This window comes from Hevea brasiliensis, chromosome 15 (genome assembly GCF_030052815.1).
Source record: "Hevea brasiliensis isolate MT/VB/25A 57/8 chromosome 15, ASM3005281v1, whole genome shotgun sequence".
Classification (NCBI taxonomy): Eukaryota; Viridiplantae; Streptophyta; class Magnoliopsida; order Malpighiales; family Euphorbiaceae; genus Hevea; species Hevea brasiliensis.
In genome coordinates, this window is record NC_079507.1 from 66,553,649 (window position 1) to 66,625,508 (window position 71,860).

Below are 71,860 nucleotides of genomic sequence, written 5' to 3' on the forward strand. Positions count from 1 at the left end.
ATTTCAAATCCACTATCCAATGATCATCAAAATATTAGCTATCAATTTCATTCAAATTAAATAAAATAGTTGTACTCATATTTCATTAGAGACAAAATAATTTATATGCATTCTTACAAAATTTATATCAAAAGAAATACAACTAAACTTTATTACTTCGTACAAAATTTTTGTACAGCTGCTCAAGACCCATTTACATGTCCATACATTTATGTGCAATATATACATCAAAAGAAATATTTACAGTTAGGGTATAAATTATACCCGGAGACTTCAAGCTGATGACTCCTCACACCTCAGCAGCTCAGTCTGCTGCTTCTCTAGTCTCTGTATCTGCGATAGCAATAGAAGCTATCGCTGAGTACTAGGACTCAGTGGTGCACAACATACTAAAATAACCTTTATGCAAAACTAAAATCACATTTATTCAAAATTTTGGTTAAACATGTGCATTAAACACAAAACATAAATCATGAGATTTTAATACGAACCAAGTTCATTTCAAAGTATCAAAACACATTTCATAAATCCCACAGTTAGATCATGCCATTCGAAACAAATAGAATCTCAATAGCCAGAGGCTAAAGAGAAATCACATCACAAGGCTAGCTAGCTCAAATATATGGATATCCATTCACATCCTCTTCTACTGGCACACCTCAACACTTCTCCAGAGAAGGAATCAAAATTCGAAACTAATTACCCCCACTAGTCGTGCTAGTGAGGTGTTCAAATATATGGTCATGACACTGTGGTTTCAAAACTTATCTTAACGATTTGTTAAACATTGCTATTTCAAATATACATAATAACTTTCACAGTTTAAATCAAAACATCATAAATAATGTCACAAATAAACTTTGAACAATTCCAAATCACAAGTAAAATACATATTTCGTTCACTTTATCAATGAATTTTAAAGCATGGAGATGTTGTGCACAAACGTCAAGCGAGTCGTCCCTTAGCCTCGACTCGGTTCCTCGGGTTCCTTCCCGATATTCTTTTCAACTGAAACACACAATTTTATAATGTTTCAGTACTAGAACTTAACACAAATCCAAAATAAATTTAGCTTCACATTTACCTAGTTCTAACGTGTTAAATTCAACGTTCTCGAAATTTTTGTGTTTCGGGTTACTATTCACTATACTATTCAAGTCAAATAGTTGACTTTCTAAGGCTTAATAAGTATGGGAACTCCAACTTCACCCACATACCACATTTTGGTCATTAAATTTGTTGGTTTTTGGTCATTTTCTCAAAGTTTAGGTCTTTTAGGCAAAATTGTCAATTTTTGGTTTTGGAGTCCTAAGTTGCACTGTTTCATTGGTCCTTTTACTGTTGGAATTTGGCAAACCTTCCTTCATAGAAAATGTTCCTTATTGTCTTAAGTGTATTCTCATTTTTGAATCACCCCAATTGGAGTTTTGTAGCTCATGTTATAGCCAAAATACAATTACTGTTCATGTGCACTGTTCATGCTGCAATTTTGGTTCTGGCAGATTTTTGATCCAAATTCATTCAGTAATTTGATCAAGTTAAGTCCATAATTTGGTCTAATTTCCTTCATACGAAATGTTCTACTATATCTTAGGTTTCCATCGGTTCAAGAATCGCCTAAATCGGAGTTTTCTAGAGAGAGTTATAGCCATTGGAACTTTACTGTTCAAATGGAAATTTGCAGTTTTGCAGGTTCAGTAACTCAACTTTGCTCAATCATTTGATTAGGTTAATGGCATAATTTGGGGTGGTGTTCTTCATGAAAGTTTTAGATCTATATCTTATCTAATTACTGGTAAAATTTCAGGTCATTTTGACCTTTCTAGCTTGAGTTATGACTAAATGAATAATTACTGTTCATTTGGTCAATTTGTGCAGTGGCAGCCTGCTCTCATTTCACTTTGGTCAATTGGTTCACTAAGTTTTGGTCAGTTTTTGGCCATGGTTCCTTAATGAAAATTGTGCTATTTTATGTCTATTTTCATCCCCAATTGGTGTCATATCAATTGAACTTGTAAAATTTCCGTTTTGGTCCTTCAAAGTTGACTTGGTCATGCTGCCAGCAGCATGACCATTCAACCTACGAATTTGACTTCCATTCTAACAATTCCCACACATCTCCTTTGGTCATTATTGACCATTTTTCACTTCACAATAGGTCAAAGTCATCATTTATGCATTTCTCCAAAATTTGCCTCAAAACCCTAGGCCTCCAAACCCTAATCACACTAAAATGTTGCATTTATTCACATTTATGCATTTCCAACTTACTACCATTCTCATGCAAGTTTACTAACACATTTAAATCCATCAAACCATACAAAATCATACTCTCCTTCAACAGGCCAAAATTTCAGTTTGGTCTATCCACATATTTTCATTTCATTTTACTAGTTTCTAAGCTCATTTCAACAACTAATTATGCACTTAATCAACTAATTGGTAGTTAAGAGACTAACCTTTGCTTAGATCCTCAAATCTCAATCTTTTGTGCTCCTTTCTTCTTTCAATCTTCTTCTTAAGTTGCAATAGTAAGCTCTAGTAAGGTTTTTAGGGGAGTTGTTAAGGTTGAGTGGAGGAATTAAAGCTTAAGTGTAAGCTTAAATGGAGGAATTCTCATGGAGGGTTTTGGGAGAAAATGGGGCGGCAACAAAGGGAGAAGAAGGGTTTTTATTTATTTTTTTTCTATTTATTTTTTTCTATTAGTTCTTTAATTTAATTCTTGATTCCGAAATTTTCTTTTCTCCGTTTTTATTTGACAGTTAGGTCAGGAGTCAGCTTTCGGGGTCAATTGACCAAATTGCCCCTCGCCGGTTCATCCCAGTTTGCAAGTAATTCCATATTTCTTCCGGCTCCCTGACCTAATTATTTGACTGGCTTAACAGTTCTTTTTCGTGATTTTCTCTTTTCCACTGTGTTCATAAGGGTCTTAAAGACCGCAGCGTCACTTTTGACGGTTCGAAATTTGAGTTTAAAACGACTTCGCAGTCATTCCCGAGAAGGTCACCCATCGCTGTGACTCTCGGCTCGTTTAACTTCTTATGTTCTATTTTTCTTGTTTATACTTAACTAATTGGACATTACTAATTATTTGTGTTTATAGCTTCTCTAGTTGTCTTAAGTGTGGTTCTAATCCCCTAATTGTCCGGACCGACACCGGTCACCGGAACAGTGAAATCTACCAGGCTATGCAAACGGGGGTGTTACAGGAAGAGGAGAGGAACATGGTGGTATGATCAGATCCAGCAAATGTCGCCGACGACTGGCGGCCAGCGACCGTGCGCAGTGGTTCCGGCGGTGGCTCCGGTGGGCTATGGAGATGATTCAACTTCCAGAGGCTTCCTCATAAATTTTTGGAATTTTTGAGACACAGATAAACTTCGGGTAAGACAATTTTTATTATTTCTCTGTCTGTGGAGCATAAATACAGTGTTTCTTAAACAGGAAAAATTGGAGAAAAATTCTAAGAAAAATATATGATGAAAGTAAAATTATTTGGAGATATTCTATGGTGTTTGTTGAATTTTTGAGTGATTGTAGAATATTTTTGAAAAATATAGATGGATTTTAGTTAGATTTTTAGCATATGGGCATATAAGATTATTTGAAATTAAGATAATTAAATTTTATATAATTGGTTGAAGCTTGAGGATGGAGGTTTAAATATGTAAATATTGAATTGGGTTGAATTAAGAATATGTTAGATGTTGGAAACTTATGGAATCGAGTAAAATTCTTGAATAAAATATTCATGGGATATTAGAAAATTACAATTCATTTTGCAATAGCCTTATAATATTATTAAGGACTGCGGGACAAAATTTTAGAATTTTTAGAGCATGTTTGAGTGGATTTTTACAAAATGTCAATTATAGAGACTAAAACGTAATTTTTAAGGTTTTGAGTATTGCTTGGTTTGGAGGGCCCAGGAGGGGCCATATAATGATGATGAGATATGAGTTGAATTTAGAAGTGTTATTTGAGCCTTTTTGCAGGTTTGGTAGGTCCCAGGTATAGGGGAAACTCTACTGGATTTTCGACATAAATTAGACTGTCTATTGCCTCTTTAGAGCTTTATTCTAACTTAGTAATAATAGATTTATAATTTAATTATTAGGTGATCGAGATCAGCTATTTTTCTGCATCCAAAGACCACAATAGTCATCGATTGTCTTGTGAGTAAAATATTAATTTTAATTGTAATTTCGATATTATTATATGTTCAAGCATGCCCATGCATCACTTATATGTAAATATCTATGTAGTTAAACTATAGGTACGTTTTATGTTGCATTCATAACTGTTAAGTGCCATGGATGTTGTTGTGGTAATTTAGAGCAGTGTGCGTGCATTGGCGTGCGTGTAATATGGTGTGGACTATGGATAGGACGGGTAGACACGGCTTGAGATCTTCGCTAGGACCTGGTCCTTCGGGGTAGACACGGCTTGAGTTCTTCGCTGGCACCAGGTTGGATTTAAGAGAGCTGTATAGGGGATCAGCTCCCATATATTATATTGATATTACTGGGTGTGTAAGTGCTCCAAATTACATTTTTGCTGCTATGATGTGAAATTATTGCTGTTGTTACATTTCACTCTACAGGGTGCATTAGTTTTAGATAGTTATAGAGATTATAGTTAAAATTGATATTTTACTCTCTGAGTCGAACGCTCACTCCTGTTCAATATTTTTCCAGGCCACAGGAGGAGTTATTTTACAGAGCAACCTGTTTTCTTCCTCGTAGGTTTAACGTCGATTATTTAATTGTTTTACTATCTTTTCTAAATTTAAAATCTAGAACTCCGCATGTGTTAGTAATAGTGTGGACCTTGTTAGAAATTGTGTTAATTTAAATTTTTAAGATTAATAAATGAAGATTTATATGGTATTTAAACAGTTTGATTTAAATTATTTTATATGCATATTGGGCCTAAATTGTGGGCCTAGTTATGGATTTGAGAACAGTAAGGCTTACTACGGGTCTCGAGGGCTTTATACCGACCCAGGTCCTAGTGCCGGTCCGACCCATAGGTTGGGTCGTGACAATTTAAGAGTTGAGTGTAATATTTAAAATTTATTTATAGATTTGGACTGGTTTTAACCAGATTTTAATACATATAAGTTTTGATATTTATCTTGTGTGTTTATTTATATATCCATTGTTGGTTCCCTTTGAGTTTTATTCTTAATCTTAGATTGAATGACCAAGAGGTGAAAACTATGATAGATAATCAAGATAATGAACTTAATCACCAGGTGTTAGAAATAAACTAGTGGGTTAAGAGGAATTTTAAATTAATTAAAGTGTTTAAAGGGTTTTGGATAATTAAACATCGCCTAAGAATGAGGTTTAATTTCTTTTAAAATATTCTTTAGTTTGCTTGAAAGAGAAATTAAAGTAAATCGAAATCAATTTCCTTTAAACTTGTATTTCACTTAAAATTGGTTTTGCCTATTCAAATCCCAACGAAATTTACTTTATGAACCTCAACTCTGGAATCAACTTAGCCATTAATTAATTTAGTCTTTATTTACTTTCTGCTAATTTAGTGAATTAGCATTTTATTTAGGAATTAAATTGCTTGCTTTATTATTATTTTCTCATATTTCAATTTAAATTATTACATCTTATCTTTTAATTTTTTGATACACTTTTATAGTTTGATATTCAAACATCAAATCTTTATAGGAGAATATATTTTCTTTACGACTTGAATAATCCGTATACATATGAGTACAAACCACATAACAATTAATTGATATTAGATATACATATGAGTACAAATCACATAACCATTAATTGATATTATATTTATGACCTAAAATCTTAGTTGATTCAGGAGATTCTCTCTCATGTAAATGAAATTCCTAAGCTCATGATTAAGGAAATTATGTTTATTTTTTTTTAATTTACATGCTTCTGTAATATATAATAAAAAAATTAATATAAATAAATTTTATTTTTTATTTTTTTGAAATCATGTTTTGAATCAGTTGAAAGAGAGTAATGCTAAGACGGATGGAACAAGCACGGGAAAAGTGGATATGAACGCAACAAATATTTCTTCCGTGACACCACTCACTCAAAAGAAAACGAACGCAGAAATTTCTTTCAAATGAATACAAAACTAGTAAACTACAGAAATGATGAATTTATTCCGCATCACAGTTGAAAGCAGAGTGCATCGCCTGCTCGGTAAACAATTAGAAAGAATATACTTCTGAATCTGATGGATTAACAAGTCAACAGCAATTAAAGAACCGAATGCAATCCCCTAGAAAACAACAGTAGTAATTACCCCATACAGGAAGAAGATATTCAAATTTTAGACTGTATTACATGAAATGAATTGTGACTTGCAAAATCATTTAACCCTCTTAAATCTGCTATCACCGTGTTTCATTATCCTATAGGACTGCACTATACCCAACTATGAAAGGTACCACGATACCCAACTATGAAAGGTACGTGTAGTTATTGTTGTATCATCTATCTATGTCCATCTCCTCTGACATCAATTCCATGCAGAAGCAGATACCAAATTCCTGTTCTTCCAGCCCAACAACATAGCTCCATCTTTCTCCACCAGTGTGTAATGTTCTGAATAACACCTCAGCAAGCTCCTTATCACAGAGTTGACGTAGGAGCTCAAAGGGTATTGCCGGAAACCAGCCATTGTGAGCCTACACTTCCACTTGCCAAAGAGCTCATGACGCTCCACCCTCTCCTTCCCCTCACAAGCAATGACATTCACAATATCCTTGGCTAAACAGTGCTGCTCCACACCAATACGCTCCTTTTGGTCCCTTGGCAGTGTCACATCTATGGACTCAAACATTGCCAAGTAGTAGTCAAGAGTTTCTATGAACCTTGTGAGGAAAGGAGTTGTGTTTGTGTTTGATTCTTGCTCCACCAAAGTCACCACCTTGGGATTAAGTGATTTGACCATTTGAAGTAGCCCATCCCTTGGATTACTCACATCGACGCCCTCATCAGGAGTGTGATGGAGCTGCAAGGGAAAGTTTACAGCCAGAGCCTCCCCAGGCCTGACATCAAGCATGTCCAGTGTGACTTCTGGAGCAAAAACTGGCACACCATGAAACTCTATAGGGATATTAAATTTCTCAGAGATTGCCGCTAATCTTCTGTGAACTGCCTCTAAGCCATCACCACGGGCCTGTTTATTAACAGGATCATCAATACCTGTAATACGCACGTGTGGAGCTCCATCTGGCTTTGCTGCAAGAGCTTGAAGGAGAGTTATCCACTGGGTACCCTGAGCAATTTGGAAGTCAATGATATGGATGCGATCCTCATTTTTGCAAGCTTCAGCAATGGCTCCATTGGCTGCCATGTAACCAAACTTCAGGTAAGGACAAATTTCATACAGGATCTGCATATACGAAAGCAAGTCCTTGCTTTCAGGCTCTCTACACCTAAGGGCACGGTAAATGTTATTGCCTGATGACTCCTTCCTTGCTACCAAGCCTTCAACCAAGTATGCACCAAGGCGCTGGATTGGCTCTCCACTGATAGACACTGCACCTCTAGCCTTTTCAATCAACTTACCAAAATCATTTACGTTGTTTTCTGCCAGAGCTTTAGCACATGTGATGAGCAATTGCTTCAGACTGCCTGGTGGAATACTTTGAAATTTTGCTTCCTCCAATGGTTTTTGATGTTTCTCAACAGCAGCACCTTCACCTGATTGCCTATGCCTAGAATCAATAGATGGATGAGCCGGAATCACACAAGAAACATGGTGCTCCTGGCTCCAGGCCCCAGTCCTTTGACCTGATGTCTGTGGTCTACTACTTTCCCCCAAAGAAGTATCAGCTATTGACATGTCTTCATCATCATCAGGTGCCATAAGAGCAGTCTCCAATTGCAGCAATCTGTATTTTATGTTCTGGCTAGAGTTTGCATCTCGCGACAATGGGGGACTCTGCCGATGAAAATAACTACCAGGTTCACGTGAAGAGTTACAAGAAGGGCTGGCTTCTGAAAGATTATCTGTAGAACTATACTGCTCCTGGCTGTCACTCAATGTGGTAATAGTATCACAATCAAATTGATTTGAGAAGGGTGAGCTAGGTGAGTTTCCTATATCAAATTTGAAGGACCCAAAGAGTCTATTAGGTATTGAAGAAGCAATTGGATAAGAAGATGAATAGGATAAGCCCGCACCAGTGACACCGTATCTGAAAAACTGGTGTGATTCCATGCTACGAGTGTAGCATCTGTTGTTCCACTACTGATTCAGAAAGAGATTGGCTGCTTGTTCTGCCCAATCTTCCGAACAGCTACCAGTAGATTTAGAATCTTTATGCAGACCTCAAACTTCTGTTTGAAAGCAATAGCAGCCTGTAATGAAAAAAAACAAGACAAAAAAGTAGGAAACAGCTAAATCACAGTTTCAATTAACTTAACAAGCGACTCCATGCTTAAGGAGTACTGATTATTACATCAACACTTTAGGAAGACAGCACACAAGAGTGACACAAATGGTAACAGACATTCTGAACAAGATATCACAAATTGAATTGATATTAAAGCATGTTTTTACGCCCAGCAGAAGGTTGCAAAGTAAAGTGATGGCATCATGAACTGCTTCAATAACCTCATCAGTTCCCACTTCCCACTATAGTAGTTTGTTGATAGATGGTCAACAGTGGCTTGTAAAAACATAATTAGTACTTTATACAACAGAAATTACAATTTACAAAGTGTATTCAATCTTGTAACATAACTAGTTATTTCTAGATTCCCCTTTATTTCCCAGTGCAAAATTAATCCATTATTGTGATGTCTATAGTTTGAAAACTAAGAACAGCAAGCGCACACGCAGGGAAGACATCTAAGTAGAATATCAAACTTTGAGCATATCAAATACCTATATGCTTTTTATTTATCCAACTCCTTGCTATTGAATTTTTATGACTACGTGCATAGAATGATTATTAATATCCAACAAAGCATAAATTATTAGGATAGGAAAAAAAAGAAAGAATAATTTATCATTGTATAGATTTACAAACACTGATTTTCCTTGTTATTACACATCTGGAACTATATGAATTTTTTTTTTTTTTATCAGAGAAACTATATGAATTTGCTTCTTAATAATTGACATGTATTAAGCAAGAGAAACGACAATTTGCTACAAGGACATAGAAATGAACGAAGGAAGAACTTCGAAAGCTCCCTTTGTTTTCAAGAAAGTAAAAGAATTTCCAGCATGCTTATAGCAGAAATACAAATATCCATCATTAATAAATGGAATGAAGCATTCGGGAAACCTCTTATTTATCAATGTTTCAAGGAATCACTTTTCATTCAAACAAACAGAGCCTAAGCTCAAAACAAGCATAATTATTCAATAATATTAAGTACCCAGAAGAACCAAGCATTTAAAACAGCATATGTCTCTAAAATGGAGCCTAATACCAACAATAAACATCATAAAGCTCCGCTTCTTCTATATTTTCCAGTTGAATTTTTCACGAGCCTATGACGAAGATATAATACAAATAGAATCATACGCAACACTGAAACCAAAACTTGAGATGAAATACAGAGAAAACAAATACCAATAAACAAAACGCAATCAACTTCCAATCCAATTAAGCTTATTAACTTGATTAAGAAATGAAACATACAAGAAAGAAGAGCAGCAAATTTTGTAATTACCTGAAACTTTCTGCGAAAGAGAAGAAGAAACAAAATTTTCTAGTCTTTGATTGAAGACTGCGACCTATTCGGCCTTTAAATTTTCTTTAAAAAAAAAAAATTCTAGCGATGGGATTTTTTAAGTTGGATGCAGAGTTTCTAAAAAGCAATAAACCAAGTTTCAAGTTTATATATAGAGTAGAACTGAACTGTGAAAGCGGAGAGAGTCGACGGAGATTTTATACGGCATTCAACGGAAACGAGTAAGGACAAGGTTCAAAGACAAAAGAGGGGTCACTATTGTACTGCGTCATTAACGACGTAACGGCGAACCTCGCCGACCATTTGTAAGAACTACGTTGAACATTCGCGCCTGTTTCCATGTTTTGGTTTCTTTAGATTCGCGTCTCCCAACCCACGCGCTATTATTAGCTCCGTCAGCGCTACGTGTCATCTCATGAATTTTTCTTCAAGCACATATTATTTTAATATTTTAAATTAAATTAAATAAATATCAATCAAAATATTTAATTTAGGTAAACGTATATTTTAGTTCTGAACTTTTAATCTTTTTATTTGAGTCCCTATAAATTTATTATTATAGATTTTTTTCATCAAATTTTTTAAGTTTTAGTTCAATTTATTAGATATATTCAATTTAATTTATTTTTATATAATTAAATAAATTAAAATAAATAATTAAATTAATTATAATTAGAAAAACAAAAAATATATATATAATTTGCATTTTCATGTAATTAACTAATAATAAACTACACTAAAAAAATAACTTAACTCATTACAAGTATTATAATTAAATTAAAATTGTAATTATAGGTTTTAAATAATAAGGGATGCACCTGAAATTTACTTTTAAAATCTATTGGATTTAGGTATTCTATTAAACATGAGTTTATAAAAATATATATATATATATATATATATATAAATTTATACTTTTTGCACAAAATATTTTTCTTTTGTTTTGAAGTTAATATTTTTTTTAAAATAATAATATAATGAATGAATATGACAGCACGCGACGATGGAGAGAGAGTGGGAGTTGCACATTCACAGTTGCTCCTCCTCACGTACACGAGACGAGTAGATGGAATCTAAGCCAAACGGGACGGTAAAGTGAGACCTGGGATGAGCGTCACAAACTTCCTTTATAGGCCGTGTAAATGAGACCGTAGAGAGGCCACCTCGTCAGGGACACTAATAGACAACTTAGGATGACACGTGGAAGTTTACTTTCGTTCTGTTTGACTGCTTTGACCTGATGTTACTGCCCCTACCTCAACGCGTTCTAAGCACCAACTACAAGAATAATTCAAAAAAAATTTACAATTGAGCTTTTAAATTTTATCTTATATTATATTTTAATATTTAAATTTTAAAATTTTAATTTTTTATTTTTAAATTTTATATTATATTATATTTTAATCTTTATAATTTTAATATATTAATTAATAATTTATAATTAAATTTATTTTATATTTTTAATTAATAAAATATATTTTTATAAAATAAAAAAAAAAGTGTTGAGAATTTTTTTATCACCTTCCAATCAAACAACTCATGGTATTGATTTTTTATGATCCATGGGACCAATTTAGATGTGACGAGTTGGAAGCGTAGATGGGTGAAATTCATCTTAGAAATGATGTGAAAGCGAGTAAATTTCACAATAATCATTTTACTACCTAATTAAATTGATGGCAAAGACGAATATATCTTAGTTTTTTGGAAGTTAAGGACCTAACCTGCTTGACCTGGGCTGGACTGTGGTCATCATATGTGGCCTTTTACAATTTCTTCTATTCCATGATACTTGTATGGAGATGCTGAAGAAGAATCATGATGCATGCATATTGATTCACAAAAATTCAAGGGAATTTTGAATACAATCTTCAATTAATTACCATTGGATATGAAGTCTAATTGATTATTTAAATTTTAAGAATGTAAATTTTCTTTAATCTAATCATTAATATATATATATTAGAAGAGACGAAGCATAAGGATTCTGCATTGGGCATTCATTAATCATTATCACAAACAGGATAAGATTAAGCAAAGAAAAGCAAAGATATTGGGATTATTTTTCTATAAAGGATAGGGACATCATGCATCTAGGAGAAGAGGAATTGAATTTGAATACATGGAATGGAATTGGTTTCTCTTTTGGGAATGCTAGGAATTAAGTTTCACATCTAAATTAAAAAATAAATAAATAAATAAATAAAATCTTAATTTAAATTAAAAGAAAAAAGGGTAAAGTTCTCCCCTCCAGCTAACAAAGCACTCATTAATAAGGTAGTGATTGGCTGTAACCATCAATATGTGATGGATATCATTTCCTTATTCCTATCAGCCTTTACCATTGCCATCTTTAATGTAAAAGCGAATGATTATGATTTACGACAGCAAACTGGTGATAGGACAATTGAGTTTGAGTAATTATTCTATGGACCTGCACGCCCACTGACATTACTTTAATACACTCTTTCCAAACGAGGAATTGATTTGAAATTCTATTGAAAGTGAGAAAATTAGAAAATCAACCAAAATTTTGAAATAAACACAATGAATAAAGAAGTGCTTGCGGAACCATTCAGTCGACGCTCATCTCATTGTGTCAAACCTCAACGTTGCGAGGAATTGCACACACAATTCACATGCGGAGACGCCAACGCCGGAAAGAAAGAGTGTGTTCCCATTTCTCACTTTGTCTACAGAAGCCATACAATCCACACGTCCCCACCTGATCCGCTGAGTGATCTAGATTGGTAGATATAGTGGGTCCCTTTGACTTTTGATTGAGTCAAAACATATGAATTCCTTTGACTAAGCATTGTCTTGGACTTATTTTCCATATTATAAGATGAGCCCAACCCAAAACCCGCCAACTTTTTTTCAAAGCATTGTTAATGTTTTCAGCCCAAACCCACTTCGATAAGATAATTTCCAGGCCTCTCGCTTGCATATGTGGAACTAGAAGGCCTAATTGAACCTTAAAACTTCTAAATGGGTTTAGGTTTTTAGATTTGGGTTCAGAAAAGAAAAAGCAAAACACTTCCCAGAATGGAGCGAAAATGTGGAGAGAACAAATGCACATGCTCACATGCCTCGTGACCCAAGTGGGCAGACTTGCTTGCTTCTAATTTATGCCACCATAATCTTTGGCTCCAAGCTAACATTACTACTGTGTACAAATCAATTGTCAAACCATCTTCAGATTTCTAAATTTTATGTACTTTGTAGGTCCTTTTTTTTATTATTTCATATTAAATTTTCAATTTTTCATTTTTTTTTTTTAAAAAAAACTTCACATTAAAATGTATTCTGTTTTGTCTGTTTATACTTCTTTTGGCATCTTAAATTATATTCATATATAAAGAAAGAATCTAAAATCAGTTAATAGAAATCTTCACACACATATATTAAAAAGTAATTAAAATTGAAATTTAATTACAAAAAGGTTTTTCTTAAAAAAATGAAAAATAATATTTTTTGCTTTCGAAACTCGCCAGTTGTTGGCTGGGGACAAACATTAACGTTTCCTTCACCAACTAAAGTTCCTTTTTGTGATTTGTGTTGCCTCATTTGACCGTTTTCCAAATAATTAATCAGATCTGATATTGCTTTTCTTCCCATAATCTAATGATTCTTATAATCTAATTTTAAAATTTAAATTCAATAAAATAAAGTATAATATAAATTTATTCAATCCGTAAATAATCTTTAAAGAAGTAGTACAGTGAAAATCGAATTCAAAATCTCCTCACTCTTTATATTTTAAGAACATAACGGCATCAATTAAGCTTTTTCTAAGTGGTATTAATATTATTTTTAATTTTAATAAAATGTAAATATTGGAATTTAAATTTAATTAGTGAAATATATACCCAATTGAAATCCTTAATCATTTTTATGCAATGGTTTCTTAATTGATTGAAGTCTTTAGATTCTTGTGAGTATTTTATTAATGAAAGTACATCGAGATAAAGCAAGAAAACAACATCAGCAGAAGTTTCCTCTACCCAGATAAATTCAGAAACACGCACAGAGAGAGCAAGAAAACTTAACTAAAGCACGTGCAAGGGACCATGTGCAGAGAATTGGGATCTACCTTGCTCTTTTCTTCAGAAATGTACACTTTTGCTAATTTTCATAATCCCACATGCTCCTTGCTCAGAATCAGTTGTTCTTCCAAATGACTAATTTACCCTCGCCATTGACTTGTTTCTGCTGCTATTTTTATCAAACCCATCGTGACACCCACCAACACTATACTCATCACAGCATGCAGCTTCTATGCATATCCATCTGGATATGGGACTTTCTCTTTTTTAAATCTCAATAATAAAACCAATTTGACTTAGCCAGGGCTACATAAATGAGGGGTTGAAAATAATCCATATCTAACACTCAACAATGATATTATCATTAATTATTATCTAAAATTAGGAAAAAAAAAAAAAGGAGAGTTGTCTTAATCTTGATTGCAAATTAAATACTAGGATTAATAGTAGTCACTTTCAGCTAATTGAGGTGAGTGTGGGGTTTATCAGTTTCATCACCTGAAATTAGCTTGTTGGACTATGTTTTCAATCTTTCCCTTTATATTAGGTTTGAGTGGTTTAGATTGACAGTTGCTCCTTACCAAATACCAAAAATTTTCTCACCTATTAACTCCCAAGCTACACACACTACACCAACTGCCACTGCACTTCCTACTTATCCTTTCCTCTTCTATTACTCTACTCTATTGCAAACCCATACCCAAGCAAACAGTCTCACCAACTCTTTTTTTTTTCATATTTACACAAATTTTTTAAAAAATAAATTATTATAATTAAAGGCCACCTAATTCACCCTTCTAATTGCTATTAGAGAATCTGTAATCCTCGTTATGCTGAAGAGTCATATTAACTGAGTAAGATCCTAACATGCTAATATGAAGTATCATTACTTGTATTGGATTTGACTGGTGTAGCATTTAACTTTCTTTTATTATATTTATTATTATTATTATTATTATTATTATTTTGGGTTTTTGGTGTTTCGTAATAATTACTTAATCCTACAGGTCCCACGTGTCCAGTTGCTCAAATTAAAACTGGTCCCTGAGCACACCCAATCCAACCCAAGACATCCGAACATAAATTCCTTATCCAAGGGACACATTCGTCAGAACATAAAATCGGAGGCTATTACAGGGCTTCTCTCTGCTCATTCCTGACATCTTCTGTGCGTTTTATTACTACAAAACGCAAACGGCGACTCACGGAATTTTTTTTTTTAGAAAAAAAAAAAAAAAAAAACCGAAAAACAGAAGAACTGTTTCTAGTTCTTGGTTCTTCTTCAACACACTCATTTTCTTATCCAAAACTCTGCTTTCTCTGTATTTTCTGTAAACAGATCCTATCATTAGCTTTCTTCATCTCCGCTTTTCGATTATTTTCTCTCATTAATCCTAGCCTCGGATCTCACTCGAGCATTTTCGTTTCCTATTCTGGCTTTCTTTGTTTCTTTTTCTCTGTTTCTGATTCCAAGAAACTTGTAACTGTCTCGGCACTCAACTATTAGCAGGTGAGTTTTGGAATTAAATGTTCGATTTTGTAGTTGTGGGTGTGTGTTTTTTCATCAATATGTTAACTTAAAGGTTTATTCTTTTTCAAAAAACATGCTTTTGCTTTTAGCTTTTACTTTCATTTGGTTGTCTTGCTATTACTTCGATACGTGGATTTCAATTTGCTTATAATTTTCTTCTTTTAAAGATTCTTTGATTGCTGAGAAAACTTTCTAAAAGACAAGATTTTTTTCCCGTGCTTTTCTCTTGAACCAAACAGATCACAATGTGTTTAATGGTGGACCAATTAAGGACAAAACTGAATAACTTTTATGGGTTCCTTACGCAGTGTAGAGACGTATTGAATCAGCTTCTGCAATATGACTATTTCTGTTTGAATGCATAGTTGTTCTTTTGTTTGTTTTTTACCAATTCAGCATTTGTCTTTCAATGACTTTTTTTTTTCCTTAATTTGACATTTCATTATTCAATTAAATATTTATTAGCCAATCTATGGATTTTATTGCAATAAATAACTCTTGAAATTGATAATTGAAAGGTCAAATTCGGAAAGTTTGTTCTGTTTTGCAACTCTTTCAGAGGCAATACAGCATTGTTTGACCTATGTATAAAATGCAAATTGAACTCTGCTTTACTTTCTATTGCAGTTCGATCAATGGACTGGGGTCTATAGCAAATAGAAAAGAACCAAGAAAATGAAAGGGGAGTCATCTGGGTTGATCATTGGAATCTCAATAGGGGTGGTGATTGGAGTGCTTCTAGCTGTTTTGTCACTCTTCTGTTTTAGGTGTCATAGGAAACGCTCGCAGATAGGTAATAGTAGTTCGAGGAGGGCCGCCACCATCCCTATCCGGGCAAACGGTGCTGATTCGTGTACTATATTATCAGATTCAACTCTTGCCCCTGAATCACCCGTTAAATCCGGACGCAACGGCATGCCCTTGTGGCTTGAAGGATTTAAGAAGAGCAATGTGATGGCAGTCTCTGGAATCCCTGAGTATTCTTACAAGTATGTTTTCCTTGAACTGGTAATGTGACATTGTTAATGCATACATTTGTGGTTGCTACGAATAATTAACATTTTATAGAAAGATGACTAAAATTATCATCTGCCATTCCTTTTAATACGGAAGATTCTTTTATTTCTTTCATTCATGTTTATAATTTTGTTCCTGGTGCTACTCACGCAGGGATCTGCAAAAAGCAACCTATAATTTTACAACACTAATAGGACAAGGAGCATTTGGTCCTGTTTATAAAGCTCAAATGTCAACTGGCGAGACGGTTGCAGTTAAAGTGCTTGCAACCAATTCCAAGCAAGGGGAGAAAGAGTTTCACACAGAGGTATCATTGGTTAACAGTTGATGTCTCACTTGCATAGGCACTCCAAGAAATGTTTTATTATTGAAACATATTAATAGTTGCACAAAGCATATGCCAATGAACATAAATGTATCTGTTTAATATTAAAGCTCAGTTAAAAATATGACAACTTGATCAGACATGTCTTGAGCATCACTAGATCTGGTTCCTGAATTAGTGTCTTTAATTATATGTTCAAGGTCTGACTCTATCAATTTCCTGCCATTATTTAATCATTTTGACTTTGTATGTTTTTCTTTTCAAATGAATGAGAGATGCTGGATGAAGATAAATTTTAGTGAAAGTTTTCCCATAAGCAAAAAGAAATTTAAAAGCCAGGCATAGAAGGACAAGATTAATGAGTAAAACAGTAGACAATAGTTCTATCACTTTGAACATTAATATGGCTGGAGCTTTGCATTGAAGTAGTAGGAGCTTGATGAATGGATGGCAACTTTAGGAAAGCCCACTTTGCTGATTTTTTTTTTTTTTTGCTCAATAGGAAAAAAGTAGAATAAGTGTAAGAAATAAAATTTACCCAGAAAGCACCATGTCATAAATATGCCAAGTAAATTGCTCTATTCTGCAGAAAGTTTGTGCTTGTTTTGCCTTCATGCATCACTTCTGCAATTTAAATGCATTTTATGTGTTTTATATATATGCAATTAATTCACTTATTCTTGTACTCAATATTGCTCATCAATTTCAATATTTGAACTCCTTTTGATTATTTTTCAGGTTATGCTATTGGGAAGGTTGCATCATAGAAACCTGGTGAACTTGGTTGGATATTGTGCAGAAAAGGGCCAACATATGCTTGTATATGTCTATATGAGTAAAGGCTGCTTGGCTTCTCATTTGTACAGTAAGTCAGCATTAACTGTGTGTATGATGGGAAAATTGATTTGCATTCTGGAACTTGTAGTTGGATAACAATCCTAAGCATCCCAGGTTGCATGATCATCGGCATCACTTTACTACAGGAAATGCATCACTTGTGATTTGTGAACCTTTGTCATAGCTAAGATTTCAGTAATTGAAGAATTTTGTTCCTATTTGGAGTTGCTCTTAAAATGAAAACCTCTTTGTTGTATATGCATTATCCTCCTTTTGCCAGATTCCGGCCAGAAAATGAATTATTGTGGACACCATGTGTGAAAATGTGAAACACCATTGAGAGATACCAAATAAGGGTAGCCCCAAGTCCTGACTGTTGGGTAATGCACAGTCTTTGCAATGCTGGAAAAGGGATGGCTAGTAAGAAGAAGGCTTCTGCATTTTGTGTTTATGATCCTCTAAATGTCTCATTTTATGGTGAAAAGTTAAAGCCAATCCTCATGGTGGGTTTAAATTAATAGATATGCCTTCTATTATCCTAGGATTTGTTTTTCAGTTCTTCAGAAGGCCAAATAGGACGTAAAGAGTCTTAATTTGCTATGAATCAAAGGACGTGGACAAAAGTTCCATCTTTGTTTCTATTGTTCTATTACTTTTACATGATCAGAAGTTTCCAACTTTCACAAACCCCAACTCAAGCTTAATTTAAACCTTTTTATTGCATAAATCTAGTTTTGCATAAAACCTCTTATATCTGCTAGTTGAACTGAGCCTTTCTTGTGTGTAACATTGTTCATAATAACATTGAAAATTCATTCACATAATCAATAAGCTATAATTTGCATTTCAATGATTAAACTAAGAATTAGAGAGAAGGCAAATATTTGTTTGCAGCACATTTATTTTCTAAATCATATGTGCCACTTCTCTGAAGAATTACATGCTTTTCTTTGTCATGCAGGTGAAAGCCATGAACCATTGAGCTGGGATTTGAGGGTTTATATTGCCTTAGATGTAGCAAGGGGTTTGGAGTATCTTCATGATGGGGTAAACTTCCACTTTATTTATACAACAGCATGTATGTGTATTTGTGCATGCCTGTCTTTCTGCACTTATGAAATATATTTATTAGATCAATCCCTAAAAACTTGTTTACTTTTTTTTTTGCTTCAGGCAGTTCCTCCTGTGATTCACCGGGATATTAAATCTTCCAACATTCTGTTGGATCATTCTATGAGAGCCAGGGTATGTATGTTGTGCAACGTCAAATCTGTGCGTAAATGGTACGCTGAAGGTCTGCCTAAAGATTTAGCCATCTGCAGGATACCTTTGGGGTTTGGATAGTTGTATCAAATTTAAGCACTCTTCAATTCAAATCCTCATCTATCCAAATGAACTCTTGCATCTTTTTTTTTTAAATGATTTGTTATTTTATTTTTCCTTTTTTTTGGACCCTTTTAAAGTAATGCTTATTATTTTAAGCATAGCAGTATATTTTGTTGGTCCATCAATGAGTCCGTAGTCTGTCATACTAATTTGTTGTCCCTGGTCTGGTAGGTAGCAGATTTTGGTCTTTCAAGAGAAGAGATGGTAGACAGACATGCGGCTAACATACGGGGAACTTTTGGATATCTTGATCCTGAGTACATATCTACAAGGAACTTCACAAAGAAGAGTGATGTCTACAGCTATGGAGTGTTGCTCTTTGAACTTATAGCTGGCAGAAATCCTCAACAAGGTCTCATGGAACATGTTGAACTCGTAAGCTGTCTCCCTATTCTCGTCCTCAAAACGCACTCATATTTATGCTATTTTTATTAACTTAAAATGGTTTGTGGTAATAAATAGGCAGCAATGAATACTGAGGGGAAAGTGGGGTGGGAGGAAATCGTGGATTCTCGTCTAGATGGGAAATTTGATGTGCAGGAGCTGAATGAGGTGGGGACTCTTGCATATAAATGTATCAACCGTGTACCCAAAAAACGGCCTTCCATGAGGGACATCGTGCAAGTACTCACACGGATTATCAAACTGAGGCACAATGGAAGGCATTATCACAGAAGGTCCCTTTCGGCCACAGCGGATGAGGTTTCCATCGATTTGGACCAACCAGAAATCAAGACTCCAGTCTCCGAGTGCCACCGGAGAGAGGAGTCTGTTGAAAGTGCTGACAATTGTGAAGTTTAGATGATGGTTTTTTTTTTTTTTCTTTTATTTGTTTTGTGATACATACATGATTTCCAAAAGGAGTTAGAGGCAAAGCAGATCCATCCTAATACTGAAATATTGATTTCTGCCTGAGTGAGTGAGGATTGAAAGGATTCAATTATGTCGTCTTGTAATTTTTTTTGTAACATAATTAGGGTTTTTTTTTTAAAAAAAAATTTTATATCTATCTTGTACATTACTTTTTGAGAAATGGAAATGAAGGAAAAATTACTCTTTTTCTTGTAAACTTGGCTTTATTTTTTACCCTTTATTTCAAGAGTTTGTATCATATGCTTATTTCAATGTTGAAATTCAAGAGTTAGGAGTTGATAAGTGGATTAACTCTCTCTTTTATTGATCATATTCCAAGTTTTATATTGGTTAATCTTTTTTTTTTTTTTGTTAAATTGAAGAGATTAGTTTAATATAATCAAAATATTTTATTGAGAAAAGGAAAATGTTAAATTATAATGTATTAAAAGAGCTTTTAGCAAATACAATGGCATACTTTGGTGATAACTGAATGTATGTTAAATTTGGAAGATTTTGATTTAATTTCTCCTCACATATATATAAAGAAAATAGGAAATTATTAAAAAAAAAATTACATGTGATTTCACATATTTCTTAACTAGCATCTTGAGGTTAATTTTTTTATTAAAAAGTACATCGAGTTTATGTGTAAATTATAAATTAATTCATAAGTTTTAGTAAAATTTATACATTAATCTCTATTTGGACATATATAGATGTGAAAGTGTCTAAATTATTATTTTTTTATTAATTATAAAATATAGCATAATAATAATATTTTTAATTAAATTATTTTAGTTTAATTATAATATATTTAAAATAATAATAAAATAAAATGATAATATTATGATTAAAATAATAAATATTATAAAATACAAAAAATTGAATAAAAATAAAAGAAATAACACAAACATAATAATAATAATAATAATAATAATAATAATAATAATAATAATAATAATAATAATAATAATATATCTTTAAATAATTTTATCTTTTATTTTATATATTTTTTTAAATATTATTAAAAATGATATTTTTTAAAATATATAATTATATACTTCTAAAAATATTATTGAAAATAATATTTTTAAAAATAATTTTATTCTTTATTAATTATACTTCTAACAATATCATTTTAAGTGACGTTTTTAACCATATATATCATTTAAAATTTTTAAAAATATATGAATAAAAATTATTAATTAGACCAGTTAAAAATACTCTTTCTTCAATAATATTTTTTAAATAAATATTATTTTTATAAATAATTTTAAATTCATATCAAATTTGTAAATAATTTTTATTTTTACGTTTTTTTTTTAGTAAAGGAGGCGTTCTTAATCTTATCATCCGTCCTCAAAACTCCCATAGCTCCAGTGAAACGAAAAATGGCGCCATTGCTGCGCTTCAGAGCTCAATGACCTCACTTTCTATGTCTTACAACTCTTTCTTTGGCCAACACCTCTCGTTTCGCTCAGTTTCCCATGTACCCGTACGTTATCTTCTCAAACTTTCTCTGCTACTTATTTTTGTTTTTAATCTTCTCAGTTCTCTATTTGTTTATATATGTTTTCATTCATATGTACTGTACTTATCGATTCTCAATTTTGATTTTTCCTATCGTGCTTTGCTTAATTGTTTGCCGTATTATGAAGGGTTTTGCTTGAACTGGAGTTAACTGTTTGATGCACACATTTTGCATAGTCATTTAGGTCTAATTTTATAATCATTTTTATTTGATTATTAGTCATTTTTAGCTAATTTCATTAGTTAATTAGTTAGTTTTTCATAGTTTTCAATTTTGCATTAATTTGTGATTTTTACTTTGTTTTGTAGGAAAAATGGTGTTTTTGAAGGACTGAAGAGAATTTTGACATTGAAAGATGTCAAAACAAGTTTGCATAAGGAGAAAGATCATAACTTATGCACATTCTCGCCTCCTTATGCACCTTATAACTTATCCACTTATGCAGTCTCATAAAGAGTTCATTAATGAGCTGGCAGAAGATTCCTTCAAATAATTCCTCCTATAACATACCATTTTAGGGCCCCATGTCAGAAAAATGCTATAAATAGTCTCATTTTCCCATTTTAGAAAGGGGGAGACAAGGAGCAAAAAAGGAAAGGAGGGGCTGAGCAGAATTTGAAGAGTCACCTTCACCTTCCACACCATTTTCAACCAAGATTTGCAGATTTCTTTCTTTCCTTACATTTTTCTACATTTCTAGTGTTTAATTTCTTACTTCTTAGCTTAGATTAAAGCTTTATTTCCATTTAAACTCATCATATCTTGTAAGCATTATGGATAGTGAGTAGTTTACTTTTGATTCTGGAGTAAGGGTTGTAATATTTGAGATATTTTGTGGATTTTGATTGGGTAATCCATATTTTGTGGTCTTAATGAGTTTTATTCATTTCTTGTGTGTTTAATGACATGCTTAGTGTAGGATCCCATTAAGTGATGTTCATAATCCATGGTTGAAGCACCGAAAAGAGAAGGCCTTGTGATAGATAATCAAGAAATTGGACTTAATTAATTTAGACCTAGAAATAGGCTAAGGATTAAGAGGATTCACAGATTAATTAAAGAACTTAATGGGTCTTAATTAACTCTAAGTCCACGAAAGTAGGATTAGATTGATTAAGGCACTCTTTGTCTCACTCGAAAGGGAATTCAAAGGATTTAAGAATTAATCTCCTTAAAACCCATAAGTTTCATAAGATTGGATAACCAATTTAAAATCTCAAAATAGCTCGAATATGAAATCCCGAACTCTGGAATCGCCTTTTTACCATTGTTAAATTCTAATCGAATTTAATCACTTGCCATTTTGAATATTGCCATATTTGAACTTGCTTATTTCAATTTGATGCAATTTTAGTTTAATTAATACATTGTTGAATAGAATATTGATTTTGCACATATAGATTTCACACTCCATTACCCATCAATTCATTACTTTAATTTCATAAATACTTCGATTTAGTCGACTTTTATATCAAAAATTCAATCATTAACACGACTCCTCGTGGGATCGATATCTTTTCTATACTACTTGTAGCACCCGTGCACTTGCGGTAGGGACGCATCACTGTTCTCTGTTGGGTTAATGGATAGAATCCTGTAAAGTAATTATCATTTTTGTCCAACTACAATGTCTTTCATGGACTTTTGATGGTGGTTTCCTCTTGGGTTTTCACCAAAATGAACCCAATACTCCAATTATTGGAGTAGGTTATTAGCATTAACTAAATGAGAGATTCGTAGAGGAACACGAGGGATCGTAAAATTTTGATTCTTTTATATCTTAATAGTAGTTTTTACTAAGCTCATAGGTGTTAGCTTTTTGTTAATTATTTTGATCTTTTATTTAATTTTTTAAGAATGCTTTTGTGGTAAACCATACCAGCAGTCCCACAATCGAATGGATGCCTGTGAATGTTGATCATCTTTGCAGCTGTTTAACTGACAAGCTAAAATATACTTCCACTAGAGCAGATTTCAATTATTTCACATGATGAATGAATACTAGGCTGATGGAGTAAATTTCTAATTTTTGTGCCTTCGTGAGTCTGCAGTCTGCTTCATTGCATTGTTGTAGTTTTCTTGTGGATAATATTTGGAGATAGATGTCTTTTTATTATCTGGTGTGTGCAATTTTCATTATTTTTTTATATAATGTGGTCCTTATATTCTGCCTGTAAATTTTGCCTTTATGATATAAAAGTAGTTTTAGTCTTACTTTTTGTTGTGGTTTTGTTGCTAGAACCATTTTGTTGTCAAACTCATATGTTAAGTTTGTGACCTTCAGCAATCCACTCAATTTAGGTAGTACTTCCTTATTGCTATACTTGCTTCATAACAATCTTTCTGCTTGTTTTTCATGCAGGTCAAGTCACCAGAGAATACATGTCTCTTTGTTGTGGGGGTTGGTATCATGGATCCTTCTTATGCTAATTCCATTTTCCCTCTCTTTTTGTTTGTTGGTGAACACATTTGAGGTTTGCACTGCAAGAAGGAACACTGCAAAGCAATGAGAGGAAGAAGTGATTTTTCAGAGAGAGAGAGAGAGAGAGAGAGAGAGAAGTGTAGCGTAAATAACCTGAATGAGAAAAGCTATACACGAGTGATAAGAGTATAATACATGCTTCTTGCAATAAAATGTCAGATGAGTACTTCTAGAATCTCTTATGAATGTGACCTTTTTTTTGTGATTTCCAGTGTATGTTGTAGTTAATATGTTCACTGAAGCTGCTGCAGAGAGATGTAATTTTGTATAAATATTTGTGAATCTAAAGGAATACGAAAACTTTAGTCAGTGTATTTTTTTGTATCTGAATCATTTGTGGCATACCATAAATCTTGGTCAGTACTTAGTAGCTCCACCAACTAGCTGAGAGTTAAAACATGAAGGCTTATGAGTTGACAAACTTACATGAACATTCGTTTTTTCCATTTTAATTAATACACTATTTTGTTTGGTAGTATGATTCACATTTTGTGGGGATCGATTAACCAGGTTTTGCTGAGCCCGTTTTCCTTTTTTTTTCCCCCTATTACAGCTTAAGCGATGGGAGCGGAAGGAATGTAAGCCAAACAGCCTTCCAATTTTACACAAAATGCATGTCAAGGTAGGGGACACAGTTAAAGTAATATCTGGAGATGATAAGGGGAAGGTTAGATGGAGAAGTTACTGAGATCTTCAGGCATAACAACACTGTAGTAGTGAATGAAATAAATCTGAAGACAAAGCAAGTGAAGAGCAAAGAAGTGGGAGAGCCTGGGCAGATTATTAAGGTTTTTTCACCTGTTAATCATAGAAAGTTCTTTTTTTTTTTTTTTGGTAAGGGGCATGCTTAGTAATTGAGAATATTACTTATAGATAACTTGTTATAAATTTATCTCAAAATTTTTGTTTTGAAATTGCTTTCTATTCTTTATTTCAAATTTGTCTAGAAAGCATACAATTACCAAAAAAGTTAGATATTTTTCTGTGTTTGTTAATAGATTATTAGTTCATGTACATTTTACTTAATTATTAATCTGATTTCTGTTTGCCTGTCAAATGGTGTGACAATTTGGTATTGCAGATTGAGGCACCTATTCACAGTTCAAATGTGATGCTTTACTCTAAAGAACAGAATGTAGCAAGCCGGGTGGGTCATAAAGTTCTTGACAATGGGAAGCGAGTTCGTTATCTAATAAAAACTGGTGAAATAATTGATGGCACAGAGAACTGGAAAATTTTGAAGGAAGAACAGAGCAAGAAAACTGAAGCAGCTGCTGCTTCATAGGAACATAATACACGAGTGGGCAATTATTTTAGGTTCTAGAGCTCTAGGCGAGTTGTGTATGCTTTTCTTCTATTCGGGTAAAATTATTTTGGCACGATGCCTTCGTTAATTCATTATATTGCGAAAGCCACCGGACCACTGGTTGTATGGCCAATTGATAAGATTTGTAGGCTAAAAATATTGCAAGTTGTAGTAGTTTTAATATATTTAAAAAAATAATAATTTTTTCAATAACAGTTTAAATATCAAACAGGCCCTCAGATTTCATTCCATATTATAGTAGCATTTCATTGGCCTGGCCAACATACTTAGAATGCTGTATTTCTAGAAGAAATACGACCTGAAGCTACATTAATTCGTGGCCAGGGAAAAAAGTGGCAAGGTAGTGAAAACAATTGGCTTGAAGCTGAACTTCTAGAAGAATACGACCCGAAACCCCACAACCGAGAAATAAAAAAACAACCCAAGCCTCCAAATATGACCCTAAAGAAGGGAGAAATTAAATGCAATTAAGAAACCTGTAAAAAAACTCGACCATGGAGACTGAGAATAAGATTGGGGTAAGGGTTTGAAAAGATGGCCTTAAATCCCAATCACAGACCACCGATAGTCAACTGACACTGATGACTGACTCTTTTTATTTGCCTTTGACATCAAACTTTCTTATGTCCCTCTATGAACCTCTTCCCTCTTTGTTTGTTTGAGGAAGCGCAATTAGCAAACAGAGGATCTATCGGGCAAGAAGAGTATGGAATCAAAAGGAAGCAGTATTGGAAGCTCTCTGCTGGTACCTTGTGTCCAAGAATTGGCTAAGGAGCCCTTGGTTGCTGTCCCACCAAGGTACATACGCCCTGATCAAGATCATCCCATCGTTGCTGCTGGGGATGATGCATCATTGCCAGAGGTCCCTGTTATCGATATGCAGAGATTACGTGACGAAGAATCCGTGGATTCTGAATTGGCCAAGCTCCATTTTGCTTGCAAGGAATGGGGTTTCTTCCAGGTATACGCACTCTTCTTTCTTCTTCTTTTTCAAAGCAAGAAAAGTAAAACGCAGGATCATTACCATAGTCTTCTCTATGATTAGTAGTTGACAAGGAAGAAGACAACCCAAAAACAATTCAATTCTCACAATTGCACTTTGGGTTCATTGATAATGGTTAACAATTTCACTGGTTTTGCTATTGCAAGAAATAGCTTTCTTAGCAAACATCGTTAAACCAATGTACAAGAAAATGCCAGTTGCTTTACTTTCTTGTTGCTTATTTTACTCGCTCAGGAAATTGTAGTAGTAGGACCATGTTCTCACTGCTGCTATAAAAAATCAACAAATAGAAAATTCAAAAACCAAGGATCTAATCTTTGGAAAATCAAAATTCTTAAAATTGATTGGAAACTTACACGAGAGGAGAGCAAGCTAAGAAATTTAGCGTAAACAAATAGAAATTCTACAACATCTTGACAGAGTTCAATGGAATTGTGATGAATTTTTAATCTTCACAAGTGGTGTAAATGCTCAAAATTCAGAGCTGTTGTAGCTTGCCATAGTTTTTGTGCATGCTTCATTTGCTGAACTATCACAGTTGATAAACCATGGAGTAAGCTCTTCATTGTTGGAGAGAATGAAGACAGAACTTCAGGATTTCTTTAACCTCCCAATGGAGGAGAAGAAAAAATTCTGGCAGTATCCTGGAGAAGTAGAGGGATTTGGTCAGGCCTTTGTTGTGTCTGAAGAGCAGAAGCTTGACTGGGCTGATCTTTTCTTCATGGTCACTCAACCAGTTCATTTGAGGAAGCCTCACTTGTTTCCAAAGCTCCCTCTTCCTTTCAGGTTCTCTCTCTCTCTCTTGTTTTTGGCATATATCATATATGTATTTTCTGTTTGTGAGGAGCTTCATCTCCTGTTACATGCAGAGACACCTTGGAGAGTTATTCATCAGAAGTGAAAAATTTAGCTGTGGTCATCCTTGAGCAGATGGCAAAAGTGCTGAAAATTAGAGATGAGGAAATGAGAGAGATCTTCATTGAAGGCATAAGGCAAACAATGAGAATGAACTATTATCCGCCTTGTCCTCAACCAGAGAAGGTCATTGGCCTGACCCCTCATTCAGATGGCACGGGTCTCTCCATTCTCCTACAAATTAATGATGTTGAAGGTCTTCAGATTAGGAAAGATGGGAGGTGGATTCATGTGAAGCCCCTACCAAATGCCTTTGTTATCAACATTGGAGACATTTTGGAGGTAATAAATTACATTTCCAACTTAAGCGGCAATAAATATCTTAATTTCAAGTATTTATAAAAAGAAACGATTGATATTGCAGTGATTTTGGAGAAGTTGCTATAAATTAATCTCCAAGAGATTGGCTTCTATTTTTCAATAAAACAAAGCTAAATGACTTGGCAAATGATGCTATATATTACATGTTACATTGCAGATCATAACCAATGGCACATATCGTAGCATCCTGCATCGTGCAACAGTGAACTCTCAGAAGGAAAGGCTCTCAATTGTTGCATTCCATTCTCCGAGGTTTGATGGTGAAATAAGTCCAGCACGGAGCTTGATTACCAAGGAAACGCCGGCAATGTTTAAAAGAATCACGGTTAAGGAGTTCTTCAAGGGCTTATTCTCTCGCGAACTTCGATCAAAATCTTACCTTGATACATTAAGAATAGAACATGGCGAAGAGTAAAGACTAAACTGGAAACCTGTATTGTGCTTGAGAAATAAGGTTCACAAAATAGCTGTAATGTAAAATCATGGATAATAAATACATTATGCATGCTTTTTCAGTTTTCACCATGTTACTTTCTGTCATTTCGACGGCAGTGTAGAGGCAAAGCCCAATAATTTACAGAAAGAACTCAGGCCAAGATTTAACATGTTAAGCTCATTGCCCAAAAAAAAAAAATGTTAAGCTCAGTTAGGTAAGCCCACGTTTGGACATAGAATTGCTTATTACGTAAAGAATTTAAATTTTTATTTTACGTTTTCTAACTTCAATTTTCTTTAATTGTTTAAAAAAATTATACAAATAAATATATATTTTCAAAGGATCTAATGGTTAAAATAAATTTTAACCTTTTCAAATTTTTAAAAAATTTATTATATTTTTAAATTTAATAATTTGTTTGAATTTTAATAAGTTAATTATAATTATGTTCAATTAATTAAAATAATATTTTATTAACAATAAATTAAAAAAAAAAAAAGGAATTTCTCCCTTGGTAATTTCTACCCTTACTATCTCCGCAAAATAATGTTGCCTTGGAGGTTTCATCGTTTGTAAGTCCTTTTCAAGGCAGCCGCTGACACCCTGTTTGCTTTGATTTTTGTAGATTAAGTTTTATCTTATTTATTTATTATCTGGCTGTGTCGATATTTGTATATTAGTTATTATTTTATTTATTATCTGACTTTTTTTTTTTTTATAATAGTTCTGACTAGTTCGATTGCTTCTGCTCTTCTATTGAATTTATCCAATAAAAAATTAAAAATGAAAGGTGAGAAAAGCCTGTACAAGGGTGACATAAAATCCTAATCTGCATATAAAAATGAAAAGGCAGATTACCATAGAAAAAGCTGGAGCACACCGAACAAAACAAGTAAAAAATAATAATATTGTATATTGTATACAGCAGCAGCAAATATAAAATGGAGGATTCAAAGAACTCCACTAAGTACAAGCACAGCCGCCTAAACACTTACTTTTCCTCTGCAAGAAGAAGAATTTGAAGTTTCGAAATGGAGGATTTAAAAAAGATGAATGGAAATAATGAACCAAACAATATGAACTGATCACTTGTATAATGCTGCTAAGAAGTAAGAATGCCAGAGAAATTTTTAGTGACAGTTACTTGCAGGATTTATGTAAGTGGCATTTTAAACAAGGCACAGGCAGAGTAGTCAAACAGAAATAAATGAATGAAGCAGCAAATATTAAAATGACCAAAACCATAACTATCTTGGAATACCTTTTCTCAATACCCTAGACTTCCTCTTCTCAAAATTCATTGTTGTTATAAATGCTCAAAGACATTGATCTATTGCCCAAAAGATGGAATTGTGACCTGCATGAGTAACTTGATCCAAAGGCACCAATCATGGCTGCCTTAACTCCATGTCATTTAAATGGACAGACTTAGAATAATCATTCATTTACCAGAACAGATAGAGATGATCATAAATTGAATGCTAATAAGATGCAGATAACCAAATGCAGACTTCTACATTTGGTCTAGGCACCTTAAAGCAGGCGAGCAATTACACTAATAGAATAGAAATTTGATTCTGGAGTGGGGCCAGTAGACTAGTTTAATGCAGTTGACCCATAACTAGAAGATTCAGCAAGAATTATGACAGCAATTATAGGAAACTATAAAACATGCCAGTAGCATCTGCAAATTAGATCAATTAAAAGTTATGCAGCCTCAACTGTTTTCTCCGCTAACTAAAGTAACGCCTATTTTATTATCTTGAACGTGTCTTTCAGAATTTTATAGTGCTCTATAGGAGGCTACATTTGAGTTACATCTCTGTTTGGACAGACGACAATATTATTCAAGAGCTCATGAGATTGCAATCAAATATTTTGGTCCAAGACCTCTTTCAGTTCTGGTTTATCTGATCCTTGTTGGAAAAGGACCTGTCTTTCTTTTCAACCAAGCGTACACATGCTAGGAATATGGCTAAATTTATACCTGGAAGCAGACAATGAAACAATGAGAGAAGGGGGGAGGAGGGTGGCTAGAAGCAGGAAATTGAGCAAAATGACAAATATTTTCATTGTCGACTGTCATTAGTCTCTTTTTTTTAAAAAAAAAAAATTTCTGTTGTTTTCTGGGAAAATTCCATTAGGCAAACATTGTCTCTACATAGAAGATTTTTGTAAGACTCCCGTATGATGTTCCTAGAAGAATGACATAGTAATCTGAGTGTGGGTGAGCTAGTGGCATCCCGCCAAATGAAGAGTAAACCATGGGGGCCATACCAACTGCATTAAATATCTTCATTTGCTTTCATCTGCTTCCAGAACTACTCCCACGCAAATATTTAAGACTAACAATTGAATTCCATTCAATTTTCCGGAATTGTAAATTCAGAGAAATTCTGCAAGTGTTTGTCTACATTTATGAGGTGCATGTGCCAGCATTAAAAGCTTTACGGATGTTGCAGTTAGACCCTTCTGCAGTGAATAATAAAGTTACCAAGACGAGAGAGAGAGAGAGAGAGAGAGAGAGTACCCTAACCTTATCTTAAATATTAACAGCTTCTTCACCAATACGATCTGCACGAAGCTACAGAGGAAAAACTAAAAAAAAAAAACAAAATAAAGATATAAATTCATATAGGGATGGGAAAAGAACTGACAAATCAATTTGTCAAAGAGTGAGCATAAAACATCTAAATTTTTGTCCTCTGATTTGGATTAACCTTTGTTTCAACCATACCTCTCCAACAAGGACCACATGCAAAATTGTGGACATTAACATTTATAATTCTTGTAAGCAAGCATAATAAGTCATAAACAGGCATATAGAAGAATTCTACTGAAAATTGTGTTGAATCAAGAAAGGTCCATAAACCTTTTCTATTTATATTAAATGGTTTAATTAATTTGTTTAATTGTATTATCTAGATTTTTTATTCCTGTGTTGAAGACCTTTGAAGTTTTCAACTATTATTGCATTTGCATATAAATCAAAGTGTTACAAGTACATTTCAAATTATATTGCCAGCTCATAACTGGGGTGGGATGCCTACATGTGCATTGTGGCTTGATGCTCTAGCTCTGTCACAAGTTATGTTTAATATTAATATTAGATGAAGTTAAATTGTTTATCAAGTACTTTAATTTCTTCATCTACACAGATGACCATATTCTGCTTAAATGCTGAATTGTCTCCACGTGCATATGTCTATCTGCAAGTAGATGCAATCTAGTTTGTGAAATATGAAGCATATAGCTTAAAAATGGACAAGATAAAAAAAGATGAACATTCTTAAAAAAAAAAAAAAGTTTTTTCATTAAAAAAGAAAAAAAGACGAGGCTTAAATGAAGAGGAAGAAATTACAGAAGCATAAGGTATGCAAATGTAATAAAGGGAAATAAGCAAAAACAAATTGATATACTAACAAGTGACAGAAGGATTATAAGAAGAAGAATCAAAATTCTTCCTAATAGAAGATTCAGACTGAAAGAATCTTCTATAAAAAGATTAAAAAAGGGATTCACATTTCTTATACTTTTCTTCAGGGTTTGCAGATTACCACAAAGCAAGGGAGGAGAGCTCTAGGATTTAGAAGATAAAGCTCCTCAATATTTGAGTAGAGACCAACTTTCCCTGCTAATGAATCAAACCCCGTTTGGCCAGATATTTCTTGTATATTATCCAAAGGCCTATGAACTCTCCCGGCTATTACTCTGCATACTATCAAAGCTTTCCTTATTGATGGGTCTCCCTCAAATATTTCAATAGATTCAAAAGCTCTGCCACTAGTAGAAGTTGTGAACACACCTATTCCACCTTTAAGCTCCTTCTTGGCAGAGAACCCATTTCTAATAATTCGACAAACACAGCATTTCTCAGATACGCATAAACTCGAGCACCCGTTTAGGCCTAGAGAGCATGCAACAGTGGTACCGTAGAATCTCAAAAGTTCATTCCCATCAGCAATACACCGAGGGTGTTTCTTGGGGAGTTTGCTGGCCTTAATTTTCACCATCTCTCTATATTCTTCAAACCGAGCTAGAGTTCTTTGCATATTGTGAACTTTCAATACTCTCTCAATTCGACCACAATGGTTTTCGCTTTTTAGCCAACTAGTCCGGCATATGATTTCAACTATCTTTCTTGATGAGTCACCTTCCACAAGTTCAGTGACTGTCAAGTAGAGCAATCAAATGAGGTGCTGAGAGAGAAAGCTACTTCAGAATATAAGTACAGCAAATCATTTATCAAAATCAAAAAAAGATCAGAATAACAAGATATATAGTCCCTAATTAAAGCAATAAATGAGATTGGGGGTGTGCCAAAGACTCATTTCCAACTTAAGCATTCTTTTCCAAGTCACTAAAATCTGAACATTTCGGATGAGAAACTTGAGTTCGAACAGAAATGGGTACTGCTCAGTTCCCATGAAACAGAAAAATAAATAAGCAAGCTTCTATAAGTGCTGAAAAGAAAGATAATTAAGAATCTCTTTTTCCAATTAAAAGCAAATGAAGTAGGAAAACTCAGTTGAATAATAATAATAATAATAATAAAGCATGTAAGGTTTCAAAATTTGAAAGAAAAAAAAAGCTTCACCATTATCTTAGACTATTGCATCCCTTTTCTTAAAGTGAAAAGAGTAAAAGGGGCCGCTCAAATCTGTGGACAGAAGAATGTATATGCGTTGATACCGTAAGGATAGGAGAAAAAAGAAGAGGCAGAAGCACTGCAACAATCCACAAAGATGCTTTGGACAAAAATACAAATAATACCTAAAAATAGAATCGCATAATTTGGACAATGGCTAAAATGAAGAGTTCCTCACCAGCATGTTTGGAAAGATGGTGATTTTCAGCAGCTTCCCATTTGGTAAACTGCTCTCCGCATTTATGACAAGTGATTGAAGACCTATTAGAATCTGTATCCAGCGAGACCCTAGTGCTTGAATGTCCACCACCACCCAAAATGCCAGACCCGCCAAATCCAGACCCTTCCCTCTCTGATAAAAGAAATGGAGACTTTCTTGGAGGAGTAGCTGAGCTCCTAAATGAAGGATTGAAATAGTGCATTGTTGGGTGCCCTCCAGGCCCAGGTGTACCAGGCCTTAAGGTGCCCACAAAAGTTGAACCAACACCACCATTGTTACCAACAGCAGCACCATTACCAATCCCTTCTTGGAACCCGCCAAAACCAGTGATTTTGAGCTCACACCTTGAGTTACTCAAAATAACTTCATGGGTTATAGGGTTAAGAAACTCACTGCTCCCTATGGATCTTGGGCTGCAACTCGGTGGCTTCTCCGTGTGTCTTTTGCTTCCATGGATGACATCTTTGAGATTCGCTATGGACCTTGAACACCCTGACCTGCCTGCTTTTCTTGTCAAAATTGTACTCAACTGCTTCCTTGATTTTGGGTCATGAACTTCTGATGGCTCTGATTTGCAGTGTAGAGATTTCTTCAAAGAGAACCACACTGTTGGCATGCTTCACGTTATTATCCTTCTCTACTTTCTTTTTCTTTTTAGGCTTTAAAGAAAGTTTCTGAAATCACAACCTCTCAATGTAAATACTCTTCCTCTCCATTTTCCATTTTCCTAGAAAGCGTATCACTTTGAATTAATTACCTTTTCTTTGCTTTTCCACCATGGAAACTGAAAAGAAGAATCTGAATATACCATCTATGTATACTACTTTCTAGTTTCGGTACAAAGTTTTCTTTTTATGCAATTTCCTTTCTACTTTGATAAACCAACCAGACGGTACAATATAAACCAACTTTAGCAAATAAGCATGCCGGAAACATTGAAAAGGCAAAAAAATAAAAATAAAAAGAATCAAACTTTATCATCAACCTCCCACAAAAAATCCGAAAATTTCAAGCACAGTGGTGCTGTATGCATTCCATATTGAGACCCACATAACCTTCATCACATTGAGAAAAATTTGGAGCTTTTACTAAAGTGGGTTTTCATGGAAGGAGGAGGAGAAGAAGAGGGAGGAGCACAAAAACAAAACAAAAAGACAAGAAATCCCATTATAAAAGAAAAAGACAAAAGGAAAAAGAGAAATTGAAAATTTTAGAGAATCTTTGGTCCTTGGATAACATGACAACCAAACATAAAAATAAGAAAAGACATAGCCAGAGGGGATGACACTATTAAATGGCAAGTAGTGTAGAAGGAATACAGAGAAAAACAAGTCACAAAAAGAGATTCAGAAATGGGCTTTTATGTCAAGTACAGTTTTGATTTTAGATTTTGGAAGGAATAGTAAATATTATTTTACCTTTTGAAAGATTTTGGAGGTACAGTAATGATATAGTTTTATCAAATATAAAATTAGTACAAAGCCATCTTCTAAATTATCTGAAATGATTAAACTCCATGCAGAATAAAACTTCTATAATCACATTCTAAAGATTAAAGTTGATTTTTACCTTTTTGTGGGTCTAAAGCTCTACTTGAACTTGAAGGGTATAAATTTCAATATGTCCAAATTTACTTGATGCCTCCAAGTACATTCCCAATTGTTAACATTAAATTGTTCTTTTTTTGTGCATATATATGTTTCTTTTTTATTATAAATTAAAATAAATGACTGCAAAACATTAATGGTGAAAATTGAGATAATGCATTTATTATAAAAAAAAATTGAGATAAAACTTTTAAAAGATTATTAAATATTATTTGTAGCCATCTAGTTGATATATATTAAACAGTAAGATTTTAACTCTAGTCATTAAAATAAATAGTGAATTTACTTGTTAATTGAATCAATTATGTGATGAGAGAAATAAATTTTTTGTTGACAAATGAGGAGAGAATTTCTAGGAATATTAGTATTAGCTTGGAAAGTCATGTAGCAGGCAATTTCATTATTGTACCTACGCTATAGATATTAGGACCACAGTTATTGTCCATTCCTCATCGGTTTGTTCATTTGCGAGGCCTTTGATTGTACCAAAGAAAATGAAGTGGACAGCAGTGATAATCACAGGATAAGAGGTGAAAATTTTATAGCTTAAAAAGATTAGGGCAGACCAAAAATTGATTCATATCAAGAAAGTAAAGATTCAGAGTGGTGGAAATATAGATTGGGAGGTGAAAAAGTGGAAAAGGATAGGCCACAGCCAAAAACAAATAAAAAAACAAGACAAAAGGACTTTCTGTGTTAGCTGCATTTAAAGTTGTTAAGCACTGCTGAAACAGAACAACAATGCAAGAATGTGAAGCAGTTACATGGCATATAATCGTAGATATATAATCGTAGTAATCCACTTTCTTTTTTTTTTTTTTAACATTTGTTATCACAATCTAGATATATAATCGTAGTAATCGGTGCAAATTTGAATTTGGCTGAATCATTCAACGTTAATTTTTAATTATGGATGGATTTAATATAAGTTTAATTTTATAAAAAAATAAATTTAATAATTATTTAATTAAATTTTTATATTAAAATTAATTAAAATTTACATAACAAATACATGAATCAAGATGGAAATATTTAATTTGATTATTATTAAATCCATTCTCCTATATTAATATTCTCTTTATTTCTTATATAGAAGAATGACTTTTTTTTCCCCTCTACTTTCCTTCGATTTTTGGGTGCTTTTTTCTTTGCCTTTACAGGAGGTGGGTAGGGATCCAATCGTGAGTGGCCCTCTCCATCACCAAGTGGGATATGAATATTTTTTTGGATTTAATAATTTTTTGAATAGATCTGAGTAATATTAACAGAGAGGGTTCCTTTTGATTTGCTTGGAGGTTTTTCTTGTTTGCTTTAAATGTGCTTATGCCGTCGACTCAGGGAGATGGAATTAACATGCCTGATCTATTGGAAGCTTGCGGGAGGGTGTATGATTTCGCCATGAGGAGTGGTATCTTTGGAGTCTCTCTCCTAAACGTGATTTTGGCCTGCCAACCCTCGAAGACTGCAATACTGATAGAGCTCTATCACTCGACTCTTACCGCTAAGACATTAAGAGACTTTGTTCTGCTTCTCATCTTAAGGCTCTTATAGATGCAACTGAAAGATCGGGCATCTTTGGATGTTTGCTAGCTTTTCTTCTTCTAAGTGGTTGGAAGTTAGGGAAAAGGTCTCTACTTTTTTCAACCCTACCCTTCACTCTGGACGATGCTATTTTTGAGTTTCTGATTGTTTAGCCTATTTTAGAATTCGTTGTAGAACTTGGACCTTATATTTTTTAAAAGTTAGGTTTTTTCCTTTTAAGTTTCAAGTTTCGTTTGTTCTCTCTGTGCATATGGGGTTTTGTTTAAGTTTTTAGACATAAATTTATATTTCTCCCTTCTATTAAAGAATTTACCTTGAAAAAAATCTCATTCTCATATAAGAAAGCTATAATAGACACATCCTTTAATTATTACTAATAATGTTACTATACATATAATCTCAATAATTTAGTCTCATTGTAGATTTTCAATTTAGTTGGTTTTCTTATTCAATGATCGACCCTTTTCCCAGGACCACTAAATGGACATGATTAATGAAAAAGAAGAGCTACCTCATTATTAGTTTTGAACACTAATCTCAATGCAACTTTCCCATTATTTTTTGGTAAGCAAAAAGTGGTGAAAAAGAGGCATCATACCACGAATTGAAGATTAAAGAATACACCATGAAAAAACATAGTATTTATTCAGTCTGGACTCTGCAAGCTGTTCTTTCAGTAATTGGCTAACAAGAGCCATGAAAGCAGCGATGGTAGTGCCCCAATCCACAAAATAAAAGCCATATTGGTGTGCTTTGTGTACACTTATTTATAAATGCTAACACATGTTGGTCTTCCACATTTATTAGCCCCTAAGGTTTTCAATTAATTTTTGCCCATCACATGTAAATTTATTGACTTGTTCTTCTATAATTCTACTACTCTTTTATTAATTTTTTAGTGAAAAAAAATAAAAAAAATCAAGGGCAATCTTTGCTTAACAAAAGTGTTCACATTTACATATTAATTATTAAGTAATCGAATATTTATTTTGTAATGTGAGATATAAAAAAATTAAAATATTATTATCTTCTTCTCTTTAAATTTTTATCAAAAAATTATTTAAAATCATCAATGAATTTTGATTTATCGGTGTTGCAGTAATTTTTGTGTTTATGACTTATTGAATTAAGTCTAAATGAGAATTGAATAAATTAAAAAAATTAAACATAGTCGTTTCTTGATCTTTTTAAAGTGAATAAAAATTAAAATAAATAATTTTTATTTAAAAAAATTAAAGTATAATAGCATTCAAATGTGTAATATTTTAAAATTATTTATACCAAAGCATATTGTGAAGGGTACAGTTATGGAAAATTCGAATTGACGAGCATTTAGATTTATATATTCATTATATATACTTTAATTAATTTTATATAAATTTTAATATTAATATTTAATATAATAATTATTATCTAATTCATATTAGATGCAGCCTATGGTAAACAATAAATCAACAAACTATGAGTTAATGGTATCCAAAAGGCCACCCCACCAACCCTTTGCTCTATCATCGGAATTAACAAGCCAGCCCGAGACCCAGCTTCCCATGATGGCTAGTTGGGCCTTGCGTCCCACACCACACTGCAATGGAGCAGAAGGCTACGATTGCACACAGAATCTTCCTTCCAAGTTCCAATCCATCGTTTTCATTTTTTTCTTCTTTTATTCTCTCACTTTTCAAAGTTTAAATAACAGATTTTTCACAAAATTTCATATTAAATATATATTATTGCAAAATCCTAATTAAATAAAAATTAAATTTAACCTCTAAGAACAATATTTTATATATTTTTTAGTTGCTATTATATTATTAACTCGACATTGCTTTTAATTTAATTTACAAATAAAGAAGCAATGCGATTATCAAAACTGAGATAATTTTAATAGATTTTGAAACAATAATTTGTTTGATATTTTTTTTAATATTCATAAAATAATAATGTGTTTATAAGTTATTTTTATTAATCACGTCAACTACTTATAACATATAATTATTTAAAATTTTAAATACTTATAAGTTTAAATTAATTAGATACTTATAAGCTAATTTTTATAAGTTAAACAAAATACATTCTAACTTTTACGTTTCGATTTTAAGTTAATTTAAAATCATGATTCGATCCCAATTTAGGTTTGATAGGCTCAATTTTAAACTAATCCATGGCTCAATTACAAGTGCTTGAGATCTCCAATTTAGAGTGATACATAGATCTCACTTATCTATAAATAAGAAAATAATTAAAACTTTATATCTAATAAAATATTATTTTTTAATGCTTTCAATATATGCTATAATTTTTCTTTGATATATATTTTAAGAAAAGTTTTTTTTTAAGAAAAAAAAAGAGTTTACGTACTAAATAATGATTTAAATTTAATAATTTATAGGTTTGAAATCATTAGAGTGTCACTAAATTAAAATTCATTTTTTGTTTGTAGTCCTTCTTCATTAATCTTTATTAATGACTTTTTTATGTAAATGAAAAAAAAAGGAAAATTTAAATTTAAAAAGCATATATATATTTACTGCATCATAAAGGAATTCGAAAAGAAAAAGATAGGATTGCCGTCAGGCAATATATTAAGAAAAGATAAAAAAATAAAAAACTTATTTAAACTCTTAAAATATAATTCAATAATCATTTAAACTCTTAACAAGTTAAATATATTAAAACTTATTAAAATAACCTTAATATTCTCAGGATTAGAAAAAAAAAATTCTGTTAACGCCATCTAAAATTTTGTTAGCTTGGTTCTTTTAATTGAAGAATAGAAAGAGCTCTTTAATCTTTCTTGATCAAATAAATGTCAACTTACATAGTGAAGAAATGGAAACCCTAAAACCCCCTTTTCAGCTTAAATTCAGAAAAATGTATAAGGGCTTGCAACTGCAACCATTACAACTGCGAGCGATGCCACGCAAATTGATCAAAATGCCATTGAGAACCTGTTGGATTTCCAGCCAAGTCCTCCACGAGATGAGCAACACCTCCTCCTCTCTAAAAAGAAAAAATAATAAATTTTAAAAATTATCCCTACACTTTAAGTTTTATAATAAAAATATTTCTGAACTTCTCTTATTAGTTATATACATCCAGTGCTTCATTGTTTATTTTATCTAAAATTTTTTTTATAGTTGATACGTAAAGGTAAATTATAGTCAATTTTACCATAGAGGAGAGAATTATCGTGTTATTGTAAATTTAAATTATATAAATCAATTATTAAAAGTTAAATTGATTTTACCGTACAAAAATTTTAAAATTTAAAAAATTTTATATTATATTTTTTTAGTTACAACTCTTAAATTTCAGAAACAATTATTAAATTTATCTTTAAAAAAAAAATCCTAAACGAAGCTGTTAAAAGCTGAAATATGAAGCCAATAAAGCAGAGAAAAGGGCCTCAATTAAAAAACAAGAGGTGGAGAGAAAGCACAAGGAATGGGAGGAAACCCTCGCCGGCGTCTAGAAGAGGAAAGTTTAACGCTGGTCGAGTCGAGAAGAGAGCTCAGGAAGGAGATAATGTAGAAATGGCTTGAGGAAAGAGAAAGCAAGATCCAGAGGCTCATCGGAGCCAAAACCCTCGGTCTAAAAATTATCATTGATCTTGAATTTTCTCACCTCATGTTAGTTGCAATAACTTCTAATTTCCCCTTACGTATTTCTGCCTTAACATTACACATTTTGTCAAAAATCTATTTTGAATTCAACTTGCAGAGTCGACAACTGTGTGAATAAGGACACCCTAATTGAAAATATTTCAAACCAGTCACATGCTCATGTCGAGACCTCTCCAGAAGCAGCAGTGAACTTCAGGGAAATTTTTGAGACTGAACTTTTGAGAATAGCACAGAAAGAAGTGAGCTGTTCAATTTTCAGTTGGGAATACAATAGTGTGCTGAACTAAAAAAATGTGATGAAATTTTCGGGCGTTGGGAAAAGATGTACAATGTATTTGCGTTGATGAATTTAATTTGGGTACACTCTGTCAAAAGAGGAGATCTTTAGAGTTTTATGTCTTGATCCATTGGAGGGAGTAATTGATGTGATTTTTCAATTACTTTGCAGGCAGACAACCATTAGGAGGGGAGCCATTGATGTTCATGAATTTAGGTCCACTTTGTCCAAAGTGGAGATTTTTCAGCTTGTATGTCAAAGTCTTCAGGGTATATGGAAAAACAAAGTAGACATTGCTTCAGGTGAGGTGAAAATGCAGAGTAAGGATGGCAATCCAACCCAAACTTGATTAATATTTTTAAACTTTGAATTTATCTCAAATTTAATTAAAATTTATTTTTAATTATCCGAACTAGTTCCAATCCGATTATTATTAAATGATAAATATACGAATCTGTTTAATTTTATATATTTTAATTAATAATTTATATAAAAAATAATTTTTATCAATAATTGATATTTTAAAATTTTAATAATTTTATAAAATATTTCAATTTATTTTTATATAAAATAAAATATATAAAATTTTATAAATATTATTATAAAAAAAATATATTTTTTATATTTAATTTAATATTTATATAAACGAATTCGAATAACGGATACCTAACATATAAAACTTGAATCCATCCCAAATCTGATTATTTATTATCTAAATCCATCATATTATGATTCGATCGAATTAAACACTCACAAAAACTGATTTATTGTCATCCTATTATAAAGATATCATTACAATTGAATTTTCCTCTGTAATGTTAGTTACAGAAAAATTGTCGGAAAATATTTTCCACTTATCACTAGAATCAATTTTTGATCCCAATTGCCAAATGCATGACAAAGCGGTAATATTTACACAGAGACAGTTGGACGGAAACTTAATTCTGTCAAAATTGAGCTGATTTTAATAAATATGTAAGTCCAAATTGTCCATTTAATTCGATAGAATTTATATAATTATTCAATTATTTTTTAACGGACTAAATAGACTTTTTGTTTAAAAAAAAAAAAAAAAAGTCATCCGGGAAGTCAATTAACCCAAACATATCACGTGCTTCTACCAATAATATTCGAAGGTCGATAAAGAAAGAAATAGAGCTGAGCAGAATTTAGTTCAAACTAAAAAATTAAATCGAATTGAGTCAATTCGATTCAATCAGTTTAGTTTTATAATTTAATCGGTTTGATTCGATTTTACATTATAAAACTTTCGGTTATTTCGGTTCGGTTTTGAAGAGAAAAAAATTGATTAAACCGAACCGAATCGAATAGTAATTTATATATTCAAATCAAATGAAATTGAACCGAATCAATTTTTGAATTGATTTATTTTTATAAAAAATTTATGAATTATATTTTATTATATATATTAATTGTTTAATTTCATTGATTAATAGTTATTATATTCAAATCAAAGTCAAAATTAGATCAAATAACTTAAAAATTAAGTCTAAATTAAAAAATTAATTAAAAATTAAAACCGATTGATTTAAATCAAATCAAATCAAAATAGAATGGTTCGATTGAATTTAATTTTTTATTCATTTTAATTCGATTCTATTTCTAAAATTTAAAATTTAATTTTTATAATTTAATTCGGTTCGAACCGAATGCTCACTCTAAAAAGAAAGTCATAAATAGGGTATGGAAGAAAACGGTTGTGGTTGGTGAGGATGACAACGTCGGTTCCTCTTTTAAAAAGGGGGAAAAAAAAGTTGCATCTTGAAAATTTATAATTTTTTTTAACAATGTTAATTAATTAATTTTTTATTTTAAAATTATTATATAATGTATAATAAGTTTATTAATTGCAAAAAAATCTAAATTTTACATGCTTAAGCTTTTTTTTTAATAATTTTAACTTAATTTTAAATATTTATAATATTCTTATTCACGATCAAAACTAAGAATATATCTTTATAATATGGCTTCTAACTAAATAAAAATATTATTTTATATGTTTGAGTTTCATGTTCTTATATTCTAAATATTAAAAAATTCAAATATTTTAAATTTTTATACCTTTAATTCAATTTTAAAAATTTATACTAATTTAATTGATATTTTTATTTTTGAATTTTTTTTAAATCACATCTATTAACGAAGTTTAATTATGAAATGAAAGAGTTATTTGTATATTCAATTTAATTATATATAAATATATATTTGCCTTCTCACTTCAATAAAGGTGGCCTATGCCAACCCTTTTTTTTAACGTTTAACAATGTAAAGGGCCAAACCCTAAAAACTCTAACACATTGTTCAAAGCGGAAAATGAGCGAAATTTCAAGAGTGGAAAGAGTCAAATCGCGAGCGGACAGAGAATGAGCTAAGATAAAAGGAACATGATTTTTGTTAACATATAACAACTCAATAAAATAAATATGAGTAAATATTCTGCATTTATTAATGCATTTAATAAAGCGTTGTTAATATTTTAAAAAATAATAATGCAATAAAATGAAAAGAAATAAAATTAATATTTATTATTTAAATGCTAATATGTTTTAGTAAGTGTTGTTAAATGAGCATAAAGTCAATAATTACACCTTAAGTGATTGCCTTTTGACATTTTTTTTCTTCAGTGGCTTCAGCATACTTTCCTCATTCCTCCAAACATAATGCAAGATTAAATCATTTAAACATAACAAAAAAATAGCTGCTTGATTGATTACGGTAGCTTATATACCTTTCCTTGTCTCGCAGAACAAAGTCCATACCTAACAAGAAAGTTCCATTAAAAGCCTATATTTGTTATGTCTGTTTTACACACTCCTATAATAATTAATACTGACCAGAGGAGCAGCAATTGCAGTTGTAGTTGTCCATCCATGCGATCACAGAAATTACGATAATCGGTTGGTAGAACTAACCGTGCAAAAAATAAATATATCACGAGAAGAAAGAACACACACATATATACATATATATATATATATATATATATATATATATATATATATATATATATATATATATATATATATATATACATATGGGATAATGGACAAAACTTGGGGTACAAAAGAAGTTGGTATTTCTTTGTCGCATTAAATCTTTTAGGCCATAAAACGGAAAGCATGATTGCGCACAAATAATTGCTTATATTGAAGAAAATATAAAATTAATTAGACAATTAAAGAGCTCAAGTCAAACTCATGCTTTTTAAATAGTAAAAAGAATCATTAATTTTTGAGTTATGAGAGCCGCCCTAATTAAAATGTGGAAAAATATTTCAAATTTACTTCGCATCTATATAGTACAAGTCTACCTTACATAGGTAGAGATTACTAATAAGACTAATGTACAGAGGTAGAATAATAAGTTTACAGAGGTATAACATCAAGTCAATCCTGCATTGATGAAGTATAAATATACTTTATATATATAGATGCCTCATATGATATATTATCAGTACTAAATGTAGGAAGATTACAGAATACTTTCAATACATATAAAAGTAGTGTTTTCTCTTTCATAAAAGAGTGGATCATTCTTGTAATATAAAAAATAGATCTCACATGATTATAAAAAATAGTACATGTGTATCAGGTGTACCTAATAACGTCTTCTAAGTCTATCGTATATAGCTTAACCTCACCAGACATGACTTCATCTAGTGTATCTAAGACAAATCAACATACCAAATTTATAATGTACGATCTTAGTGGTTCTATCTTGTATCGCCTGATTTCTCTAAATCTATCCTGCATAACTTGACCTCTATACAAAGTGTCCACAAAGGCACAACAAAATTAATAATCATATAGGGGGTGTTTGGTTTACCTGTTGGGTGCAGTTGATAGCTGATAGACACCCAAACAGGTAAATTATAGTGTTTGGCAAGTTTAAAAAAATAGAGCTGATAGCTGATGGGCAACTGATATGATACCCATCAGCTGCAGTTTATATCAGCTCTATTTTTAGAGCCGTTTCTCATTAGCTGATAGCTAATTTGGTTTTATTTTTTATTTTGACCATATTATCCTTTTTTATCTAACTTGAAAATTAATATTATTAATATTTTTATTTTTTCATTTGTAATTTTAGCATTTTAATTAACGTATTTCAATTTTGATAAAATATTTTTTATTAATAACATAAAATATAAAATATTTATTTATATCTAAAAACTTAAAATTAATTATAAATTTTTCTATTAATAATAATAATTATTTTATTATTTTATTTATATTTTTAAAATTATTTAATTATCTTAAAAAATAATTATTTTCTTATTCCAATAATAAAATAAATGATATAATATAAAATATTAATAATTATATATTTATTTAAATAATATAATATATTAATTTAATAATTATATATTTAATTTAATAATAAAATAAGTAATATAATGTAATAAATTTATAATTTTATATTTATTTAAATATAAAAATAAATTATATGATATATACCCTTATTAGTCATTTGACATATCAACAGCAAAAGCTAAATATAATTTTACCAAATACTTAACATAAAGCATTTATCATCATTATCGATTATCAACTATCACAACAAGAATACTTATCAGTTGTATTCAACAGTTAAACCAAACAGACCCATATTAATTTAGCATTCACTTCTCATTATCTCTTTATATATAAGAAGCGCATCTCCCTTCTCAAAGGTAAACTTTTTAACCTAAAACTCTAATAAGAAAATTATCTACCCACACAAAAAACTCGTTCGTCAGAGCTCTACGGATAACCTAACCATGTTTAACATGGTGTGCAGTACCCTCAGCGTGGGACCTTTTTATTGTGCTAAAATTTTGGTTTTGTCAGTGCTAAAATGCAGATAACTGAATGAGATTAAGAAATGGAAGAGAAATGTCAGTTATATCCTTTCCTTTGGCTTTATTAATTTATAGACACGATGAAATGTTCAATCTGAAGGCTAAAACAGTTACAATAAAATCCATGACTTTCTGGCTCCAGCTCAGCCCATATGTCTAACTACTAACAAAAACTCCCACCACATAATTTTAAATACATTCCTTCAGTCAGCTGCCTCTATGCTACTAGCTTTTATCGTACATCGTTATTCTTCTCTTTCCTCGAACCAGAAACTTCCTGAGCGAAATTCTCCCACAAAGTTGTCTCTCTTTTTCGTTCACGTTTCTTCCCTCTTCTCTATAAAGCTTTTTGTTTAATTTTGCTCATCGGCTTCCAGATTGGAAAAAGATATGGCAAGAATTGGTGCTTTTCTTGTTTGTCTGGTGCTTGTGGGAATAGATGCTGTTGCTGGAATTTTCGGCATTCAAGCCGAACAAGATAGAAACAAGGTAATAATCTTTAATCTTATTTAATTTTCCTTTCGATTGCAAATAAAGAATTCACCAATAGAAATTTTATTATTTTTACATTTATATATCATTTATATCGTTTCTGGCTCAATGTTATATATTGAAGCGTACAGATGATCGTCCCAAACGGGAAGACAGGGAGTTTTCAGTGTAGAGAAACAAAAGGTGACGGATTCAGGCTTGGGGTAGCTGCCACAGCACTTTTGGCAGTAGCCCACCTTGCAGCTAACTTGCATGGTGGCTTTATGTGCATTTGTTGCATGGAACAGCTGGAAAGATCGCCCAGTAACAGGCAACTATGGTTTGCATGTCTCGTTTTCTCCTGGTACGCAAGTGCTTCTGTAGATTTTAGTCATTTGTCATATCTCTCGTATAAAGAATGTGAAGATATAAAAACAAAAACTTATTTAATTAATTAGAAATATATCCATGAGCTTCAAGATATAATGTCATTAACTTTGTTACTGAGTAGCTAGAGATCATCACTAACACAGTTTAACAACTAATTGGGAAATTTCAAGATCAGGGTACTATATAACAACTTTTGGAACATAATTCTACGGTTTGAGTTGACACTTTGAGTGAACTCTTCTGTGAATGTCTTTTTTTCACCGGGCCCCTCCACTTTTCTATGCTATTTAGGTAGCTAGGAAAGGAAAAAGAAGAAATTATAGCTGAATTACGCAAGTATAGTAATTATGGTGACAGCTAATGAAGCTTGGCTAGTTCTCAACACGTACGCCTTGCTTGCGCAGAAGGCAAAGAAAAATCAATGGAGGGTAATTAGCTGAATGGTGTCGTATTTCATTCCTTACTTAAATCATTCAGGAATTTTCAAAGAATGTCACTGAAAATGAAAAGCAATTAGACAGAACAAGAGAGAATAGAAATTGAACAGATTGGAAAATTAGGGATTGTCATCCTCATTTGCAATATTTTCAAACTTCTTGATAGGAGCTAGTAATTAAACGATCGACTGCATACCCTTGCCAACTTCTTTTCTTTTAAAATTTCAAATATACCAAAATTTTTTTTCCTCAAGAGAGGCTTCTGTTGCAATTTGCAAAAACACCATTGGTCGTTAAATAATGTGGAGATAAGTTCCGCTGCAGTTCTTCAATCCTAATTAATCAGGTAGAGATTCACCCAGTTTGGTCCCAAAGTACTGCAATTTGAATACACTCATTTAGCTTGGACCTATTGCTGGGGTTGACCTGATATGAGAGTACACTGGCCAACAATTGAAGATTTATTTTAGTATGGAGTCTGAATTTTTTTTAGTAGGGGATTGAAGCAGTGGGACTCGAACCTAGTAGAAAACGAGTTTGAATTTATTTTTAATATATATAAAAAAGATATTGTTATTGATGATATTGTTTTTAATATCATTTGTGTTACTAATTTAAGGTACAAGTAGTAATAGAGTACAATTCTTGAGTAACCATTGTCAATAATTAATATCCCACCTTCTACATATGAAATACCACTATTATTATTTTAATTATATGAAAAGGTATGGATTAACATTAACGTTCTTTAATTACAGGATTGTAGCTGCCATTGGATTCCCTATGCTTATTACAGGCACATTAGAAATTTCCAAATCAAGAGGGTCATGTACAGCCTTGCATAGTCATTTTCTGTCTACTGGTGGAATATTCTGCTTTGTACATGCCTTATTCTGCATTCTTCTATTTGTTTGTGCGTCTATTAGCTTCGGAAATAGAATGGTAAATGAACATGAATCACCTTCTTAATTTTTATTGTCTATTATATATGCTTGGAAGTTTGGGTTGAGCAGAAGAAACAGATGTGTTTCCACATAATACTACTACTCCATAGTACTCCAGTCATCATCGATCCTTTACTCAATTATCTTATTGATTTGATTCCACTTTCGGGCAACTCACTCTGGCTCTCTTCTTCCCCTTTAGTACTGTAAGACCCTAGCAATTCAATTATTACTCTATATATTAGCCTATAGCGAATAATTCCACAATAGCCTGCAGTACACGTTGAAGTCATTACACAGGGCAAAACCCGAATTATACAGTTTGCAGAAAAACTCTCTTTAATTAGGTAGCTTCCGTTTTTCTAGCGAGTGACTTGTATGTATAGAATCCTTACAATTTGTCGTTCCTTACCATAACTTGAAATTAAAGGTAATTTTATTTATTTTGACTTAAACATAAATTAAATCACTAAAACTTTATTGGGGGGCCAAGTGTAATAATAATAATAATAATAATAATAATAATAATGAAAGGATTACACATTTAAAAGCCAAAATGAAAATTTTTAGATTTTCTGTGGACGAATATGAAAAATTTTTCAACAGTCAAGGGAAAATTTCCAAATTTTAAGGGACATAAAATTAAAATTAATAAAAATTTTAAAAAATCCAAGGGTTATAGGAAATATTTTCAAAATTTTAAGAGACTGCAAGTAGATATTAGAAAAAAAAAATGCACATAAAGATAGAAATTACACAATTTTGGGGTCATGGCCCCTCCAATAATACATGTGGTTCCCAAAAAAAAAAATTGAAATTACGCAATAGTCGATCCCATTCCCAGCCGGAGCTTTGAAACTTCATATCGGAGTCGTCCTTGAGGAATCCTGAGCCCACCCAACCAAGCTCCAAGTTCCCACTTCCAAGCCACCCGGATTAGTCCAAAATATTGGCTGGTGGACAATTCAGTAAACAATTATGGGCCAAAATTACAATCCATCGGTGCATAAGGTTAGGCCAGTGACCTTGCGACCCATAAAAATCGTTTAAGAACCTCTTTTTTCTCCTTGCGACATGTCGTTCTCCAATTGAGCCCACACTTCTCATAATCTAATCAACCAACCACGTCAAATTTTTAAAAGGACAAATGTCTTCGATTTTACTTCAAATTATTTTTTCAATAAATATACCCTAAACATTAAACGTAATTACAATTACGCCTTGCGATTAACATTTTTGTTAAAAATTAACAAAGATGCTTAAACTTTAGATGTAATTACAATTAAACCTGTTATTAATGCTGCTGTTAAAAAATAACAGATATACTACATTAGCTGCATTTATCTCTCAAATAAATATGATTATAATAAATTAACCTAATTAAATATGACTTTTAGTTGAATATCGTAATCTATCTATTTATATAAAGTAAAGAGCTATTCACAAAAAATATAATAAATAATATTTTTTTTAAAAAATTTATCACGTGGTAGTTTACATAAATATTTTTTTTTGTATTAATTATTATTTTATTTTTTTTTATTTTTTTAATTATTATTATTATTTACAATACTATCTTAATATTTATAATTTAAATTATTATTTTTATCAAAATTTATTTTTAAAAAATTAAAATATTTTATGATTAAATATAATATTTAAAAATTATTTGTATTATTTTTTTATAAATTTACTTATACAAAGATTATTTGCCACATATTACCTTCATAATAATAATAGTTTAAAATGAAAAATAATTTAAAAGATAATAATAATAATAATAATAATAATAATAATAATAATAATAATAATAATATTGATGGCTATTAGTTTAAAGAAAATTGATTATTAATGTGTGATCTCATAATCAATCATAAATATTCTCTTTTATACTAATTATTATTATTTGTGATCTCATAATTAATTATAAATATTATCTTTTATATTAATTATTATTTAATTTTTATTTATCTTTTAATTATCATTATTATTTACAATACTACCTTAATATTTATGATTTAAATTATTAATTTCTTTAAAATTTAATTTTTAAAAATTAAGACATTTTATAATTAAATATAATATTTAAAAATTATTTATATTATTTTATAAATACTAATTATTATTTAATTATTTAATTTCTACTTTAATTGTCATTGTTACCTACAATATACTTAACATTTATGATTTAAATTATTTTTTTAATTTAATTTTTAAAAATTAAGATATTTTATAATTAATTATAATATTTAAAAATTATTTATATTATTTTATAAATACTAATTTTATTTAATTATTTAATTTCCCTTTTAATTATTATTATCATTTATAATACTACCTTAACATTTATGATTTAAATTATTATTTTTTTAAATTTAATTTAAAAAATTAAGACATTTCATGATTAAATATAATATTTAAAAATTATTTATATTATTTTTTATAAATTCATTTACACAAAAATATTATTTATCACGGGTTAATAATAATAATAATAATAATAATAATAATAATAATAATAATAATAATAATAATAATATATTATTGATGGCCATTAGTTTAAAAAAAATTGTCTATTAATTTATAATCTTATAATCAAGTATGATATAATTTAATCAACTTTAATTATTTTATATATTTAATAAATATTTTTATTATATTTTTATATTTTCTGTTATTTTTATTACGAAATCTTTACTAAAAATTTTGAGAAAAAATATAGTTTACATAAAAAGTAATAAAAATAAAATATAGAGTTTTAACTTATTTATAATTAGTATATATTATTTTTTATGTTAATAATTTAATATTATTTTTATTTCACTTTTTTAAGATTATTATTATTATTATTTAATTAAAATAGTCAAGTAAATAATAAACATTTTACTGTTATAAAAATTAAATTTAATATTTGTTACAGTTTTTCAATTAAATAATATTTAATTATAAATTAATTTTTTAATTAAATGATTTTCATTGTTTATCTATATATTATCATATGAAATATTTAATACACATTAAACATGTCACGACCCAACCTATGGGCCGGACCGGCACTAGGACCTGGGCCAGCCTAAAGCCCCCGAGGCCCGTAGTAAGCCTTAACTGTTCATTTACCCAATTCTAAGGCCCATTGGGCCCAAATTCAAGAAACCAAACGGACAGTCCGCCATAAAATGGACTTTCCAACGGGAGTTTTGACTCACCCACTGTAAACACAATAAATACTCAATTGGGGAGCTCAGCTCACCCTCCACATACTCATCAACATAAAATAAATGGGAGCTCAGCTCCCTCATCCAATCCATCAACATGCATAACATATTTAAGTTTACAGGTCCAACATGATAAAAATATTACAGACCAAATTCAAATAAATACTGCTAACACATGCGGAAATTCTAGGAGTAATTAAAATTACACAAACATGGACAAACAACCTGCGAAGGATAAAAGCAGGTTAACCCAGAATAAAATATCCTCCTGTGGCCTGTAAAAATTTTTGAACAGGAGTGAGCGTTCGACTCAGAGAGTAAAATATCAATCTTAACTATAATCTCTATAACTATCTGAAACTAATGCAACCTGTAGAGTGAAATGCAACATTAACATCATATTCACATCATAGCATCAAAAAGGTAATTTGGAGCACTCACGCACCCTGTAGCATCAATCATAATATATTGGGAGCTGATCCTGCATGCCTCTCTTAAATCCAACCTTGGTGCCAGCGAAGAACTCAAGCCGGACTTTCGCTTAATAAACCAAATCGAGGGTCCCAGCGAAGAACTCAAGCCGTGACTACCCCTCGAAGGAACGGGTCCCAGCGAAGAACTCAAGCCGTGACTACCCTGGCCCTATCCATAGTCCACACCACATCACACGCACGCCAACGCACGCGCTGCTTCCAATTACCACAACAACACTCATGGCACATTAACATTATGAATGCAACATAAATCGTGCCTAGAGTTTAACTACATAAATATATTCATATAAGTGATGCATGGGCATCTTGAACATATAATAATATCGAAATTATAATTAAAATTAATATTTTACTCACGGACTTGACGACAAATTACGTGGCGGTGGCGGAGGAAGAAGGTTCGGCTCACACCGACAATTACATTACATCTAATTAATACAATCTGACTCAATACAAACAAAGAAAAAGACCAATTACGTCCTAAGTCGTGCCGAAAATCCGGCAGAGTCTCCCCTATACCTAGGACCTACCCAACCTGCAAAAGGGCTAAAAACGCACTTCTATATTCACAATCCATATATCAACAGTTCAATCATATCACACAGCCCCTCCTGGGCCCATCAAATCAATTATCCATCACAATAAGCAAAATTTAAATTTAGTACTTATTATTGATCATTTTTGAAAAATATTCCCAAACAATATCTAAAAATTATAAAACTTTGCCACGCGGTCCTTAGCAATATTACTAAGCTATTGCAAAAAGAATCGTAATTTTCTAAGCTACCACGAATATTTTACGGATTTTTAATCCTATTTAAGCACTAGAAAATTACGAAAAAACAAGGTTCGGGTTTACCTTTGCCGATTCCGACCTCGGGGACGCGCTCGGGACGTCTGACAATGGGGGGGTAGGCAAAATCTCGGCCCAATTCGGAGACTTTTCCGGTAACGGGTCTGTCTGGCCGGAATTTCGCAGACCCGGTCAACTGTCGAATTTCCGCGAATTGAGAATACCTACACGAAGCCCATAACACGGGGGTTAGTACATAAATTTTTCAGAATTTTCTAAGCTCATTTAATGCTCGGAAAAACACTGCGAAGTTCCGTGGGACCCACCGAAAAACGTTGTCGGAAAATTTTGAAATTAATATCCTGCGAAGCTCTCGTCGAGTGGAGCGTGCTGGTAGCCTCGGTTTTCTCGTGGGATTCACGGTTTTCGAGAAATCTAGCCCAAAAGTCGAAATGGGCGAAAATCTTCCCGAGCAAAAATCGGACAATCCGCTCGATGGATTTCGGCGTTCTTGGTGTCTATGGAAAGCTCTCGCCGAGTAGATGATTTTAGACACAAGACCCGGTCCAATCGGTGGCCGGATCGGCCGGATTTGGCCGAGGAAGCTGAAGCGACGGCAGCAGGGAGGGGAGGAGAGAGAAAAGAAAGAGAAAAGAGAGAGACGCGCACGGGAGAAGAAAAAGGAAAGGGAGCCGGTTCGATTCGACCGGTCCGATCCGATCCGGTTCGATTCGGCCGGTTCGATTCGAAATACAAAATTTTGAATTTTATCGCCTCGGGGACCAAAACGAGGTCCAAAAATTCCGAAAAAATTCCAGAAAATTCAGAAAAATACGTAGACTCCAAATATATTTTTAGTTTTGCCACGTGGTCTTTAAATTAATTTTTAAAAATCATCAAAGTTTATATTTTTGGAAAATCGAACCCGATTTTTAAAATCCTAAAATTTAAATAAAATTTAAATATCAAAAATACTCATAATTAATAAAATTTTGGGGTGTTACATTCTTCCCCCCTTACAGAAAATTCGTCCTCGAATTTTTACACAAGGCAGAATAAAGTACATGATTATACATTGAACAAGTAAGGGTACTTGCTACGCATGTCCCGCTCTGACTCCCAGGTGCACTCTTCCACTGACTGACTCCTCCACAAAACCTTGACCATAGGGATCTGTTTGGATCTCAGCTGTCTCACTTGGTAGTCCACTATGGCTACAGGCTGCTCCTCAAATGTCAAGTTCTCTTTTAGCTCTATCACATCCGGCTGCAGTACATGAGAAGGATCGGGAATGTATTTCCTGAGCATGGAGATGTGAAACACGGGATGAACGTGAGAAAGGTTGGGTGGTAGCTCCAACCGGTAGGCAACTGCTCCAACTCTATCAGTAACCTCAAAAGGTCCGATATACCGAGGTGCCAACTTGCCCTTCTTTCCAAATCTCATGACTCCCTTCATTGGAGATACCTTCAGGAATACATAGTCGCCCACTGCAAACTCCACATCCCTCCGTCTGGGGTCTGCATAACTCTTCTGCCTACTGAAAGCTGTCTTCAGTCGTTCCCTGATTAAAGGAACTACCTCTGAGGTGTACTGCACTAGGTCTACATCATGCACTTTCGCTTCCCCCATTTCTGTCCAACACAGAGGAGACCTACACTTTCTTCCATATAATGCCTCATAGGGTGCCATCCCTATGCTGGAGTGATAACTGTTGTTGTAGGCAAACTCCACCAAAGCTAGCTGCTCATCCCATTGACCTCCAAAATCCAAGACACTCATGCGGAGCATGTCTTCCAGTGTTTGGATTGTCCTTTCGGACTGCCCGTCTGTCTGAGGGTGGAAAGCCGTACTGAAGTTCAACTGTGTGCCAAGTGCCTCCTGCAACTTTCTCCAAAACCGAGAAGTGAACTGGGGCCCTCTATCAGATATTATGGAAGCCGGAATTCCATGCAATCTGACTATTTCTCGAATGTAGAGCCGGGCATCTTGTGCCCGAGTATGTAGTCTTCTGAGGTAAGAAGTGGTGATTTGGTCAAGCGGTCCACAATTACCCATATCGAATCATATCCTCGCGTGGTACGAGGCAACCCAGTCACAAAATCCATAGTGATCATTTCCCACTTCCATTCTGGGATAGGGAGCTCTTGCAGCTTCCCTGACGGTCTCTGGTGTTCAAACTTCACCTTCTGACAAGTCAAGCACTTGGACACAAAGTCTGCTATGTCTCTCTTCATGCCATTCCACCAATAGCTATCTTTCACATCATGGTACATCTTGGTGGAACCTGGGTGGATACTGTACAGTGTGTAGTGTGCCTCTTGCATGATTTCATTCCTGAGATTGTCCACATCGGGCACACATATTCTAGAACCTTGCACTAGGGCGCCATCATTGGCAAATCCAAACTCACCACCTTCACCTTGCTGTACTTTTTCTACGATCTTCATCAATTGTTGGTCTCTGTGCTGGGAAACTCTAACTCTGTCCCTCAAGTCTGGCCTCACTGAAAAGTGAGCCAACAATACCCCTCATCCGAAAGATCTAGGATTAAACCTTGATCCATCAACTCATGTACCTCTGAATCAGTGGTCTCTTTTCTGCTGAAATGTTCGCAAATCTACCAGAAGATTTTCTGCTCAAAGCATCTGCTACAACATTGGCCTTCCAGTGGTGGTACCGATGGTGCAATCATAGTTTTTGAGCTCCATCCATCTCCTCTGTCTCAAATTTAAATCCCTCTGTTGGAAGATGTACTTCAAACTCTTGTGGTCGGTGTATATCTCGCACACTTCACCATACAGTAGTGTCTCCAGTTTTTAGTGCAAAGACTACGTAGCCATTTCCAAATCATGGGTGGGGTAGTTCGCTCATGCCTCTTCACGCCTTGAAGCATAAGCCACTACCTTTCCATTCGCATCAAAACACACCTAGGCCAACTCGAGGCGTCACAATACACGGTGTATCCTTCACCACTCACGGTGTAGTGTCAACACGAGGCGGTGGTTAGACACTCCTTGAGCTTGGAAACTCTCCTCACAAATCATCTGTCCAAATGAATGGAACATTCTTCCTAGTCAATTTAGTTAGGAGCCGCTATCACGGAGAAATCTTGCACAAAACGCTGTAGTAGCGGCTAAACCCGAAAACTTCGCACCTCGGTGGATTGTAGGCCTAAGCCAATCGATTCTGACTTCAATTTTCTTGGGATCCACTTGAATGCCGTCACTAGAAACCACATGTCCCAAGAATGAGATGCTTTCTAGCCAAAATTCACATTTTGAAAATTTGGCATATAGCTGGTGCTCCCTCAAAGTCTGCAACACTTTTCTCAAGTGCCACACGTGTTCTTCCTCGGTCCGAGAGTATACCAGAATGTCATCAATGAATACGATGACAAAACGGTCCAAAAATGGCTTGAACACCCTGTTCTTCACAGTCACTTTGTTCAGCTGTCTATAGTCAATACACAACCTCAACGACCCATCCTTCTTTCTCACGAATAGAACAGGAGCACCCCAGGGTGAAGTGCTCGGACGTATGAAACCCTTGTCCAAAAGCTCCTGTAGTTGCTCCTTCAGCTCTTTCAGTTCTGCTGGTGCCATCCTGTAAGGTGGCATTGAAATGGGGTTTGTACCCGGCACAACATCGATGCAAAACTCTATTTCCCTTCCTGGTGGCAACCCTGGAAGCTCCTCTGGGAAGACATCCATATATTCTCTGACAACAGGAACATTTTCCATGCTGACACCTTCTACAGATGTATCTCTCACCAATGCCAAATACCCTTGGCATCCACGCCTCAACATTTTCCTAGCACTAATTGCCGACACCAAGTTATATGGAGCCACGCTCCTGTCACCATCAAAGCTAAACTCTTCCACACCAGGTATGTGGAAGTACACCTTTTTGTTCCTGCAGTCTAAGGTGGCGTAATGAGTTGCCAACCAATCCATCCCCAAAATTACATCAAAATCCATTACTGGTAAAGGAACCAAGTCTGCTGGGAGGATCTTTCCATCCACTACTACTGGGCTACCCGGAAAAACCATATCTACCTCTATGTTGTCACTAAGTGGGGTAGCTACAGACAAAGGGCATTCTAAAGTGGCAGGGTTTCTACCCAATCTCATGGCAAATACAGGGGAGACAAATGAGTGCGTAGCACCCGGATCTATTAAAACACGAGCCTCATAAGAACAGACCAGAAGAATACCTGCCACAACTGCGTTTGAGGCCTGAGCATCCTGGTGGGTCAGGGTGAAAACCCGAGCTTGACCCCTACCCGAGTGGCGTAACCACATCGACTCCTACCTCGACCGCCTCCATATCCACGTCCCCCTTGTCCTCGGCCTGTCGAATGGCCCGGCTGCCATGTGGGAAGCACCGGATACGGTGGCGAGCGTTGGCAGCAGAACCTGTGACCCCATCGTGGCTCAACAGCGGGGCATTCCCTAGCAAACTGACCTGGTTGGCCACACCTGAAGCACACTCCTGATCCCATCAAACAAGGTCCTGAATGCCCTCTTCCACATTGTGCACAAGGTACCAAAGAGGATCTGATCGGACCTGAACTACTGTACCTGAACTCGACCCTTCTTTGGATCCGCACAGTGCGAATCCTCGAGGTTTATGCCTAAATCCACTTTTCTTATTTCTACTCTTTCCTCTGTAATTACTCTGGCCACCATCACGAGTACCCATGGGAGGACACACGAGGAACCTTACGCTTTGTTCTTCTTTGCTCTTCCATTGTCATCCGCAGCAGAATCGATCTCTATCTGCTGCTCGGTCAACCACCACGTCAAAAGACTGATCAGACATCATGGCCAGGTTCGCATACCTCCTGTCCAGCCTCTTTAAGAACCTCTTCACTTTCATAGTTTTTGTAGCAACAGCTATAGGGGCATATCTGCTCAATTCCAGAAACTCAGAGCATATTCATCTGACGGCCATTACGTCTTAAGGCCTCAAAAGCCCACTTGTTTCGATCTCTGTAGCTTTCGGCACAAATCGATTGATGAAAAGTTCTACAACCGAGCCCATGACAAACCCTCCATCCGGGGTAACACGTAGTCATTCATCCATTGCCTAGGCATAGGCCCCATGACATCTTTGTACACACTCTATCGTCTTCTATCAGTCAATCTGTAGTTACATTCTGCTGTCTGCGAGAATCCAAAAACCGATATGCGTCATCGACACATCAAAATACCAGCACCAACTTCTTGAAGTTTACAACTGCTTTGTAAGGTTCTTCTCTTGGTGCGGTGAGCTATCTTCTTTGTGGGGCGGACCATATATTGAGCCATCATGTCGATGGTTCTCTGTAACCTTGACTAGGGTAGTCGCCATTGGGTCCATGGAACCTGTGCCATAAAGGACCGATCTCAGAGGGGGTGGCTGCTCCTCTACTTGAGCGACTCTAGGCCTCCTACCCCGCCTCCTTGGGGCGGTGCCTCATCTGTCGACACCTCGTCAGCACATTTGGTTCAGTGCGATGGCGGCTCTCACCTTCTACGCATTTTCCCGAAATTCAAGACATTAGCCCACAAAATTCAAAACTGCACATTACATAGCTCTATAGACTCATATTTACACACAATATATGAAGCAGAAACTAGAAGCAAATACGACAATGCAAGACGAATGTGGACCCTAATTTTCCGCATGTGACTCCTAGTAGACTTTTCCCAACACTTAGACAAATTTTCCCGAAGAAGCTGGAGCCTAAGCTCGATACCACATTTGTCACGACCCAACCTATGGGCCGGACCGGCACTAGGACTGGGCGACCCTAAAGCCCCAGGCCCGTAGTAAGCCTTAAGCTCATTTACCCAATTCTAAGGCCCATTGGGCCCAAATTCAAGAAACCAAGCGGACAGTCCGCCATAAAATGGACTTTCCAACGGGAGTTTTGACTCACCCGACTGTAAACACAATAAATACTCAATTGGGGAGCTCAGCTCACCCTCCACATACTCATCAACATAAAATAAATGGGAGCTCAGCTCCCTCATCCAATCCATCAACATGCATAACATATTTAAGTTTACAGGTCCAACATGATAAAAATATTACAGACCAAATTCAAATAAATCCGCTAACACATGCGGAAATTCTAGGAGTAATTAAAATTACACAAACATGGACAAACAACTGCGAAGGATAAGCGAAGTTAACCTGAATAAAATATCCTCCTGTGGCTGTAAAAATTTTTGAACAGAGTGAGCGTTCGACTCGAGAGAGTAAAATATCAATCTTAACTATAATCTCTATAACTATCTCAAAACTAATGCAACTTTGTAGAGTGAAATGCAACATTAACATCATATTCACATCATAGCATCAAAAGGTAATTTGGAGCACTCACGCACTCTGTAGCATCAATCATAATATATTGGGAGCCGATCCCTGCAGACTCTCTTAAATCCAACACAGTGCCATGAAGAACTCAAGCGGGACTTTCGCTAATAAACCAAATCGAGGTCCAAATGAAGAACTCAAGCCGTGACTACCCCTCGAAGGAACGGGTCCCAAGAAGAACTCAAGCGTGACTACCGATCCTATCCATAGTCCACACCACATCACACGCACGCCAACGCACGCTGCTTGCTCCAAATTACCACAACAACACTCATGGCACATTAGATTATGAATGCAACATAAATCGTGCCTAGAGTTTAACTACATAAATATATTCATATAAGTGATGCATGGGCATCTGAACATATAATAATATCGAAATTATAATTAAAATTAATATTTTACTCACGGACTTGACGACAAATTCTTGTGGCGGTGGGCGGAGGAAGAAAGGCATCGGCTCACGACAATTACATTACATCTAATTAATACAATCGACTCAATACAAACAAAGAAAAGACCAATTACGTCCTAAGTCGTGCGAAAATCGGCAGAGTCTCCTATACCTAGGACCTACCCAACTGCAAAGGGCTAAAAACGCACTTCTATATTCACAATCCATATATCAACAGTTCAATCATATCACACAGCCCCTCCCGGCCCATCAAATCAATTATCCATCACAATACGCAAAATTTCAATTTAGTCCTTATTATTGATCATTTTTGCAAAAGCGCCCAAACAAGCTCTAAAAATTATAAAACTTTGCCTCATGTCCTTAGCAATATTACTAAGCTATTGCAAAAAGAATCGTAATTTTCTAAGCTACCACGAATATTTTACGGATTTTTAATCCTATTTAAGCACTAGAAAATTACGAAAAAACAAGGTTGGGTTTACCTTTGCCGATTCCGACCTCGGGGCGCTGGGGCGTCGACAATGGGGTAGGCAAAATCTCGCATTCGGAGACTTTTTCGTGCAGTGCATGCGTAGGAATTTCGCAGACCGGTCAATCCGAATTTCCGCGAATTGAGAATACCTACGAAGCCCATAACACGGGGTTAGTACATAAATTTTTCAGAATTTTCTAAGCTCATTTAATGCTCGGAAAAACACTGCGAGTTCCGTGGGACCCACCAAAAACGTTGTCGGAAAATTTTGAAATTAATATCCCATGAAGCTCTCGCCGAGTGGAGCGTGCTGGTAGCCTCGGTTTTCTCGTGGGATTCACGGTTTCGAGAAATCTAGCCCAAAAGTCGAAATGGGCGAAAATCTTCCGAGCAAAAATCGGACAATCCGCTCGATGGATTTGGCGTTCTTGGTGTCTATGGAAAGCTCACGAGTAGATGATTTTAGACACAAGACCGGTCCAATCGGTGGCGGATCGGCGGTTGGCCGGAGAAGCTAGAAGCGGCAGCGAGGGAGAGAGAGGAGAAAAGAAAGAGAAAAGAGAGAGACGCGTGCGGGAGAAGAAAAAGGAAAGGGAGCCGGTTCGATTCGACCGGTCCTATCCGGTCCGGTTCGATTCGGCCGGTTCGATTCGAAATACAAAATTTTGAATTTTACTGCGCCTCGGGGAAAAGCGAGGTCCAAAAATTTCAAAAATTCGGAAAATTCAGAAAAATCGTAGACTCCAAATATATTTTTAGTTTTGCCACGTGGTCTTTAAATTAATTTTTAAAAATCATCAAAGTTTATATTTTCGGAAAATCGAACCCGATTTTTAAAATCCGAAAAATCTCAAAAAAATTCCTAAAATTTAAATAAAATTTAAATATCAAAAATACTCATAATTAATAAAATTTTGGGGTGTTACAAAACACTCTCTTTTTACTAAATATTTTTCATTTCACTTAAATACTCTTAAATTTTTTTTTATTTATACTTGTTTTATTATTTCTTTCAAAAATTATTAGTTATCATTTTTAAAATTTATTTATTTAAATATATTTAATTAATATTCATTTAATTATTAATTTTTATAAATTTCTTATTTAATATTTTTTAAACTTTTGAATATTTTATTTCATTGCAATTATACATTGAATGCAATGATAATTAATATTTTGATTATTCATATTTTATTATCATTAATTTCAACAAAATTATTTTTAAATTTTAATTAAATATTTAATTTTTATGCATAAATTATCTCTCAACTATATTTTTATATAGAAGTATAATTTCAAAAATAAATTAAAAATATGATTGCATCAAAAATTTAGTTACAAATAAAGATAGTATGTTTTTTTAATATTTATTATATTAATAGAAAATGACGTTATTTTAAAATTTTAATTTTTATAAAATATATTTATTTTATATTATAAATTTATATAAAGTGATAATCATTTTTATCAAAAAATTATTTTATAAAAATTATATCAGATTAATAAAAAAAATTTACACTTAAGTTTAGTATTTTTTAAAAATAATATAATATAATGTTATTTTTAATCAATAATAATGTTATGCATTTTCATTATTATTAAAATTAAATAATTTAATTAATTATTAGTAATTTAATTTTTCTGTTTTATTAATAACAAAAAATATTATATTTATATATTTTTAAAATAATATTATTTTTTCATTAATTTAATACATTATTTGTAATTTATAAAAAAATAAATATTGATTTACATAAATTATAAGATAAAATATAAAAATTTCATAAAATTAAAATTATTTTTTAAATAAATTATTTTATTACATTTTAAATGAAATAATCATGAAAACTACTACATGTATAAAGAATGAAATAGGTATTTTAATTAATTATATCATAAATTAATTAAAAAATTATTATTATTATTATTATATAAATTTTAATGTAAAATTATTTAATAATAATAATTTATTTTATTTAAAATATAATTAAAAATTAAATTAAAAAAATAAAAAATAAAAATTATTCACGACATGGGTACTATGCTTGTTAGAATAAAAACCCAAGGGTCTGAGTTAATGCCCTGTTTTATTCCTCTTTTGAAAAATATACAAGCTACATTAGTAAACTAGCACTAACCAAGGGAGCAAACCGTCAAACTCTTTGCAGCGACCCTAGGTTATGGCATCGTTGGCAATTGCTTTTGGTTGCTTTGACAGCTCTTTCATCGTGTAACATCCCAATTGGTGGAGAATGACATCTTCATTGTTATCCCATAATTGGCTCTATTTCAATCACAAACCCATCTCATTTCCTAAATTAGTACTCGCTAGTGATTCTCCATCAACACCAAAATCAAATTCTGTAAAGACCCTTGTAACAACCCAAATTTAATAATAATAAAAATAAATAAATAAATAAATTATAAGTAAAATAAAATTAAAATATTATGTTATTAATATTATAAGATTTATTTGAATTAATTTTAAAATAAAGAAAAATAGTTAGAATAAATAAATTAAAAATTAAATTAAATATTTAAAATTTTTCTAGGAATGAATCTGAACAAAATGTCTGTCCAGGTTCATTTTCGAAAAGAAAAAAAAAAAACACAAAACCCAGCAACCCCCCTCTTAAAACTCTCTCTCCCGTCACTCTCCCTCCCCCTCCCTTTTTCTTTCGACCGTTGAGCCTCTAGCCACCACGGCCGGCTGGCGAGAGGTCCCCCCACCCTGGACGTCGCCGACGCACCACCAGCCGGCCGGCAACACCACCAGACGCGGCGGCAAGAGATAGAGAAAAGAGAGAAATGCGCGCGCAGGTGGTCCAACTTCCAGGCCATTCCACCAATCATCTGACGTCCGATCGAGGCAATTCAGGTGGCGTTGGAAAGCTTGTTCCGAGAGCTTTCTTTTGATACTAATTTTGCAGCAAATGGAGGTCGAATGAGTGAGATATGTAGGAGAGAAGTTTTGAATTTTTCAAGCTTTTGAGTAAGATCTAGAACGATCTGACCGTTGGATTGATGATCCGAGACTACCTATAGACTTAGGGAGAGGAGAGGAACATGATGGTATGATCAGATACGACAGATGTCACCGGCGACCGCGGCTAGCCACTGTGCGCGGTGGTTCTGGCGGTGGCTCCTGCGAGCTTTGGGGATGATTCAACTTTCAGAGGCTTCCTCATAAATTTTTGAAATTTTTGAGACACAGATAAGCTTTGGGTAAGATTATTTTCATTATTTCTTAGCATGTGGTGCTTAAATGCAGTGTTTCTTAAATAGAAAAAATTGGAGAAAAATTCTAAGAAAAATATATGATGAAAGTAAAATTATTTAGAGATATTCTATGGTGTTTGTTGAATTTTTAAGTGATTGTATAATATTTTTGAAAAATATAGATGGATTTTAGTTAGATTTTTAGCATATGGGCATATAAGATTATCTGAAATTATGATACTTAAATTTTATATGATTGGTTGAAGCTTGAGAATAGAGGTTTAAATATGTGAATATTGAATTGTGTTGAATTAAGAATATGTTAACTGTTAGAAACTTATCGAATTGAGTAATATTCTTGAATAAAATATTCATGGGTGATTAGAAAATTACAATTCCTTTTTTGATAGCTTTCTAACTTTATTAAGGACCGTGGAGCAAAATTTTATAATTTTTAGAACTTGTTTGAGTGGATTTTTACAAAATATTAATTATAGGGACTAAAACGTAATTTTTCAAGTTTACGACTATTGTCTGATTTGGATATCCCAAGAGGGGCCATATAATATTGATGAGATGTGATTGTGAAAATTGAGATTTAGAAGTGTTATTTGAATCTTTTTGCAGGTTGGGTAGGTCATAGGTATAGGGGAAACTCTGCCGAATTTTTGGCATAAATTAGGATGTGTTGCCTCTTTAAATTTATTTTTATTTGAATTAGCACTAATAAATCCACAATAAAATTATGTAGGTGATCAGAGTCAACCGTCTTCCTTCACCTAACCTCTACAGTCGTCTTTGATGTATTGTGAGTAAAATATTAATTTTAATTATAATTTTAATATTATTATATGTTCATGCATGCCCATGCATCACTTATAAATATGTATCTATGTAGTTAAACATTAGGAACATATATATTGCATTCTTAATTGATGAATTTTTATGGATGTTGTTTGTGGTAATTTGGAGCAGTGTGCATGTGTTGGCGTGTGTGTGGTATGGTATTGGATATGGACATGACGGGTAGACACCGTTTGAGAGACACTCGCTGGGACCCGATCCTTTATGGATAAGTCGGGATAGACATGACTTGAGAGACACTCGCTGGGACCCCGCATTTGGTTTATTAAGCGAAAGTCCGGCTTGAGAGACACTCGCTGGCAGAGATTAGATTAAGAGAGTTATATAGGGGATCAGCTCCCATAAATGTACTGTTTAAACAATGTTGGGTGTGTGAGTGCTCCAAATTATCTTTTTGCTGTTATGATGTGATGTGTATGAAAATTATGATGATGTTGCATTTCAGTCAACATTATGCATTAGCTTTAGATAACTATAGAGATTATGGTTAAAATTGGTATTTTACTCTCTGAGTCGAATGCTCACTCTTGTTCATCTTATTTTTCCAGGTGACAGGAGGAGAACTTTTTTAGAATAACCTGCTTATCTCCTCACAGGTTATTAATAATTACTTAATTGTATTATTATTCTCTAAATTTGTAATTTAGAACTCCGCATGTATTAGTGTCGACACCATATTTTGGTCGATCCTTGAAATCAATAGACTTTGAAATTGATCCCCAATGCCAAGTAATTCGTTTCCGATCTCTCTTCATAGAGATTAAACCGACGCCAAGTCTCCATATCGCTCAAAGCCCCACCGATCTCTCAAACCAATTGTCAAATCTCCTGCCCAGTCAATCACATTTTCAATCTCTTGTCTAGCGAAACCAAACCAACATCAGGTCTTCATGCCGCTAGTCTTATTACCAATATCCCTTTTAAAAGTTTGGGGATAATCGTCTGATAAAGTTAAGGTTCCAATCCAGTTTAAGGATGATTCCGATCTTAAGTGTTCAAATCAAGTTTCCAATTTTAATCAAGTCCCATTTGGTGTCTGCCGATCTCTTGCTTACAATGTTTTCCGACCTCTTACACTTAGATTAATAATCACCTTTAGCTATGGTTCTAATATGTTCAGACAAGCAAGTGCTTATGCAACTTAGATACTTTCCGATCTCATCCAAGCATTGAACAAAAAAAAAGGAATTTCATTTCATTTCAAATATATACAAGTCACTGTTCTACATTTTGTTCACCTCCTCTTTCACCTTCGGCCTCTTCCTCGCTATCCTCTTCGTCCTGGGGAGCCAAGTCCACCATCCAGGAGAAGTCCTCCTCAGGATAACGCTTCCTGAGCTCGGCCAAGAGATCCCCATGAGCGTTCACATAAGCACCGGCCTCCCTTGTCACTGCCTCTTCTTCCTTTGCTTTGAGCTCCTCAGTGAGGCGAGCGACTTCAGCAGCTTGGAGCGCCCGAACCTCTTCAAGAACATGAGCCTGCTCGGCTAACTTATCCTCATAGAATTTCATCCGCCCCTCAATTTCAGATATGTAGTTTTGAGCGGACGAAAGTTGAGATCGGAGGGAAACAGCTTCCTGACCCACCTTCTCGACCTCCTGCCTCAAGTGGTGAGCCTTCTCCCGGACAATGTATTGGTTCACCAAACTCTCCACGCTCAGGCTCATAGTTTGGGTCAGGATATCATCGAGGTTGTTCGGGCTTAGCCTATCCCGATCCTCCCGAAGGCAGATGGAGGACCCCAAGACCTTAGCAAAGCCTGGATTCTCTCGAACCGTGCGGTTCTTCTCCAGCGAGTGGATCAGGATTTGAGCGCCGCGGGAAAGGGTCCTCACAGGTGGTTGGGAAGGACCCCCTTCCGCGCTTGAAGTAACTGGAGGAGGTGGTGGTGGCTCTTCTTGACGAGGAGGGGACCGGACCACTTCTATGTTAGGGATCGGAGGTCCCGAGGGTTGAGACGAGCCTCCTTGCATTTCCCCGAGATCATGCCCGGGCGTCTGAAGGGCCTCGGCCCGCTTCATCTCCCGCACTTTCCGGGAGACCTCTCTTTTCCGCTTCTGGCTCTCCTTGGAAGCCTCACCGCTTGCCATACCTGCACAAAGAAAAGGTCAGTGAGATCGCTAAGGCCCAAAGATCAGAGATATAGAAAGTACCGAGGCCGAGGTCAGAGAGCTGAAGCCCGCGTTCTTTGCCAGTAATCAACTCCATTGTCCAGTGATGCAGTTCGGCCGTCACTACATCTAAACAAGAGAACTTCTGTCGGGCCACCTGATCTTTCAGTTCCATCACCATTAGGCCTTCTTCCCTATTCAGGGTGATGCGCTTCGGAATTAACGGGCCCTGATGCAACCAGCTGCAAGGGAAACCCTCAAAGTCGTTCGGAATTTTGCTCCTCAGAATAAAGAAGCGATTCTTCCAATTCTTCAAGGAGGAGGCCAGATCGGTAAAAAGCCCACAATATGGCTTTGCCTGGAAGAACCAATACTCGTCGTCCTTTCGACGAGTTAGCCTATGTAGTTCAGCGAACACCTTAGCTGTAGGACTGAGTCCTTTGGCTCGGCAAAGGCTTCTGAAGGTTACTAGGATCCGCCATGAGTTCGGGTGAACTTGGGCTATGCACACTTGGTGAAATTTTAGAACTTCCTTGAAGAAGTCGTCGAGAGGGAACCGCAGCCCGACTTTTAATTACTCTTTGTATACCATGATCATATCATTCTCTTCGAAGAAGTGATCGGCTCGAAGATCGCCGTGACACTTAATGAGTTCGTATGAATCGGGCTGAATGTTATACTCTTGGCTGAATGACTGCAGGTCGGTTTTCTTGAAGAATTGATGGCAGCTCATCCATGGGGAGGTTTTCTCTCCCTGAAGAATGTGTTTGCCACGAGGGTGCTGCTTGACTGCGGGCTGGAATAGAGGTCCTAGGAGGTTCAGATCCCCCGCTTGTTCCGACTACTTCTACCACATCTGACGACCACGAGATCTGAACGGAAGGGGGGCTTGCCGCTCTCTGACCCTCGGCGCCGCTCATTTTCAAAGAAAAGAGAAAATTTAAACTGAAAGAAAAATCAAAATCCTTACCGGAGTGTGATCGGTGTCGGAAGAACTTAAAAAAATGAGAGGATTTTGGAATCGCTCGCGAAAGGTTGAAAATGACATAAGGGGACAACTGGCGGACTCATCCCCTATTTATACTAGTCTGAGCATTTAATGCTCACGGTGTCCCAAGCGATGCATCGGTTAGCGGGATTCGCCAGCTTTTTCTGACACGTCTCACGAATATTCCAGAAATTCCATAACAAGGAGAGATCGGCTAGTAAGAGATCGATGAATTAAGGCGGATGTTTGGAAGTGCGGATCGGTTAAGGGCTGTTCAGTTAGGAACCAGATCGGAAAATAATCAATGCAATAATAATAAAATGATAGTTGTCAAAATAAAATTTTATTTCCGAAAAGTCGGATTACATCATTTGGGCGATCTCTAGAGATCGGAATACATTAAAAGTCGGATTACATCATTTGGGCGATCTCTAGAGATCGGATTACATTAAAGGTCTGATTACATCATAGGGGCGATCTTTAGAGATCGGTGGAACATCCTATCTAATAAAGGCCTATGTCAAAGCCTAGTCTCGTGGCTAAATCAAAAGATTTATCCGGCCATAGACAGCGGATAGACATACAGCTCAGATGGGGTGATTATGACTCTCATGAGGATGGAGAGTCATCTCCACTATCATCGACCAGAACCGAGCTGTAGTCGGGACGCCCAATGTGGTGAGGAGCCAAATGAATTTCAAGGGGCAGTCACCGATGTTAAGAGGAATATTAGCAGTCTTCTCGCCCAAAATCAGTTCGCCGATTATATCGGTTGAACGATTCGAGATCGACACGATCGAGATCCTCGATCCAGGTCGGCAAATTAGTCCGGTTCTCTCACTGTTATCAAATGAGGTTATCATAATTCTCCGATCACCGGGATCGTAAATTTTCAATCGAGGAATAAAGAGGACAATCGGAAAAAGATCAAAAGCAACTATCATGGCCAGGATTATTGTCGGAGTAGTTAGAACAGGAAAAGTGAGAAAGAAGAGAAAATCAAATGCGGAGGGGCTTCCCGTTGAAGGTATATATATAGGGAAAGTCTGAGCATTTATTGCGAGCAGAAAACGAAGCGGATGCCTCGAAAATCGAAGGAATAAATGCTTTGACTAAGCCGGACCAGATAAAGGAGACTATGGAATGAGAGAGATCGGGAGAGCGGCCCGGCATGAGAGTTCGGAAAAAGAGCATATTGGAAAGATCGGAAGGGAGGGGAGATCGGAATGCAAAGAGAATAAGAACTTCCCATGACTGTCGTCATAATCAGAACCGAGGTAGTTAAAGCGTTGCAGACGAGATCAAATCTCCTCCGCACGCCTCATTTGCAGAATCGCCCACATTGCTGACAGGTGCCAGAGTATGTCATGACAGTCCTGTACATCTCAATCTCTACACTTGATCTTACTTGTAAGGACAAGTCCGGAGCCCTTGGATCAAAGAAGAAGATGACAAGACTGACGCCTTTTATTCCCAGCCCTCGGATTGCCCTTGACAAGAAAATTTTGGGGCGTCAGATTAGAAGAGAGAAAGGACAAATATTCTAAAAAGGATCTCAGCCGTTCATTTTGATTCTCTTTGATTCTCAAATATCAGATCATGTCCTTTAAGATCTAAACCTTCCATCTCCTTCAAGGGGAATCCTGACCCTTCATTGGGAGCACACGTTCCCTATAAATACCTGCATGAAAACTGTTGATAGGGGAGGACAAAGAAAAAGGGTGATTCTAGTGGAAAGGCTCTGAAAATTAATTCAGTTTTGCTACTCTGCTATTTTTAAGCTAGAAAGACTTTAGAAATCAGTTTTCTAAAGTATTTTTTTTAAAGAAGTGTTGGACACTGGAATTCCTGATTTTCAGTTTATTCATTGCTCTGTGATACCCTTTCTTAAGTTTCAGTTCTGTTTTCACTACCTTTATACCCACTTTTATTTTCTGAGTTCAATCTCATTCATTATCATTTCGGTTCGATTATATGCTAACTAGGCATTCGTCATTTCAAGGCAAGCATTAGTCCCCAGACTATTAGCCCGAAACTCTGCAACATTCGTGACTCCATAGTTAGTTCAATAGGTTCAACTTCCTGCAGGTGAGTGTTTGAACCGTTGCCTTATCCAATGTTCGTCTTTATTTTCTTTTTACGCTCGTAATTTTCGTTAAAGTTTGTTTTATGTTAGAAGGTCCCACGTGGGTGGTTATTCTCGAGTTTATCTTTGATATCAGTTCATGTTATTTATTTGTTCTTGGTCTTTTATTATCTCCTAATGTAGGTATTCTGTTTACATGTAACGTACAGGTAGTTTGATAAAACGTTGGTAATAGTGTCTTAACATAAGAGTTTTTTTTTTAAATAAACGTTCGGATAATAAATCAGAGAGTTATGAAGTCGAACCACTAGACTAGCTCGAGAATATGACTGGGTAAAGGTGGGGGAGGTCGGAGTAAAATTGAGTTTCGGAATAGCAAATGAAATAGAGCAAATGTTGCCTGCCGAAAGGTATTGGTAAGGCGATCACATAGGAGATCGGTAAAATTCAGTCTGGTATCCCCTATCTAGTCACGAGGTACCAATGAGTTAAAAGAAGCCTTATTTAGGTCCCCGGCATCTTTGAATGCCAGAAACCTTAGTCTTAGACTCTTATGATGTGTAGATGTAATCAGATTTCAAGAGGTCGAAAAAGTCCTTATCCGACTCCCATTCAAGTAAAAGAGATCGGAGGAGAGTTCTTATCCGATTCTCAATTAAAAAAAAAAAACTTTAATAAATACTTAAAAGAGATCGGAGGAGAGTTCTTATCCGATTCTCAATCCAAAAAAAAACTTTAATAAATATTTAAAAGAGATTGGAGGAGAGTTCTTATCCGATTCTCAACCAAAATTTTAATAAATACTTAAAAGAGATCGGAGGAGAGTTCTTATCCGATTTTCAATCCAAAAAACTTTAATAAATATTTAAAAGAGATCGGAGGAGAGTCCTTATCCGATTCTCAATAAAAAATTCTCATAAATATATAAAAGAGATCGGAGGAGAGCTCTTATCCAATCTCCAATCGAAATTTTAATCTAAAGGAGATCGGATGAGAGTTCTTATCCGATTCTCAAATCGAATTTTAACAAATATGCAAAATAACCCCTTAAACAAAACTAATACGCAACAGCAACTCACTAAGGGTCGTCCCATTTATTTATGTATCTGGGTAACCCAAATTAGTGAAAAATCAAATATTCCCTTTTATCAAAAGGATTAACATTTCCGTTTGAACCTCCTAACTATTGATTTTAATTTATAAAGAGCTTAAAGTTAAATCTACTCATTCTCATTGAGGGACGAGGTGGGGTGCCTAACACCTTCCCCACCCGTTTACGGACCTCGAACTTAAAATCTCTGTTTTTGAAGTGGTTTCATTTTAATTTATTTTTATAAATGGTTTTCTTTAATTTCCCTCAAAATTAAAGTGGCGACTCCTCACTCTTTCCCACTTCGGTGAGTGTTCGTCCAGGCGATCGCAAAACACCTTGCGACAATTAGTAGTAGCATTAATCTTGTTAGTGACTGAATAAATTTAAGTTTTTGTATTTATAGATGAAATTTTTTTTGAGTTTTCAATAATTTATGAATGATGTAGCAGGGTTAAGCTGGGCTCTTCTAATTTTCTTTTATGATAATTATTGAGTTAAGTTGGCCCGAAATAATATTATAATAGTTTAATTTAATTTATTTTATATACTTATTGTGCCTAAATTGTGGGTCTGATTATGGGTTTTGGGAACAATAAAACTTACAACAGGCCTTAGGAGATTTATGTCGGTCTGACCAATAAGTTGGGTCGTGACAACCCATTTTTAAAGTCTTCCCAAATTAATGCAACACCTACTTTTAACATGGCTTTCGACAATGGTTACATAAGAAACCATGAGGGGTATGAGTTGAATTTGAGTTGAGCTTTAATCCTTTTGATCGATTATGAGGACTCAAGTAACGAGAACAATTGCTCCAATAGTTCAAATGGGGTTTTAGAGAAATATATGTTAAAATGAGGTTGAATGTTCAAATGCAAGTTTTGTTTTTAGTGCTATTAATGTTAGCCTCACATCAAATTTACTTCCACCTTAAATTGGCATTCTCATTAGAGATTATTTTGATGTAAACATGATAAAATTGATTGTTCAAGTTTAAACTTTCGAATATAGCTTTGCACTTCTAGTTTATGCTCACAACAAATCATCTTATACATTCACGGCATCAATGTAGGGGTATATTAAAATTGGGAACACCATAGATTCTTAGATTGGCTTTTGCAGGGAATGTCATGAATTATGAAATTAAATTTTTAAATAATGTCAAAAGGAATAAATCAATATGACATTTCAACTTGAATTTAAGCTCAAAAGAAGATATAATAAAAAAAATAAAAAATTTATACTCATCTCAACATTAAATGAGAAAATAATTTACTTAATTTAATTAACTGGAAGATATGACATCTCGATAATTTTGGATCATGCTTAATGGTTGGAGTTTTGAGTGTATTTATTAAAAAAATAATTTAGTGTAGAATCTTTTTCTTTTCATTTATCCATTTTAAAATGCCCAAAAACTCCGCTGACCAAAAACCATGACTTTAGGCTATTTCAGTAAATTCGCTTATCACCAAGACTGCCTCCAGTCCTATGTGTCTCGATCCAAACCAAATTTAAAGCTAAATGCCAGCGGCGATAGAATCTTCACCCTTCCTTCCACTTTAATCTAACGGTTGTACTCTCGATCCGCGCACCATCTTCCCATTGGTCCAATCGGGAATCTTACTCTCCTATATAATCCCAAACACCTCTCCTTTTTTCGTTCATGAATTATTTGAACCACTTTCTCTGTCTCTCTCTCTCTCTCTCTCTCTCTCTCTGTAGCCGAACGATTCTTCATCCTTGGATTCTTAAAGTATCGCTTGAATGGCGGGTAGAGGCAAAACCCTAGGATCTGGCGCCTCGAAGAAGGCCACCTCGAGGAGTAGCAAGGCCGGTTTACAGTTTCCCGTCGGTCGTATCGCCCGGTTCTTGAAGGCCGGCAAGTACGCCGAGCGTGTTGGTGCCGGCGCCCCTGTCTATCTCGCTGCCGTTCTCGAGTACCTCGCTGCTGAGGTATGATACTTTCTAGATCTCTTGAGAATTTCATCTCCATCTGTGGTTGATAATTTGTTTTCAATTTCGTTTGTTTGTGCGGAATTTGCCGATAACCATCTGTATTTTCAGAGATTTTGCTAATTTTTCTGGTTGTAGAAATTTAATTTGATGTAGGTGTATTATGGCAGGATTTCTTATGAGATTTATTATTGTGAATTATTGAATTTCAAGTTGTTTTGGTTGTATGATTTCCTTTTTCATAAAGTTTTATGCTTTCCCTTTTTTTTAAAAAATTTTTGGAAATTAGGGTTTGCACTGTTGTATTATGTGATTATAGGTCTAGGTTTTATTATTTTTTGTGTGTTTATCTTTGGTAAAATTGGATTTAAAACTTTGGAAGTTACTCTTTGCAAATCTCAAATTCCGATTTTGAATTTACTAACAGTGGTTTTGCAATTTTTATTCATTTATTTATTTTTTTTAAACTAAGCCTGTGTGCAGCCGAAATTAGGTTCTTTCATGGGGAGTTGGTATTATCAGTCTTCTTTGAGATAAATTAGTGTTCTCCATATGTGTTTTATGGCTTTAACTCTCGTTGTGTCCTCTCAGGTGCTTGAATTAGCTGGAAATGCAGCTAGAGACAATAAGAAGACCAGAATTGTTCCGCGCCACATCCAGCTAGCTGTGAGGAACGATGAGGAACTGAGCAAGCTGTTAGGCGATGTTACTATTGCTAATGGAGGTGTGATGCCTAATATCCATAACCTCCTCCTGCCAAAGAAGACTGGCACCTCAGGCTCTAAGGCCTCTGCTGATGATGACAGTTAAATTCATAGTCAGTAAGGATGTGTTTTAAGATCCCAAAAAAGTCTTTCTGCTAATGTGTTTCCACTGCGATTTAATATATATATTCCTGTTTGTTTAGTTAATTTTTATGTTAGGATTCGAGTCTTTCGTGCTTGTGGAGGTGTAGTTATTGTAGTTAGGTTCAGTTAGGGATGTGAATATAATCGATTGTCTTGTAGTTGGCTAAATAGAAAAGTTGTGGGAAGAATT

The 71,860-nt window shown here is 34.1% G+C and overlaps 6 protein-coding genes, 1 long non-coding RNA gene and 1 pseudogene across 9 annotated transcripts in view; 5 read left to right on the forward strand and 3 right to left on the reverse strand.

The window, feature by feature from the left end:
* Positions 1-6,134: 6,134 nt before the first annotated feature.
* On the reverse strand, positions 6,135-9,874 carry LOC110643137 (chitin-inducible gibberellin-responsive protein 1). 2 transcript variants are annotated; one of them, XM_058137306.1, is made up of 3 exons: positions 9,694-9,874; positions 8,191-8,367; positions 6,135-8,106 (listed from the first exon to the last, which is right to left on the reverse strand). In XM_058137306.1, exons 2-3 carry the CDS (start codon positions 8,225-8,227, stop codon positions 6,518-6,520), a joined length of 1,626 nt encoding a protein of 541 aa, XP_057993289.1. In that variant the 5' UTR covers positions 8,228-8,367; positions 9,694-9,874; the 3' UTR covers positions 6,135-6,517. The 2 variants fall into 2 exon arrangements, with proteins under 2 accessions (XP_057993289.1, XP_057993288.1); XM_058137305.1 differs by having other exon boundaries at positions 6,135-8,367.
* Positions 9,875-14,927: 5,053 nt separating this feature from the next.
* On the forward strand, positions 14,928-19,925 carry LOC110643142 (calcium/calmodulin-regulated receptor-like kinase 1). Its single transcript, XM_021795398.2, has 8 exons — positions 14,928-15,270; positions 15,919-16,280; positions 16,462-16,615; positions 17,372-17,498; positions 18,432-18,517; positions 18,644-18,715; positions 19,028-19,231; positions 19,319-19,925. Exons 2-8 carry the CDS (start codon positions 15,967-15,969, stop codon positions 19,655-19,657), a joined length of 1,296 nt encoding a protein of 431 aa, XP_021651090.2. The 5' UTR covers positions 14,928-15,270; positions 15,919-15,966; the 3' UTR covers positions 19,658-19,925.
* A 252-nt stretch (positions 19,926-20,177) lies between these two features.
* Positions 20,178-25,259, forward strand: LOC110643141 (50S ribosomal protein L24, chloroplastic-like; annotated as a pseudogene).
* A 225-nt stretch (positions 25,260-25,484) lies between these two features.
* LOC110643140 (protein SRG1) lies at positions 25,485-27,812 on the forward strand. The gene is made up of 4 exons (XM_021795396.2): positions 25,485-26,012; positions 26,593-26,840; positions 26,924-27,251; positions 27,448-27,812. Exons 1-4 carry the CDS (start codon positions 25,758-25,760, stop codon positions 27,703-27,705), a joined length of 1,089 nt encoding a protein of 362 aa, XP_021651088.1. The 5' UTR covers positions 25,485-25,757; the 3' UTR covers positions 27,706-27,812.
* Positions 27,813-31,020: 3,208 nt separating this feature from the next.
* LOC110643139 (uncharacterized) lies at positions 31,021-33,738 on the reverse strand. Its single transcript, XM_021795395.2, has 2 exons — positions 32,553-33,738; positions 31,021-31,897 (listed from the first exon to the last, which is right to left on the reverse strand). The coding sequence occupies exons 1-2, from the start codon at positions 33,208-33,210 to the stop codon at positions 31,266-31,268; spliced, it is 1,290 nt and encodes a 429-aa protein (XP_021651087.2). The 5' UTR covers positions 33,211-33,738; the 3' UTR covers positions 31,021-31,265.
* Positions 33,739-44,635: 10,897 nt separating this feature from the next.
* On the forward strand, positions 44,636-46,919 carry LOC110643126 (protein VASCULATURE COMPLEXITY AND CONNECTIVITY). 2 transcript variants are annotated; one of them, XM_021795379.2, is made up of 3 exons: positions 44,636-44,993; positions 45,121-45,339; positions 46,561-46,919. In XM_021795379.2, exons 1-3 carry the CDS (start codon positions 44,944-44,946, stop codon positions 46,769-46,771), a joined length of 480 nt encoding a protein of 159 aa, XP_021651071.1. In that variant the 5' UTR covers positions 44,636-44,943; the 3' UTR covers positions 46,772-46,919. The 2 variants fall into 2 exon arrangements, with proteins under 2 accessions (XP_021651071.1, XP_021651068.1); XM_021795376.2 differs by having other exon boundaries at positions 44,640-44,993; positions 45,128-45,339.
* A 3,052-nt stretch (positions 46,920-49,971) lies between these two features.
* On the reverse strand, positions 49,972-51,858 carry LOC131173860 (uncharacterized). The gene is made up of 3 exons (XR_009144162.1): positions 51,575-51,858; positions 51,315-51,472; positions 49,972-50,236 (listed from the first exon to the last, which is right to left on the reverse strand). It is a non-coding gene; the product is annotated as an uncharacterized LOC131173860 (long non-coding RNA).
* An 18,676-nt stretch (positions 51,859-70,534) lies between these two features.
* Positions 70,535-71,860, forward strand: part of LOC110653634 (probable histone H2A.1) — a 1,369-nt gene continuing 43 nt past the window's right edge. The window contains exons 1-2 of the mRNA XM_021809358.2: positions 70,535-70,822; positions 71,414-71,860. The exon at positions 71,414-71,860 is cut by the window's right edge and continues 43 nt beyond it. Coding sequence (XP_021665050.1) covers positions 70,634-70,822; positions 71,414-71,632 — 408 coding nt within the window. The 5' untranslated portion in view covers positions 70,535-70,633 and the 3' untranslated portion in view covers positions 71,633-71,860. The remainder of the gene's footprint in view (positions 70,823-71,413) is intronic.

Bases quoted from the DNA above. Each gene is read 5' to 3' on its own strand.
- LOC110643137 (XM_058137305.1), bottom strand. From the start codon at position 8,227: ATGGAATCACACCAGTTTTTCAGATACGGTGTCACTGGTGCGGGCTTA.
- LOC110643142 (XM_021795398.2), top strand. From the start codon at position 15,967: ATGAAAGGGGAGTCATCTGGGTTGATCATTGGAATCTCAATAGGGGTG. The intron at 16,281-16,461 runs GTATGTTTTCCT...CTACTCACGCAG, and splicing joins ATCCCTGAGTATTCTTACAA to GGATCTGCAAAAAGCAACCT. The intron at 18,518-18,643 runs GTAAACTTCCAC...TTTTTGCTTCAG, and splicing joins TGGAGTATCTTCATGATGGG to GCAGTTCCTCCTGTGATTCA.
- LOC110643140 (XM_021795396.2), top strand. From the start codon at position 25,758: ATGGAATCAAAAGGAAGCAGTATTGGAAGCTCTCTGCTGGTACCTTGT. The intron at 26,841-26,923 runs GTTCTCTCTCTC...TGTTACATGCAG, and splicing joins AAGCTCCCTCTTCCTTTCAG to AGACACCTTGGAGAGTTATT. The intron at 27,252-27,447 runs GTAATAAATTAC...GTTACATTGCAG, and splicing joins ACATTGGAGACATTTTGGAG to ATCATAACCAATGGCACATA.
- LOC110643139 (XM_021795395.2), bottom strand. From the start codon at position 33,210: ATGCCAACAGTGTGGTTCTCTTTGAAGAAATCTCTACACTGCAAATCA. The intron at 31,898-32,552 runs GTGAGGAACTCT...TCTACTTGACAG, and splicing joins CCATCTTTCCAAACATGCTG to TCACTGAACTTGTGGAAGGT.
- LOC110643126 (XM_021795376.2), top strand. From the start codon at position 44,895: ATGGCAAGAATTGGTGCTTTTCTTGTTTGTCTGGTGCTTGTGGGAATA. The intron at 44,994-45,127 runs GTAATAATCTTT...TGAAGCGTACAG, and splicing joins CCGAACAAGATAGAAACAAG to ATGATCGTCCCAAACGGGAA. The intron at 45,340-46,560 runs GTACGCAAGTGC...CTTTAATTACAG, and splicing joins GCATGTCTCGTTTTCTCCTG to GATTGTAGCTGCCATTGGAT.